At 42.4% G+C, this 61,489-nt stretch overlaps 2 protein-coding genes across 2 annotated transcripts; both read left to right on the top strand.

The window, feature by feature from the left end:
- The first annotated feature begins 1,082 nt into the window (after positions 1 to 1,082).
- Positions 1,083 to 18,833, top strand: LOC105905226 (collagen alpha-1(XXI) chain-like). Its single transcript, XM_042704267.1, has 14 exons — positions 1,083 to 1,125; positions 5,190 to 5,234; positions 5,584 to 5,637; positions 7,826 to 7,879; positions 8,499 to 8,552; positions 8,776 to 8,847; positions 9,154 to 9,189; positions 10,597 to 10,641; positions 11,200 to 11,232; positions 11,949 to 12,095; positions 12,393 to 12,447; positions 13,274 to 13,465; positions 14,656 to 14,733; positions 16,422 to 18,833. The coding sequence occupies exons 1-14, from the start codon at positions 1,093 to 1,095 to the stop codon at positions 16,610 to 16,612; spliced, it is 1,089 nt and encodes a 362-aa protein (XP_042560201.1). The 5' UTR covers positions 1,083 to 1,092; the 3' UTR covers positions 16,613 to 18,833.
- A 32-nt stretch (positions 18,834 to 18,865) lies between these two features.
- LOC105905189 (C-C chemokine receptor type 3-like) lies at positions 18,866 to 21,741 on the top strand. The gene is made up of 2 exons (XM_012833188.3): positions 18,866 to 19,487; positions 19,625 to 21,741. Exon 2 carries the CDS (start codon positions 19,665 to 19,667, stop codon positions 20,658 to 20,660), a length of 996 nt encoding a protein of 331 aa, XP_012688642.2. The 5' UTR covers positions 18,866 to 19,487; positions 19,625 to 19,664; the 3' UTR covers positions 20,661 to 21,741.
- Positions 21,742 to 61,489: the final 39,748 nt, after the last annotated feature.

Here is a 61,489-nt window from a genome sequence, read left to right as displayed (position 1 = left end):
GCTCTTTTCCTCACCACTGGCTCTTGTAATACAGACACATTTAGCCGTTAACCCACATTTGGTCCCGGCAAAGCCGTTTTCAAGCGTGAGCTAGTCCACTCTTTAAGACGACTGACTCTATGAAGACACAACTCTTCAGAAATTGAAAGGCCTCAACAATCAATCAACCCGGTGTCATCATGATGCAGGACATTTATGGCAGCATAACAACCTTAATGTCACATAATCAAGATAAAGTGGAGTTTCAAGATGCATTTAGCGTCAAGTTTGTGTTTTTGGTCTTCTGTGGCCGTTTCGCCGCACGTGTTGGAGTTTGGCACGTGCCATAAGTACCTCCACGCCTGACCCTAGCAGAGGCGATAATTACTGTTTTCATGTCTCCAGACGTGCCAGACATCTCCGGGGCCAATCTGGACCGATCCGGCTCCCATCTGGTCTGGTCCTCTGTGGTCCGTCTGAGATGCTACGGTTCTCTTCCTTGTTTTGTCTGAGATGCTACGGTTCCGTTTCTAGATTACTGTCTGAGGTGTGGATAGCTCACGTGACATCCAGTCACTCCTGCCCATCTGCAGGTCACTGTGAATCGTGGATTGGTCGTGTCATCAAAGTCGTCAAAGCAGTCAAAACAGCCATAAAGATCTTGGTTCAGATTCAAGCTGGAAAAAAACACTTTAAGAAACAGTGTTATCTTGTGGTCCGTGGGAGTATGAAATACGCTCCCTAATGTATGTTGGACTGCCTTTGCTGCATCCACAGCACCTGATTCCTACGTATGGTATTCCCTATGTACAAACACTGCAACGCCACATAACAAGCTTCTCGTAAAAGCCACAGACAACATAACTGACCATAACGTTCTGCACTAAACAAAACTCAGTGTTTCAGTGTCATGATTTAGTAGAATGCTCATGATATTTCTGAGAATGGCACCGCGGGCCATCCCCATACTACCAGGAAATCACACATGTTGAAATAACCCATTCTCCTCAAGGGGAGTGAGACACTGAAGCACCTTAGAAGCCATTGCTAGAATGTATGATCTAATCACAGCCTTGCTTTTATCTTCCACAGGGTGAAAAAGGGGACCGCGGGATGCCAGGTCCCGATGGGACACAAGGAGTGCCGGTAAGAGGCGTTAAGAGGATCTTATCCTGCAGGGACTATTTAATGTGGCGTAAACTGACAGAGATCCTGCAGCCACACTCTTCCACAGAAGTAATATACACTCTCTGGCTAGCATTTCTCCCTGTTCATTTTCCCCAGACACTTCACAGTAGTGCTTCAGCAGTAAAACTCTTCGACAGGTGCAGCCCTCTTGACTTATAAGGTAGCTCCTGTGCAATGAGCTGCCGAGGATGTTGAAGTGCATTTGCAGAAAGAGATTTGGATTGCCACACTCTGTCAAAAATATGGATACCTATATTTTTCACTGGTTTGCACCATTATTTAAACTAACCATTTTAAGGGAACATGTTCATATGAGATGATATCGCTGTTTACACAATGCATCTTCAAGTCTCAAGTAACAGTTCATCAGAAAGCATAAGTAAAGACATTCAGGTAACAGTTATGCACATAATGCAGGCGGTCCTCAAGCTGTTGTCCTCAACCTGTCTCCTGTTTGTTTTCATAACACTGTACTGTAGTATGGATAGTTGCAATACCGTGTGAACATGAAAGGATGTGAGGAAGCTTGGGCTTTAAATAGGCTCCCAGTTTGTGTTGGTCGAGCTCCAAACAGAGCACTACAAAACCGCAATGTTTACAAAGCATCCCACCAGCCACCAGCAGCCTTCACACCATTAAGCCAACAGCAGCCCTCTTACAGTATAACACACAGAAACAGGAGCCACCATATAAACACGAGAGGAGAGCATACCTTCGTTTCCCCACACTGTTCCATCTCTTACAGAAGGATGTAGAAATTAGGCTCACCGGGATTTGATCTGGTCCAAACATCCGGACTGTGTCACAAAACTCATAGACTGCCTCCAATTATTTCCCTGGTGCCAGAGTGTTTAGTGAAGACTTTAAATGGCTTTAACTTTGAGGTTTTTTTAACATGAGCTCTCCATTTTAGTGGCAGAACAGGAAAAAAAAAAGCAGTCTTTAGATTACTTAAACAGATACTGCAGGGGCTTTGGGTCTAATCCAGGCTTGTTTGCACTGGTGCTAACCACAGGTGTCTTGAAAATCACAATGATCTTGATGTGGGCCTGGCCACATCTGCAGCGAGTTAGCATTCGCCTTGTTTTCCGCACAAGCCCTTAGAAGAGGGAACTGGTAAACAGACCACTGGTTGTGATGAGTAGCTTTTATTATCATATGCACAGACCCGCGGAGAGAAGCAAAAACAATAGTCAGTGCGACAGCTTCATTTCCTGTGCTGTGTACGCTCTGCAAGGCTACTGGGATTCAGGAGTCAGCGTTACGGCTGTCAGCCATGCATAAGTATCTGTGTGTGTGTGTGTGTGTGTGTGTGTGTGTGTGTGTGTGTGTGTGTGTGTGTGTGTGTGTGTGTGTGGTGGGAGGGGGGGTGTTTATGTGTGTGTGTGTGTGTGTGTGTGTGTGTGTGTGTGTGGTGGGAGGGGGGGTGTTTTTGAGTTTGTGTGTGTGTGTGTGTGTGTGTGTGTGTGTGGGTGTGTGTGGGTGTGTCTGTGTGTGTGTGTGTGTGTGTGCGGGCTTGAAGAGAAGTTTGGTATTCTCATCAGATTCTCCCACTCATTTTATGAACTTCTCTTCAGCTTTGCCTTGTCTGCTTTAATTTTCTACACTTCCCAACACCCAAACTGTAGCAATAAACCCACCACCAACTATAAGACACCATAACCTTTTAGCTTTTTTCCAAGGGGCTCAGCACTGTCGACACATTCCCCCTCTATTCACCCACCCCCAAACGAAGGCGTCGGGATCCTATCCCAAACAAAAGGGAGTTACAGTCTTGTTAATCTAGCAGATATCTGAGCATAATAACAGCCAGTAAAGGATTATAAAGACTCAAGTGACACCGGCCACTGTGAGAAACTTTTATGACATCAAAGTCACCATGGTTACAGTATAGTGACACTTTTAACAGGGACGCCCCTGCGCTGATGGGCAGGATTGACAGCTGCTGTCTCCATCTTGGATGATCTCCTCCAGAGGTGCTGTTCGGTGTGACACACGTGTCTCCAGTAGTGCGGAGGCTTTGAACAAGAGGCAGTGCAGCCTCGCCTCTGATCAGATGAGTCATTAATGCTGGATGGCGTGCTGGGGGGAGAGAAGGGTAGGGAAGTGTTGCACTTCAAAGCCACCAACCTGTCCTCATTTTCTCTCTCTCTCTTTCTCTCTCTCTCTCTTATCCTCTCTCTCACGCACATTTTTTGTGTTTTCTCATTTCTTTTCTCTCATTCTCTCTCTCTCCCTCCTTTCCCTCTCTCTCGTTCTCTTCATTTTTCTCTCTTTCACTCCATCGCTCTCACTCCCTCTTTCTCTCCTGAGTGTAGGAGGACAGTGAAGCCCTTGATGTGCATCACAGTTTTCATTTTTGTTTTCGTCCCCGTATTTTTCAGCTCTCCTAGAGGAGGTTAATGTTTTAAATGTTTAATTGGCTGGAGACAGATCCATATAGGATAGGGGCTGAAAGGGTCTAGTGTATCCGGTGACATTTATCTTGAGAAGACTTTTCAGCGGGTGGATATTTATCGCCTGTGTGTTCGTAGCAGGAGCGGGCGATGTGCCTTTTGTCTGATGTTTTGGATCCGTGGCTGCTGGTATGGTGCTGATGGATTGGGGCGGATGAAGGGTGTTGTTTTTTTTGTGGTTAGGTGTGCACCATACCCCGACACACACTCTGATCCGGTTCTGTCCCTGATCCGGCACGGACGCGTCGGTTCTGCGCCAGATCCGTTTTGCAGTTTGAGTCATAGGTATCGCATTTACATGGAGTTTGTTTTTCTCTTTGAAAATGATTTGTGATATTTATGAGGCAGATCTCTAAGATCTCACCCGTATATTGTCACTTGGTGCTGAAGGCCTCCTCTGCACGCCACTGGGGCATAATTCAATACCTCACTTCCCCTCTAAGCACGAAAGTATGTCCGATTTAGATCGGCGAGATGGGTAGCAGACAGAAACAACAGCAATCCAGTAAGTGCTTTCATAATTTAAAGTCATACTTATTTTTAAAGTGCTGCCCTATACATGTCACTTTGTTCTCATATGTCTGTTGTTATGCCTACAATGACGAAGCAAAACCCCACTGAGGAAGTTTCACAAGCATTATTCTTGTGAAAACAACTCTGTTGAAGTAGCACTCTTCAGCTCCCTCCAGTGCTGTCCTGTGAGACAGGCGTAGGTGGCAGCTTGGCTCTCACATGTCGGTGGCTTTCCCTCTGTGAAAGATGCCTCCAGGAACAATTACAGCCAAGTGTAGGCAGAAACCGAAATTTCTCTCTGGCGTCTTCTAGCATCGATTTCAGGGTCCTCTTCTACAGCTGCCCCACATATTGTTGCTCTGTTTTTTTTTTTTTACCCTTTGGATGTTAAATAAAAAATAACTTTCAACATAATTGCAAGCCTGCTAGACAAGACAGTTTTACTCCATACGCACCCGGGTATCTGAAAAAAAAAGAAACAGAAAGCATAGTGGCAGAACGTCTCACAGGTGTTTACGCCTTTGAGTATCATGAAGAGCAAACAAAAACCCACTGCAAACTAACTGTGCCCATCCCTCAGCTGGCATTAAACGAGGTGACGTCTGCAAGTCAGATTGAAGTGGAAATGGCTAGATTGGAAGTGGGATTTGGGATGGGGTGGGGGTGGGGGTGCCTGGGTTCATTCCCGTGAAACCATTTTGGGTTAGTGAAGAGAACAATCATGTGGACACAGCTGTCCAGCTCAGATGACCAGTGAGAGCCCTCTGCTGACGGTGTCAGGTCTTTTTTCTTGGCAGACTCTCCTCCCTGAAAATGACTTCAGCAGAGCATGTGATTCATTTGTATGGTGCCACTGCAATGATGCCGGAACAGCCGTAACAAGAGAAGCTGTCTGTGATTAATTGGGGAGGGGGTAGATGGTTGGGAGGGTTGTTTTGTGTAGTAGACTGCTCCCAGGGTGGGCCGGTACCCCACTTATCCTGACTGTCAACATGCTGTGTAACACGAGGGGGGTGTTAACGGAGCACATCTGTTTTGCTACATCGTATTCAGGGCATCCGGGGACTTCCTGGAGAGGCGGGGCGTGCAGGACCTCAGGTAAGCCCTGTCAGGAGCCTCAGCACACAGACTCCAGACTCCAGACATGAACTCAGGTTATCGGGGGGGGGGGTGGGGTACACATTCAGACTCTGTCACTGTTATTCTGTGGCCAGTGTCTGGTTGAACGAGATCTGGTTGAAGTCAGACATATGCATGAATAAGAAAAAAAACATGATTGAGTGACATGCTGGACATGTCATGCAGTGTGAAATGAATAATCAGTACATCAGTTTAGACAGAAGTGAACCGAGGAATGAGAATACCGGTTTGATGTCAAAGTGCAATGCGGATGTGGTGAATTCAGTGTTCATGTTCAAGGCTCTGATGTTGACACATCTCTCCACAGGGGGAGAAAGGATCTCCAGGACAGAAGGGGGAACTTGGGCCTAAAGGATCTTCGGTAAGAGAAGTGCATATACTGCAACAGTGCTAAATCAGTATGTTGCATTGACAAACTGCACTTGGGTTATGTGGCTATATGGGAAATGATGTCTTACTATAACTAACTATAGTAGCTACTCTGGCAATGTCCACCATAGCTCACCACCAGTCTACACTGATGTGATCATATTTGCAAGGAGGAAAAATAAAATAGTCGTTTTTACAAGCCAAACACCAGAAATGGGGGAACTCATGTAGTAAGATGTCAGTGACAGCTTTGCTTATCTACCTCCGATGAAGTGAGCATTAGTATGCCCTCTACTGGTCAGTCAGAGGAACATCCAGTTTGATTTGAGTCTCAAGCTGATCTGTTACTGCCATCCCTTGGTATACATGGTGGGTGCAGGCTAAACTGCTATGGGATATACATCTATAAAAGAAAACCAACACATACACACACACACACACACACACACACACAAACACACATCTGCTTACCTGATCACTGCATGAAAGCATGAAATCCCAGATTGAGGAAGATTTCATCATTGTCATGAGAACAAATAATCCAACAATTTCTGACTAGTCAGCAGGTATATACTGACAGCATACTACATGACCCTACATATTAGTCAGCAGATATATACTGAAAGCATACTACATGACCCTACATATTAGTCAGCAGATATATACTGAAAGCATACTACATGACCCTACATATTAGTCAGCAGATATATACTAACAGCGTACCACATGGTCCTACATATTAGTCAGCAGGTATATACTAACAGCGTACCACATGGTCCTACATATTAGTCAGCAGGTATATACTAACAGCATACTACATGGCCCTACATAGAGTCACAAATAGAAACAAATCTATGCTCTGAACACTTACATTGAATCAGCTTTTGCTTCAGGCCAGCAACACACAATAGAACTTACCTCAAAGATATTATCACTTTAGAGTGTTTTGTTGTAAAATGTGCACAAGGGTGCAAAATCATCAACCATTAGTAACTCAACCATAATTAAACATTCAGCACACTGGTCATTGTTAGGCCTGGGAGTCTGGCCCCTGATGTATAATGAATAGTCCCAAATCTCAATTATTTTATTTATTTTGCAAAAATAAGAACAATTAAAAAATCACCCCTGATCTATTCCTCTGTCATTTCAATAATGCATTAAAGCCTTTGAAAATAATATGGTATCACTGATCAAAAATGGAAACATGTTTTCAGTCATCTTTGTGTCATCCAAGCAGCAGACCTACTTCACACAACTCAGGATGTACGCCTTTTGTGTGAGCATGAGAGAGAGCACCAGCTACAGAGTGTGTCATCGTTGGCATCTGGTGGTAGCTAGCTAGCCAATTCACAAAGGCAAGACTTGAAGGCTATGGATTTAAGAAGCTTTTTCAAAAAGGAAAAAAAAGGATGAAGGCAACAAGGCGTAGGCAAGGCTAGAGGAGGCGGGGGAAGAGTTATCTCCTGTTGCTTACCGTATGGCCAAGAACAAGGTAAAAGGGAATGAAATTAGGAAAACCGTTTAGACTCTCCTTTAATATCTCCCAGTTTTAAATTGATCTCCAGACAGTACTCTTTACAGGCCTACCGACACCTTGGTGTACCAAACAAAGACTGAGGTTTTCTGATATTCAACCAGTATGATGTTCACATGAAATGCAATTTCTGTCTATAACAACCTGGTAAATGTTTTCTGTGGTGATGTCCGTGTCCGATGTCAGTGTGACCTAGCATAACAGTGTGTTCATGTAGACAAGCAGTGTGGTATAATGGATGCATGTGAGTCAGACAGACGACGGGCCCTGCATGCCATGGGCTGTCTTTAGGCTTTAGCCTCTTTCCCCCTCCCCTGGGCCCCCTGGACTCCCTATTGGTCTATAGGGCTAAGCCCTGGATATTAGCCGGTTAGAAGTCTGCTGGGGTCTCAAACTTCAGAGTCTCTCTTGCAACTCATAAAATAGATTACATCAAAAATGTGCTCAGATGGTGCCTTCTCAAACACTGACGGCGGTTGATGCATTGTTACCACAGTATTGCACAGCAGCTTAGACTGGGCCGTTTCTGTGTGGAACGTACTCTTATCAGCACATTGTTAAGACTAACATCAGCATGTTGCACAGGTCTGTGTAGGTGAGTTATCATCTTTTCCACAATTTTCTTTTTCTGTCTTTCCCACAGGGGATCCAGGGCCCAGCAGGAACACCTGGAGTGGATGGCCTTGCAGGCCCAAAGGTCTGTCTGATGTTGGACCAAAAAAAAAAACAACAACAAAAAAGAAAAAGAAAAACACCCCCACCATCCGCAATTTCACTAATGCTCCAGCCAAGTCCAATGAGAGTGTGTTCTGAAATGAACACAGCTCCTTTTTTCCCTTGTCAGGCTCGTTAGGGCTTCCTAATGAACAGAACTTTAATTAGTTTAGTGTTTATGTCGCACTGCACTCTGGCCAAGACTGCAAGCACAGCCTGATATTCATTGTGTTACTGTGTGTTTTTCTTGCGTCTGTTCTGTAGTATGAGGTAATGTGCTCAGTTGAGGTGTTGAGGACAATCGGGGCAAAACTAAAGACAGATGATCTGCAGGGGGACACCTCAGGGATGTGGTGGTTGTCTTTAGCTCCATGGACGGGATTTATTCTGGGAATTTAGAGAGGAGCTACAGAATCGAATCCATCCATTCATTCACCCTTTCTTCCATTCATTCATTCATTCATGCATTTGTTCAGTCATTCATTCATTCTTTCATTCATTCATTCATTCATTCATTCATTCATTCATTCATTCATTCATGTATGTATGTGGGTACACATGTTTGTGTGTGTGTGTGTGTGTGTGTGTCTGTGCGCGTGCAGGGCAGTCCTGGTGATCCTGGTGCCGCTGGGTCTCCTGGAGAGCCAGGTCTGAAGGTGAGCAATGTCCTTTTCTTTCCACCCAGCATCGACATCCCAGCATGCCTTCATCTCCCTCCTATCTTCCTCTGTAGCTTCCCAAAGGCCCTGTTCTTTTTCGTGTTCTTCTGTTCTCATGACAATGACTGCCCTTTCAGCTGTAAACATTGTCAAGTTCCATACCGGTCACATCCAGTCACGCACAAACCGTTCACCTCCTTTTCTCTCTCCTACCCCCTAGGGTATGAACGGAGAGTCAGGGTTTCCAGGTTTACAAGGACCAATGGGACTGCCAGGGTTCAAAGGTCATAAGGTAAGGGTTGGTACATACAGTATGTGGACATACAGTACATACAAACATACACACACGCACACATACAGTACATACACACATTCACTGGCTCATTAATATATCATTTAAGCATCAGTCAGTGCATGTCATTGTGCCATATAGTCACATTCTTGCTTCTGGCATAGTACTCTGCCTATTATGTACCATAAACCAGTTCACAATTTACATAAATGCCTTGTAAAATGAGTTCTTGTTGACTGGGACCCCGTCAGTCATTGAGACCAATTAGTTTGTTGTCATCAGTGTAAATGTGCTCCCTTGTTACAGGGGGACTACGGTGAAGAGGGCCCGAGAGGAAGTCAGGTATATTCCACATTATTCATCTCAAGGTGTGAACTGTGCAAAGCGGTGCAGCTTCTTGTGCACTGCACCAATCTGTGCAGTTAGTTATTGTTAGTGTTAGAGATAGTGTTAGGGTTAGAGTTATTGTTACTGTTAATGTTAGTGTTATTGTTAGAGTTAGTATTAGAGTTAGTGTTAGAGTTAGAGTTAGTGTTACTGTTACTGTTAATGTTAGTGTTATTGTTAGAGTTAGTATTAGAGTTAGTGTTAGTGTTAGAAGCAGTGTTAGTGTTACTGTTAATGTTAGTGTTAATGTTAGTGTTATTGTTAGAGTTAGAGTTAGTATTAGAGTTAGTGTTAGTATTAGAGTTAGTGTTAGTGTTATTGTTAGTGTTAGTATTAGAGTTAGTGTTATTGTTAGAGTTAGTGTTAGAAGCAGTGTTAGTGTTACTGTTAATGTTAGTGTTAGAGTTAGTGTTAGAAGCAGTGTTAGTGTTGAAATGCAAATCATACTTTGCATTTCTCTGCAGATATGCATTCTCTAGTTTCAAGGTGCTGCATCTACAGTGATACATGAGAACTGACCATTCAAACAATGCCTCGACAAGAATCATGGCAAGTCGCTGAGAAAGGAGGCATGGTAGTCGACGCGTGCACGGCCTCTTTACCAGCAGAGCAAGCATGATATTGCTCATTGCTCATGAAATCTTTCACATTATTTCTGAGATGAACTCATTCTCCTTAATGTCATTATGTATTGCCAAAGAAGTGTGAAATGAACAAACGCCTCTACATTCTTGCTGCCTTTCTCATTTAGAGTATTTCTCAGATGAGGTAAATGGCTACTAAGGGCTTCCAGTAGCTCTCCCTTTTCGTTGTTTCCTCTCGTTGAGTGCCTCGTTATTGTTCTCCACCCTGACTGAAAGAATTCGCAAATCTACCATGCTCGTTTAGTAATGTGTGACTTTTATGGTAATTTGCGCTGTCTCCTACCTCTTATCCTGCTTTTGGAGCGAGCGCCCGGAGAGCTTCAGAGAGCCGTTAAAAAAAAGACTTGACGTCTCGGCAAGAGCGAGTCGAAAGAAACCAGCGGAGAGGCTTTTGTAGCTTTTAACTTTATTTTTCAGCCTGGAGAATTGACAGAGCAGCGGTGGCAGCAGGGTAGTCTCAGCACAGGTCCAGTTCAGAGAGCAGTGTTCTTACATACCAGGAGAGGCTGGCTAACTCAGTACCGTAGACAGGGAAAAGGTCAGGTAGAGCCTAGTGCCTCCCTCGGGCTGGCGATGTAAATTATAACCTTTTACTGCCTACGAGGTCCCTGATGCCAACTCAACATCTCTCTCTCTCTCTCTCTCCTACATCTTTCCATGAACCTACCCTACCCCCTACCAATCCCCTTACCCTCGACCGAACTCTGTCAATTTTCAGGGAGAGCGAGGCGGCGAAGGAACCCCCGGGATCCCAGGCACACCGGTGAGTGAAACGGGAGGGCAATGTTGCCGTCCCACCACCAGGAGTCAGCAGAGATCATTTGAACAGCAAAGCAGAAGGCTTGTGTCAAACCCACACTGCAGAAGATAGATCTAGACTGAAGCTAACTATTCAGATCCTAATGCTACTAATCACGAAACTGGTGTTGGTGGTTGGTGTTATTGAAGAATATGACTATATGTCAATCTTTGTATTATGTGAAAATTTGTTAGAGGAAGGCACCCTGCTTTGTGTCTGTTTCACTGTTGTATTAAAATGACAGAGGATGTATCTACATGACTGTGTAGGCCATTTATTGAAAAGAATATTCATGGTCTTCAAAGAGTTAGAGGGTGAAAACTTTTATGCCAACTCAAAACCACACTGCAGCACTGACCACTACAAAAGTCTCTTTTTCTCTCTTCCCTCCCACTCTCTTCCTCTCCTTCTCTCTCTCACTCTCCGGTGAAGACTGGAGCAGCCTTCTTAATAAGACAGACTCGCCCTTTGATATCGGAGTACAAAGTTTTAACAGGCTTTTCTCTCTCCTCCTCTTGGCAGGGGGAAACAGGGCCCAGGGGAAGCAAAGGAGAGGTCTGTGGAATTAAACTGCTGCATCGCAAACCCTCATTTCAGCCCATTGCAGGATGCTCTCCACCACACAAGATGGAAAAACAATGCATTGACCCCTTTTAAAACTTTTACTCCCCCTTGAGGGGTCCATACATTTGACAGTTTTGAAAGACTCAGGTGACTGAGACAAATGCACCGAATCACTGGTCCTGTTTACAATTTAAAGGAGGAATTAGTTCAACCAGTTTAGGAGCCAGATTGTATCGAGCTCTTCCGAATTGATTTCCCTCTAATTATCGCCGTTCCACTTTTTTTTTGTCAGTTTGGCAGACAAAATATAGTGGAAAGGCACTGTTACACAGCCGAGTACGGGAATGCTCTCGGGAGTGGCTGCTGTAGGACTAGGACTGCGGGAAGTTTTCCTATACAGACCCGGATGACATTAGAGTTGTACTTATCACCAGTCCATACACATTGACACTTCAGACATTTCTTGTGAAAATTAACCAACGCAGTTGTGAAATGATGCCGATAACAAGCTGACATAGCGTAACTAGAGCAGCGAGCTGTGTGACTGTGTTTCGCATTCATTCGTTTTGATAGTACCATGCTAGCCTGCTAGCCTCCAGAGACATAAAAGGACTTTTGAGGTCAAAATCTGCCTCGTCAGACACTGCGTGTGTGTGACAGCTAACAGCTGTCGACAGACTAACTGCTGCTCTCTTGCACCATCTCAGAGAGGAGTGTCGGGCGACCCAGGGTCCAGAGGCCTGGAGGGGAAGAAGGGAGACACGGGACACATCGGAATCGTCGGAGCGCGAGGGTCTCCAGGACAAGATGGTTTACCAGGACAACCCGGCGTCCCTGGATACCCTGGAAAGCCTGTATGTGTACATTCATATCACTGCAGTGTTTTTTTTTGTTATGAGTAGTGTAATTGAATCATTGATGAATAGTGACTCTTAAGATAAGACAAGATAATTCAAACACAACCCAGTATGTTCTAAGAGTTGTGTAATCCATAAGGGTGGTTGAATTTTGGTTGTGTCTTATATCAGTGCTGAGCCATACCCCTGCCCTCCCTTGTGACCGTGACTGGAAATGGCCAGAACCTGTTGAGTCTTGTTTGAGGCCTTCCTGTCCCGAAGTTGACATTTTCTTTCCTCCTTGTTCTGTTTCAGGGAAAGCCTCCCTCGGATGAGCACTTACTGAAACTGTGTGGAGATATGCTGAGGAGTTAGTATTTCTTCACCGCCTTTTACTGTACATTTGAGTCAGCAGTCAAACTGAGAAACTACAGTAGTAGCCAGAACACGACGGCCTTTTAAAAAATTACGTCGCAAGAGTGGAGTTTCTGATTTGTTAGCAGGGTAACCTAAAACGTGATACAGTATGCAGCGCTAAAAGTGTCACATTTCTGCCTAGTGGAACCTTTAGAGTCAAGATTGGCATTACAGTGCATCATTTAATTGACTGAGAACGGCTATTCTGAATGAGTGATAGCTGAGCATGTAATATTTAAGAGGGTACTCAGGCCTGGCAGGTGAACCTTGGTGTTTCTCACCCCAGCTTTGAAGATTTCCAGTCTGTTATTCAGTCTGAAATGTGTGTGTAGTCTCTGATCTAACGCACTTGCAGCAGGGGTGATTCTGTATCCATCCAAATCTCTGGAGGGAGCTATTTTTAAGACACCTCAGCACAGTCCTGTTTAAAGACTGTCCTTCCATGTATCGACATATTATTGATTGACATATTGATTGACAGGTTGACGGAATTCATTTTTCAATCCATTTCTCAAAATTTGTGTCCTGTCTTTCAATGAATCTTTAAATATTTTTTTACCAAACCAACCAACCATCCAATCAATCAGTCAATCGATCAATCAATCACCAAGTAAGTGATTGAGTGTGTAAGTGGGGGAGTGAGACTATAAGCAATAAGTGGTTGAATGAATGAATGAATGTATGAATGGTTTACAGATGAAAGGAATACACTTTACCCAGCCATATGTCGTGACTGCCATTATTATCCCCCTTCCACCCTGTCCCTGTCCCCGTCCCAGACCAGCTGCCCCAGCTTCTCCAGTCCATGGTCCCCAGGAGCTGTGAGCCGTGCGAGACGGTCAAAGGCCCCCCAGGTCATCCAGGAACACCAGGCCTCAAAGGTTCCATGGGCACCCCGGGCTACCCAGGCAGGCACGGCTCGCAGGGATATCCCGGACCCCCAGGCATGCAAGGACCCCATGGGGTTAAAGGTCAGACACAGGACTTTATACACCATATGAATATTCACCAGCTATGCTATTAGTTCCTGGGATGAGAGAAAAACGGATCTAAAACAACAACAACAACATTAATAAGTAATAAAAATGAGGGTTCAAAGGGAGTACATGAAGTTATAGCAAGAATCAGCCCTACTGCTGTGTATGTTAGCTTTGGATTTAAGTTTCATATTGCAGGTGTTCCTACAGACTCTCTTATATTTTGTTTTCATTGTATTCTTGTCAAAGACTTATCTCTCATGGTCTGCGCTACACCATTCACAGGCCTGTTTTAACTGACTGAATCTATATCATACATACATTTTATACATATATACATATATATATATATTATATCATATGTACATGCACTATATGCACTGTAGCTATTTCTGATTGTATTTTGGCCACATTTCTTATGCAGATGGGATTTCTGACCATCGCTGAGACTGCCTGGTTAATTATGACAGTAAAACATCATGCAACAGACTGAGATAGTTTTAAAGTTAAAGTTAAAGTTAAAGTTAAAGTAAAACGTGTTGTTATTTAAGAACTGCTGTGTAATGTTCAAAATCCGGTTTAACCCCCCCCCCCCTCCCCCACCACCACCACTATGCAGCCTAGTCAAGTTTAGAACAGCAGCAACCAGTGCTACCCGAGGGGCAGCAAGAGGAGACTGTGAAATTCCTTTTAAAAAAAGTGTATTTGGACAGTCGGTTTTCTCAGTTAGGTCAGCCCGGGAATGGAACCATCTCCCACAGAACATTAGAGGAATCAACCTCATTCAACTGCTTTAAAAGAAATCTCAAAACATGGTTGATAAATAACCAAAAATGTGATCATTAGTGGGTAAGCAGTAGAATTATTTTTGTTTACCCCTTTGATCTTTCCCTTCTACACATGGTTAAGGACTAAGTGGAGCTTGTATATTGGGATTTTATTTTATTTTTATTTTATTTTTGATATATTGTCAATGTTATGTTTGATATATACGTTAATGCCTTTTTTTAGGTTGTATAGCCTTTTTTCACTCTGGCAGGGGGACTGCCAATGGAAACTAGCCTTTTGGCTATAATTGGGTGCATTTACATTTTAATCTTCATGAATGTACACTGTCCCTCTTGATCAAATAAATACATTGATTGATGATTGATTGATTGATGATTGATTGATTGATTTACCAGGTGATACAGGAGCAAAGGGACTTAAAGGAAACAAGGGAGAAGGGAGACCAGGCCACTCAGGACTCCCTGGACCAATGGGTAAGCGCTCTGACAGTTCATCCCATCAAGGCAGTCCCAAGGCAGTACGATGAGCATCTGGAGAGCATAAGCCCATCAAGTTGTCAGATTCTAATCAAATAATCTCACGCAAATAGAAGGAGGGAAAATTGTCGATGTCTCTGAGAAGTTGGAGTGAAAAGGCATGTCGAGCAAAAAATTGCGGCGAAAATAACTCCATAATTCAAAGGAGCTTTTGTGAAAAGGGACACTCTGAAAAGCCACATCTGACAGCAATCTGACAAACAAATTCCAGCATACTTGCAAGGACAAACACACTCAGTAGCCAGTGACATGGTGATTGAAAACGACCACCTAAAATGCTTTGAGGGTGTGTCATTGATAACTGAAAAGACATTAGAAGCTCGGTGCACCACACACACTAGAATTACAACCACAAGTATTAAAAGCTGTCACATCAGCAGAAGTTTTCAGGAAGTGAAAATACTAGCATTCTCTACTTCCTCCAGTGTGCCAAACTAGCCACTTCTCATTAACCGGCCACCTGGTTCATTCACTACACTTCTTAGCTAATGCTGTTAACTGACAAAAAGTACTGATGGTGAAACGAATTATCAACTGGAATTTTCAACATCTGCCTGTCAGCCACAGAGACAAAAGGCTGTATATTTTTCTCTTTTTTTTTATGCATCACACATAGATCATCCACTGAGCTGTAAACAGAATGCCACCGCACATAGCCATGCTCATGAACTTCATTGCTTATGTGTTCTTTAGGAGGGGGTGTATCTTATCCTTTTATCTTATCTTATCTTATTATCTTATCAGGATTCAGGCTTTGCTTCACATATTGACACAAACAGGGTAATATCTTAGCTTTCATCCGTTGCATCTCCCTTGGTGTTGGTTCAGCAATCATTTGTATTCAGCACCCCAGTACCGGTATGTGCAGTGGTAGAGTTCAAGGGTAGAGTCTACCCTAAAACAACAGGGTAAGGGTAGAGTCTAAGGGTCTGTTCATGATTAGGCAATAACTAACATGCATTATTATTATCATTATTATACGGCTCTTCAGAATGTTCCAAAAAGTTCCGTTGATTTGAATGGGCCATCCCAACGTTCGCCGGTGAATATTTCCTGATATTCACCGCTGCGAAAAGATATTGACCGCTGTCATTGGCAACGGGTTTTGTGCTTCTAATTCACATCTTTCATATCATTCCGCAAGTAGTCCGGTCATGTAACGTAACAGACTCATTGTAATTTGAAGTCAGCAAGTAATGGGTTGCTACGCAACACCTGAAACTTAAAAGTTCTATTTTGCTTGAAGAACTATTTATTTCTTAGCGGAAATCACGAAACAGCAACTAAATCATTAAAAATAGGTATTTTGGAGGAATGTCTTCTATCGTTTTTGGCAAGTAACCGTATAATAAATCCCTTCAGTACGAAACAACACCCCTCCGCTGCGCGTCGGGGTGCTGTTCGCCCCGTCGGGATTTATTTTTGGATAATGACCTCCGGACAATACATTATCCCTTACTTAATCAACAAAGGATGGTAGATTTAGAGGGGGAATGTTTTCTTTTCCCAAACCCCCCTCCATGTCTGGGCGAATAAGGGCCTCTGCTGGGCTGGCTCTGTTTGGCTTGTCCGTGCCACACTGCTGGAGACTTGACTCTCTGCATTTGTCCTGCTTGGGGTGACAGGTGCCCAGGGACCGCGCGGAGGTGACGGGATCGGCCTTCCGGGCTCACAAGGCATGCCGGGCAAATCCGGGTTCCCCGGGCTCCCTGGGAAGCGAGGGCCCCCGGGGCTGGCTGGCGTGTGTGACATGTCCATCTGCTACCAGGCCTTCAGCCACCGGGAGGACCGCTTCAGCAAAGGGCCCAACTTCTAACCGCCGCCCCCCTCCACACCCCCACACACACACACACACACACACACACACACACACACACACCTCTGCCTCCGAGGCAGGGCTTTGACGTGATCACGGTGACCCAGGGGGACAGAAGAGGAGACGTGTCATCTCATTGGACGTCAGGCTGCTCCGAGTCACACAGTCTCACAGCCACGGCCAGACTGACCGAGCAGAAAGGCCGGCGCTGGCCTCAATGGTTGTTTGTGACTGTAAAAAGATGCCCGCATCAGCCTCCACATGCCTTTCCTCCAGACTGAGGACACCCTGTCATCACATCATGATAATTCTGCAGCCCCCTCAGCATTTGAAGATAGTGATCAATAAGGATGTCTATAATTATAGTATAACCTTTGAACAAGTTCAGTGTACAAAAGGATAGCTCTGAATAGCAATAGCCATTGCATTTGGACAGAAACTTTGGGATCTTGTACATAATTTGCACTGCCTTAGTTAAGCTACCTCCATGCTGGGCACGAGGCATACGTGTAGGATTCAGCAGTTTCACTAGTAGTGTTTTAGTTAGATCACATTCATATCCCTTTCACAAAACTTTGTCTGATTTTGCAGTCGTGTCTGTTCATTGTAAATAGGTCACAGCAGTCCTAGATATTTTGACAGCGTGTTATCAATCCCTTTTTTAAAGTATAAGCCATTGACCATACCTAAAATAGCCTATGTTTTTACCTGCTGAGGATAATATTAAAAGGCATATGGTGTGTAGCAATATAAACAACCTGAAAGCAAGTGATGTAAATAAGACCTGTATGTAAACGGTATGGATGTCAGAACATATGGAGGTATGCAAGGAAGAAAATGAGGTGGATGCATAGGCCACTATGGAGCTATAAGACTCAGGAACTTCTTTTTCTGCTGTTTGACACGGTCATACCCAAGCTACCTACAACAAGTTTTGGGATCTTCATCCTTGTTCAGCTATACCCTGCAGAGTTGATTATTTTGTTATTTAATCATTAGTAATATTATTTTTATATTCTTTTGGCTGGTATTATTAGAAACTGTATATTGCCGTACTGTGAGCTCCCTGGTATGATATTACAGTATACTAAAACGGCGATATGGCCTCCGTTTTGGCATTTGCATTCTCACACTTTTCACTTTTGCGACTCAGTTGATGATGGTGTTTACTGATAGTTGAGGGGGTGATTTTGAATGGAGATGTATTGAGAAATTAGCATCAAACCAAATCATGGCTCTGGCTCTCCTGTTGCATTTAGTGTGGCCTATATAAAAAAGTGTCAAATGTTTAATGACAGTTCTAAAAGCACTACAGCATAGATGTAATGAACAGACTAATCAGGACCTCCATAACACTGTGATGGCTGGAGTGCTGTGCTCCTGTGTTATTGCATTACAGTATGTATTGTAACAGCGGTGAGAGTACGGAGCAGTGGAATGAAAGCAACCAATGCTTTGTAAGTTTGTATTTGTGTGTGTGTGTTCGTTGGAGTGTCTGTCTCTTCCTGTTTACCTGTGTATGAGTGTGTCTGCACGTGCGCAGATGGACGTATGTGGTGTGTATGTCTGTGTATGTGTGTGAGCATGTTTTTTTTGGTCATCTTTATGTTCTATATATTCCCTGCGGTCTTCCAGATCTGTATCAAATTAACAAGCATCTCTTACAGTCAGGCCAGGACTCAGTTTGAAGAAAGAAGCCCTCCGTCTCTTCAAAATGTTAATACTTTAAGACATGTAAGTTGCATTGGTTTAGAACGACCTTTTCTAAAGAATATGAAAATATAAATAGTTTTGTACTTTTGTAATGAATGTTCTCATGCTTGCAAGGAGTGGGTTTTCAAATATGTCTTCTTTGTATATGTAAGAACAGATATGAAGTAGAAAGTGTTTATATTTCCCCTAAAATTGTACCAAAACAACACTAAATATGTTTGTATGTATTGTTGATGAGATATGTATTGTTTCATTTTGTTTCATTATGTTGTTTTTAATTTCAGCAGGGGACAAAGAATTCCCTATTTTACTTGAAGTAACTTGTCAAGAGATCCTTAAAGTAAGAAATAAAGTATGATATACACATTGTTTTCATTATAACTTTCTTTTTTATAACATTGAAACAAATCGGTTTAAATGAGGTTCATCTATAAAATGGTGCTTTATTGTCGACGTAACGTTTTTTGTTGTTGTTTACAGTTGAATTAAAAGTATTTGAACCATTCAATTTGAGTGTGGCAAATGTCTATTATGTGCTTTCTTTAGGTACCGTTAATTATGGAAGACTTGTACAACCCGGTGCAAAATCCAGCAAATATTAAAATTGGGTTGTTCCTCTTTTCACTACAATGTGGGATGTATTTCAAAAGTTCCTTGTTTCTGTTCCTGATTTTTTTTTTTGTCCCTCAGAGCTCTCTGAAGTATGCGGCGTTGTAGCCAGTACAGTACACTTGCAGAGAGAGAGAGAAAATAAAGATCAAACATCAATTAATGTTATAAGATATAACATCATTAGTGTTCTAAAAATTGTCATCTAATTGGACAAATGAATGACTTCACTGTTCACTTTGTAAAAAAAAAAAAAAAAACAAGAAGAAAAAAAACCTAATTGTTTCTCATCTTAGAGATAACTGTAGACAAAGACCCTGAACTGATAAATACAAACTGAAGTTCTTCTCACTCTGAAGTTGTTTGAACTCAGACGACACCAAAGAACTCCCACCATGAGGGATGGGTGGATGAGTAACTGTAAGATTTCCTACCTCCCTCCCTCTCTGCCTCCCACTCATCTTCCCTTACTTCAGCTTCTCACATCAAACTACACAGCAGTAAGGGCGATCATCAAGACTGGCTGATACTCTCTCATGATTGCTGCACTGCTGTAAGTAATGTTTTAAAAAAATACGTCTGTTGGCTCACTTCAATAGTCTTGATAGACTGGGCAACTTGATCAATTCATCTAAACTAATGCTGTGATATGTTTATGGACTTCTTTTGAGCTTCTGTTGTGTCCCACAGGCTTTGTAAGGCACAATAGGCATCAATACAAAAAAGCAAGATGGAAGACGAGGACTTCACAGTCGATTATGACTACAGTAATATGACGCCTGTGTCGCCCTGCGATAAGAATGAAGTTCACGAATTTGCGGCCTCGTTCTTGCCCCGATTCTACTATGTGATCTTCTCCCTCAGCCTACTGGGCAATGGCCTGGTCCTGTTCGTCGTCATCAAGTTTGAGCGCCTCAGGACGGTCACCAATATCTTCCTCCTCAACTTGGTAGGCTCCAACCTCATCTTCACCTTCGGTCTGCCCTTCTGGGCCAAGTACCACCAGGACGAGTGGACCTTCGGCCTGACGCTGTGCAAGCTGGTCGGCACCGCCACCTACGTCAGCATCTACAGCTCCGTGCTCTTCCTGACGCTGCTAACCATCGACCGCTACCTGGCCGTGGTGCACGCCTTGGCCGTCAGCCAGCACCGGAAGAGCTGCTATGCCGTGGTGGCGTCTGGGTGTGTCTGGCTGATCTGTGGCCTGGCCGGGGTGGGTCCTCTGCTCCGCTACAACGTGAAGTGGCACTGGGAAGCTAAGACACTTTGCACTGAGGAGCGGGACCCTTCGTGGAATGCCTTGGACACCTACCTTCACTTTGCCGCCTTCTTCCTCCTGCCACTGGTGGTGGTGGTGTACTGCTACGTGCGGATCATCGTCACCGTCTTGTCCACGCAGATCAACAACAAGCACCGGACCCTGCGCATCGTCTTCGTCATCCTACTGCTCTTCTTCACCTGCTGGACGCCGTACAACATCGTGCAGCTGGTGGACCTGCAGATGAGTCTGGACTGCAACGACAGCATCGACTACGCCAAGTACGTCACACACAACATCGCCGTCCTCTACTTCTGCATCAACCCTGTGTTCTACACATTCCTGGGACGCAAGTTCCAGAACTATGCCCGTACACTCATTGTGGGCTACGCTCCGTGTTTGAAGAACCACCTCTCAGTGGCGGCAAACAGTCGGTCACTGTCTAACCGCAGTCCACCAAGTTTATAGGACCAATAAAAGTGTCAACATACCTCTCTCCATCTTCATAGAGGGAAAGGTGAAAATAAGCTGAGTATGAATTTCAAATTGTGAAACTGCTCACTGTTTTACAGTCTGTAAATGCCAGAGCACAGAATAATGTTCTATGCAGAGATCTGTCCTGTGCATGTTACTTTACCACAGAATTTACTGTTCATTGCCAGTCTGTAGGATACAAAAAAGAAAACAAATCTGCATCCGCAACTTAAAAGGAAGGATGTTTTCAGGTTGATATTTCGTTCGAGACAAACGACAGATAGGTTACTGCTTCATGGTTGGCATGTTATCTATTGAAATGTTGCTCAATGCACCTGGGGTGTCCAAATCACAAATGAAAACATTTTCTAATCATGTTTCCGTCAGTGTTTATTTGATTCTCAAGTTTTGTTTTTCTTTTATAGCTTAAAACTGCTGTTTTTTTTGTTGCATTTTCTGAGTAGCCAACCACTACATTGCAACAGCCTTATGCTGGGCATGGGTTTACCATGCCCTCCTAACACTCTTCAGACAACCACTTCAAGCAGTCATTTTCTTCATTTCATCATTACATTAAGCAGAAAACAGCCTAGTTAGTGTTGGCACACTTGGCGTCTTACAACAAACTGCTTTTGCTTCCTTACACCGCCTTCAGAGAACAGTTACTGAAGCCAAGCATTCAGAAGGGTATGAGAAAATCAGTGATATGATTTCACAGCCACTTGCACTGACGGAGTATTTTAGCGCAGCTTCAATGGCACACATAGTCAAAGACTTCAGGAAATATTTCTTCTGGATTACAGGTTTGTGATCTAAATTGATGGGTGTTTTTTTTTAACCAAAATTGGACGTGTTTGGATGCTTTTGCTACGCGTGGAAAGTTGAGGGAATCATGTTTCATGTCATGGGGGTGGGTTCCCCTTATACAATAATAACCTATGGACGTTTTGGACCATCCAAGCAAACACACATTCTCTCTCTCTAAAGGGTTATGTTTTGTAATTGCTGTGGTTGAAGTTCTTTCTAATGGTTTGTTAATTGAATGCCATTTGGCCGTTGTGCACTTTTGCTGTTCTCAATGTCACTGAGTATCTAAACAAATAAAATGATCCTTATTCAATCGCATTTGTTAGTGTGTCTCACAGCTGACTGAAAGGAGCCCAAATTCATGGAACCTCAGGATTGCATCAGGTACTCTGAACACAACTCTAAAGTTTTTAAAACCCTTTCTTAACATTAACAAAACATGTCATTGTTAACGTTTTGCTTTTTCATTTAACATTTTAACCTATTACCTATATGCAAAACATCTAAATACACTTATGAAGACATGACGTTATTGTGCCTTTTAGAGAATTCAGTAATAAGATGTCCAGAGATTGGTGCACTGAGATTGGTAATTCGTTTTGCCAAAGTCATATGTGGATAGGAAGCAATCACCTCCATAAAAAACACTGGCAGGAGGGCAGGCCAATAGGTTTCTGAGTGTCACTCCGCTACTCGCTGCAGTTAGCATTCGCAGCCCGGGGGCGGCAACTTGTTACTGTTGCACAGCATGCCGGTCCACGGACCCCCGCGGGCCTTGGATTAGGGTTGTGCATCCTCCTCAGCGGGAGCTACACCAGGGTGGAGCTACACTTAGTCACCCAGCGAGGGCCGCTGATGCACCATCTTATGGGATGTGCGTAAGGCGAAGAAATTCTGGGAGCATTATGCTTCATTATGCTTCATGAAATACGCCCCTGGTGTCGCAATGTTGTTCGGATAGAGAGGGTACCAGACACAGCTGGGTGAACGAGCCTGCTTTTGTGAAGAGAAGTGTCAAAAGAATCGCTGCAACCCTATCTACACCCACAAGCAGATGTACGGACGTTAGAGAGCGCATCGTAAATAGTGACTAGGCCTCTCTGCAGAAAACAGGGCCTGTGCCTTTACTTTTTGTGTTAAAAGTACTTAACCTGCTGCTAATTGCATAATCAACAGGCCACCGCCCTCTAATTTGCTGCGCCCGATATCATTCAGTCACGGGTGCAATTGAATGAAATCTTTCAACCGCCAACCGACATTTAAAAGCAATCAATAGTTTAGCGACCAGGACATTGATATACATGCTAACAAGGTGTCATCAAACAAAGTGATAATTTTACACCACTCAAATGTATGAAAATATATACATTTGGACTACTCACCCATCTAACGCGCAGTCTGGATTACACCTGTATTTTAAAGAACAGACATGCGCTGTCCCCTGCAGTCTTCATACATACAACATAATACAGAATCAGCCACTCCTTGCGCTTCTCCTCCCAGAGTTTTGCCCAAACTTTTCCCACAACCCTCCCACGAAATACAAATGCAAAAGTTAAAACTCTCATTCTGCGCTCCTGCAGCAGGCCAAATGCAGTGTAAGTCATGTGCGGTCTGTTTGTACATACCATGCCATGTTTTTAGATGCACGTTGTGACTAAATAAAAACGGGCGCTAACATGTCAATCAATCTGCCCCTCGCTCTTGCAGGCTACAGTGATCTGAGAGATTGGGTTGGTGGTGCAGGAGCTGGGCTTACAACACTTGATTCCAGATGTGCTCAGTGGGATAGTACCTTCTGAAACGATTTTGGGAGCCAGTTTATTAACATAATTTGAGGCTCATCTCCTTTTTTTCTCAAAAATGTCTGCTAACCCATCAGTCAACTCAATTTATCATTTTACTGTTAGGACACCATCATTCTGAGCCTTTTAACTGGAAAAAGACAGATAATAGACATCATCCCATAAGGGCCAGATGAAGGTCAGTGTAAGATTTCAGTTGGCAGCAAAAGGACTTTCACTACCTAACTTAGCTCGCTAATGTTCATTTTCACTAAACAGTCTATATGAAACGCATATAATAAGACATACTATGTCTGAGATCTCCTCATGTTTGAAGCGGGTTAGTGCTCGCTTTGAATCAGAGACATTGATTTGTGTTCCTGACCTGTGGTAAGCAACTTAGCAAGAGGAAAATGGTACCTTATAGAAGACCACTGATGCACTTCAGAGGTGCAAAGAGGAGCCCTGAGATAAAGATATTTGAACTAAGCTTTTTCTCATTCAGAACAAATAGTTGATGTACACACACCAATCAAACAGTTGTTCTCCTTTTGATTAAAGATGGTGCAGTTGCATCCACTAAAGCAAAGATTGCTATCCTGAGGCAACTGCACCCTTTCCTAAAAGAGTCTATTCTGTGGGAGGTTATGAAACTCTTCTTTCTGAAGTCTGGATAGAAAATCTTCATTCACCTTCATGTAGTCTATTTTTACTTTTTAATAGAATTGTCGAGCCATTCTTTTACCCTTCAAACTCACAGGGAATTTAATTTAATTACAGTATTAAAGCTACATGCACCTTGATGTCTACCACTACCCTGTGGCCCAAAGACAGTTCTGCGCACCCCATTTGGCATACGTTTTTGATGCGTGCCCACCCTCTAAGCCATTTTCAAGTTGCAGGTTTCTGTTTTTTCCCCCTTTCTTTCTCTATCCCTCTCTCTCTCTCTCTCTCTCTCTCTCTCTCTCTCTCTCTCTCACTCTATCTCTCCCTCTCTGCTTTTAAGCGAAGGCTGCAGAATAACCATGTCACTGTGGGTATAAAAGCAATTTCCAGGTGGATGCTTCTGACAGAGGCATCCACACTGAAATTCATACATAAGTCTGTATATTTGGATGGTCAGCTGACAGGCTTTTGTTGACGCGCAGCTATTCACTGTCTCCTGGCAGACCGCCAGGCTCACGCGAAGAGCTTTGTCACTTTGTCACTCATGGCAGAAGAAAGACATTCGTCTGTGACTGGAGCTTATCATTCTTGGTGGACATATTGCAGGAGTCCGGGGATTGTGCCTGCCACAGTCTACCAGGGAGGAAAATGGTTCTTATTTTTATCCAACAATGTGGCACATTGTCCTCCAATGCACGTCCCCCCCCCCCCCACCCACCCACCCACCGACCCACCAACCCCCCCCCACCCCCCACCCAGGGATGTGTACTTCCTCTATGATGTATGAGTAATAAACACACGCTTTCTTTATCACCCACAGAGATGTGATGAAGGCTGTTGTGGAGGAAGTTTGAGAGATTGTCAGGGTGAGAATGGGTCAGGGTGTCTTCACAACTTAATTAGTATATTTCTGCAGATAAACTCTTAAACTTGTGTATGAGTTTCAGACAGAGGCAGTTTCAGTCTGACTCAGGCACACAGGCAGTTTGGTGCAAATACATTTTGACAGCAGCAGTACAGCTACCACTATACACTATATAGGATATATTTTTGTCTTCAGGAAAAGCAATCTAACTTTCTGGTTCATACTAACAGGTTGGCGACTGAGCTAGCAGGACAACTGAGTCGCCAAACATTACATGTTATTTGGAAAATACAAACACATAAAATACAGCAACAAAAACAAGGAACATGGCGATGACCTTTGAGTTCATCTGAGTCACAGGGAGTCTGCTTCAGATGATAGGCTTCCTTATCTGTGGTCAAAATCAGTGTTGTTGCGCATCAGCTCCCGGCGTGACGCAGCAGCAGAGGCAAGGTGAAGGGTTCACACAGAGAGAACCCACTTAACTGGTAATACACGGACCCTTCCCTGAATTCAGAGTTGCTTTTGGGCAACGGGGTCTGCTGTGTAAACATAAATTCAGTTGCACCAGCTGAAACTGGATCATCTTTTCATGCTGCTCCAGGGGCTGAGGGCGTCAAACAACTATTAATGCCAGAAAGTGATTCAGTATTCTTCCAGTCAGAAGTTTTCAAAGGTGGCACGCTGTCATCATACACTGCAGAGCCAGACATAACTGCCCTGAGTTACATAGAAGTGAACGGTAAAAAGGTGTTGTGTAAACAATCGGTTGATGTAATTAAAATGATACATTTGTTCAGGTTTGTTGCTAGAGTCACACAACATTAGTCTTAGGACATTTCTTTAGGCCTGTGTGGCAATGCTCAGTGTGAGAAAGACAACAACACTCTGGTGAATACATATGCATAATCCTCATTATGGGGAAGTGAGGCACAAACAGGCAAAAATGTCTTCCTCTAGCTGGTTGGCTATATGGAAAGCATTTCCACATTACACACACACACACACACACACACACACTCACACACACACACACACACACACACACACACACAAAACACACACACACACACACACAAAACACACACACACACACACACACACACACACACACACACACACACACACACACACACACACACACACACACAGAGAGAGAGAGAGAGAGAGAGAGACAATCTCACCCCCTCCCCTTCACCCCTGAGGATTTTGTCAGCCGTCTCCATGCCCTGTAGACATGCAAGTCTGTTTTCCCTCACGGGCTTTCCAACTTTTTCAGCTCCACACACCTGTGGGAGAAGGAAACATAGTCCTCAGGCAAAGCAATTATTGGCCGATTTCATTGTTGTACATGCTGCTGCGGGGAGCCACGGAGACCAGGGGGGGAAAAGCTCTTTTCAGCGCTCCATCAGAGGAGGAAAGTTTCTCTCCAAGACTCGACTGGGAAAGCCGCCTCAGCCCGGATCGCTCATGACAAGCAAAACAAAAGGCCCAATGCTGACAGGCCTTTCTTTCATCCAAGGGGGAAGAAAAGCTCAGTAGATTGACCCTGATGAACAAGCGTATAAAATGCAGTGTATTCAGACCTGTTTAGTCAAATTCCCCTTGAAGGTCCCACATCATTGCTTCTTTTATATGTGTGGAAACGTATGGTAAATGCTGAAAGATAAGTTCAGCGCATGCTGACTTATATTTCAAGGTTTGTTGGTGTGCTTTCTTTTTCCACTGAGTTACCGCAAATAACGATGTCAGCATTCGACTGTGGTTTGTACCTGTGACCAGATTTTAACCATGATGTCCACGAAGCCTTATTTGCCAGTTTACCCCAGTGACTGAGCTTGAGAGTTAACAAATCAATACATAGTGAGAGGTAGCCATTTGCCATTATCATCAAACAGGAACATCAGAGCATCTCTGCCAGAATTATGTTCTTCTTGCTCATTCACTATGGCTGGACAGACCCAGTCGTAGCAAACAGTTTTGTGAAAATGAACTCTCAGTGACACATCATGTCTTGGCTGCATGTACTTGTAAGATGTAGTAAGTGCTTTATACAATATAGCACTTTTACACAGTACATACAATACTTGTGTTCAAAGGATCAGAGAGAGTCCATATCCATTTCCCCTCTTCCCCTATTTACAATTCTGAGCAGTGGTGGAGAGTAACATTTACTCAAGTAGTGCACTTAGAACAGAAATAGAAAAGCCTTTATTGTCATTGTATTCGCATACAATGAAATTTGGAGTGCTGCTCCTGCTGGTGCGACGAGGGACAACATATAACACGACAACAACATATAACACAACAATATTACAACTATCTAAAACAGTACGAATAGCTTAAAAATATATATATTAAGAGTTCAACAAAGTACTTGCACCTAAGTAAGTGTACTCAAGTATTTAGATTTTGTCCTGCTTCATATTTCCACTCCAAACCATGGAAATATTGTACTTTCTACTCCACTACATTTGTTTAACAGATTTAGTTACTATGAAGAGTTTACACAATGAACAATAACTAGGGGTGTGCATATTAACAATTTTTTATATTCGAACATATCTGACAGTGTCCATGAATGGTTATTCGGTTATTCTAGGCTGGCTACAGCTAAAGGAAAATTTATGGGGAAGGTAATAGGCCTACAACCTTGTCTTGTGACTGTGTATAGACCAATACCTCTGTGTCATCACACAGGGGGCTGGTGGCAGAAAGTATATGGCTCCCTTAGACTTACATGAAGAATTCATGACTTTCTCAATGTTCTTAAATAACCTGACCATGTTTCTATAATGTCGGTATACACTGGAGTGTATAATGTTGTTTACACTGTAGCACATCTGTCACATATTACAAAATATATTTCCATCAACATGATCACATGAGTCACCTTAGAGATTTATTTTAACACAGCCCCCAGCTGAATATTTGTATCAGCAAGCACCTCTCAGGCAGATGTTGGTTTGTAGTTGTTGGTATGACAGTTAGCATAACAAGCTATAACCTAGCTCTTCAACCCAATGCAGCCCCACGATTGCTGTTTTTCAGTTGGAATGGTAATTATCTGGTTTGTTTTATTTAACGAAAATTAAGACTACAGCTAAGACTAGCAGTAGAATAAATAGTTTTGTTAACTGAAATAAAAATAAAAATTACAGTTTACAAAACTGTACAAAAGGCCAATGCTGACATAGAGTGACCCTTTTGGGACTTCTCTGTGTCATGAAATGGGCAGCCCATCTCCCCCAGCCTCCTTCCCGTGAGTGTGAGTCTCATGTTCATGTGCTGACCGAGACTCATCATTCTCAGGACCTAACAACACCCCCACTCCCCCTCAGCCCCGTGCCCACTTGTTTCCCAATTAGGCAGTGGATGGAGTTAGGCTCAGAGCCTGGAGAGTCTATTTACACTTTAATAAGCTAATGATTATATGTAATAATATATCAGTCAGAGGTACCAAACCAGTTATTTTACTTTTACATTGCTGTTTTGTTACTTTTATTTAAGTAAAAGATCCAAATACTTTTTCCACCACTTATTCTGAGTGTATCTTTGTGTTGAACTCTGGTACTTCTTTTCACACCATGTACTACGTAATCCATCGATGGTCAGATGTACTATTGGGACAGAGGGCCAGGAACACATGCTGCGTTTCCCAATGGTTTTCATTCTTGACAGCCACAAGTGTCAACAGGTTTCCTCTGTTGGCTCCCTAAGGCCAAGCAACAGTTATAGTGCCCTCTGGGGTCCTGGAAGGGTACTACATCCTATCATGGGTAGTTTGAGTCAGTGAATGATAAACAAATTATTGCTTGTAATTTAGACGCATCAACCGGAAGTTCATGGCCTTAGAGAGTGGGATTATCTATCCAGATGATCTGTGCTGTGAGCCAGCATCTCTCACCCCTCAGCTAATGACCTATCCCTAAGTATAGGTTGGGTATTTAGCAGCTGCTTTTAACCAAGGCGACATACAGACAACCTGCAGCGATAGGGAAAAGAACCCGGGTCTACTGAAAATGTTGTTTTCATCATCTGAAATGAAGAAAATAAATAATCCTTATTATCATTTTTTTGGTTGAACGGTATTTGTTCATATTACGTCCATCCATAGCCTCATAAGGGATGCTTCGCATGTTTGGGGATAACTTGGAAACGGAGACTTCTGGGGTCACTGTATATCCCATATACACAGAGACAGCACATGCTGTATCTCTTCAGTATGAGTCACCCATTCAACTCTGACCTACAGAATAAATACATCATTAATCCACGACCTCTTCCAGAGATGGCCAAGCGGAAAGCTGCCTATAGGCAACCCAGCGTGCCCAGTCCATGAAAAGCTACACTAATTGCTGTCTGATGAGACACCCTGCATGTTTATCAAGCAGCAAGGCATGATAACCATTCAGCTGTAATTCAAACTGGCATCCTTTGAAAAGTATCAAATATTTAGATTTACCCTTAATCATTGAGCATGCACTTCAAATGAGGCCACACGCGGCGGTGAAATGCAGCTGGATTGGTTGACTCTCTCCCTAGGCAGTGCAGAATATGTGGAGTTTTCTTTAAATGTTACATCTGAATAACCCAAAATCAAACCCTGAGAAAATATTAGGGAGGGATTCACTGGGGAGAATGGATGGTGTCATTAGTTTGTCTCTGCCTTATGTGAACCAGGAATAAGGCATGACTTCTCTTTGAAGGTGACCATAAGGTCAGCCGGTAATGAGAAGATTTTGCCTCTGATGTGTTTTGACATTGATACACTATTGATACTTGCTAGAGAAATATACCTTTGTTGAAAATAACAATGCAACTGTGTTCTTAAAGTGTGACAAGCACCATCATGCTATTTATTCAGTCCACCTTTGGGACCTACAAATCAAATTCTTAGAATATTTAACCACAGCTTGAAATCAGAACCACACAGTCAACAACAGTGAATCCAGAAATGATTTTAATATGCAGAACAAGCCAATACCTACTTACAATACATCATCATCTTTGTTGCTGTCATTAGTTTCTGCCTGATTGTTTTCTGGTGATTGTCTTACCCTTGACCGGAAGTACCAGTATATATTCTCTTGGACATTTTATCACTACTTACACTTTCATTTAGATGGATCGCCTGTGTTAAGGACTTTTATTTATTTATTTATTTTAAAAATTACAAATTTTAACTACAATAAATGCAAGATGTGAAAAGTCCTATTGGCACAGTTAAAAAAATAGACCTCCAGTGCTCATCAAAGTCTAGATTTAGTCGCCAATCGAAAAGACAGTGTTTTTGCCAACAACATTATCAGAATTCAATGACAGTTGGATGACAATTATTTTAGATTAGTGAGTTTTTTTTTTTTTAAATATTCCCAATCTAGTGTACACTCTCATTGACATTGAACAGAACAGTCCTGGAACATCCTCCTAAGTAGATATCAGAAGGTTATTAATGCCAATTAACCTCACCAGACATTCTGGAAAAAAAAGCTCAGGGCTATTTCATTAATGTGTCTGGCTTTGAGCTTTTCCAATCTCACCCAAACTGTGCCTGCATTTTGAAAAGGGCAGCAAAGGATCCTCCTTCTTTGCTTGTCCATCATAAAACAATAGTGGATTTATTTGTATACGCACACACACACACACACACACACACACACACACACACACACACACACACACACACACACACACACACACACACAGGCACGCACACACACACAATGTTTGTTATATTTAATTATTATTTATTGGTGAACATTAACTCATATTTGCCGGTCACTGATGATAGTGCTCCATAGACTTAATGTTATTCTGTAAACCTACATGCATCAGAGTCATATTTCTTGCCTGCACTATATGGACGTAGCCATATATTTGAAAAACTGCTCATTTGTTAATTGAACTCTGACGTGAAGCAACATTTCACCAGGGAACACACCAGGGGCCAAAGTTCAACCAACAAGGCACTTTTCAAATGAGTACTTAAATTTGACGTCTGGTAATATACAACTGGTCCGCAGTGCACATAAGTGAGTAGCTCCAGAAACACTTCTCAAAGCATTTTTGAGGGAAAAAACAATATCCAGAATCCAATAGAGGGTATGGTCACCTTTATGTGTGTTTTTTTCTCTTTTACTGTTTGTGTAATTAGCAATACCTACTATTACTCCATACGATTAAAGTTGTGTTACCAAGTTACCAAGAGCTTCAACTGTATTTAAGAATGTCATGCACTGCGTCACTTGGCATGAAACAATATGTAATTCACAACTTGGCATTGTTGTGCCAAGTTTTGACACATAGGCTTTTGGAGAAGAGATGAGCACAACACTCATGGTTTGGAGCGAGATGGAGCGCCAATCGAACCAAGCGCAAGTTCCCATCACTTAAGAGTGATGACGCTCAGCAATGACATGACATAAATCTCAGGTGTTTTGAAGTAGTAACTTCTCAAGGTCAGCTAAGAGCACTCTGTGCTGGAACTGCAGGGCATCCATTTTTCCCTCGCTTTCAACGGACAGGAGACTGTGATGGATAGATCAGACGAACTGCCTGTTCCCCGGCAGTGTGAGCACAGAACAATGCTCAGGGAGAAACACACACACACACACACACACACACACACACAAACTCAGCCTCTCTCACACACACATACACACACAAACACACACACAAACAAACTCAGCCTCTCTCTTTCACACACACATACACACACAAACACACACACGCACACACAAACAAACTCAGCCTCTCTCTTTCACACACACATACACACACACTCACACACAAACCACGGCCCCACCCACACACAAATGCATACTGACACACACTTACACACACACAAATACCCAGAGCGGCTGGGAACTCTTCAAACTCAATATGTTAGTCTCGTCACAGTCTGCTGGCGCTGCTACTTTTGGGGTTGGAATGTAATGCAGCCTTTACATTCTCCGCTTTTAGAAAAGACTCCTTACACACTTTAACCAAATGTACTCTATACATTACACATTGCCAGATGAATTGAAAGGAAGGGATTTTTTTTGTCCACAGAATGAAAGCTGTGCATTACTTGCACTGAGCTATTATGAGGGCCTGTTTCTTTAGGGTAAAAAAAAGACTGAAATAGACTTGCAGAACACATCATATTATTGCATTTTGTAACATACAATGTACCTTCTGTTAAAGGCTCAGATGCCGCCATTATCTTCACGGTAAGTCCATCGAAGTAATTACTTCAATTTTTTTTCTGCCTGAGGGACAAAATCATTTTCTGATAAGTGCAGTAGATTGGCTAGACCTAATTTAACCCAAACAATGACATTTATCTTTTCTCTTCTTTCACTATCTGTGTGTGTGTGTGTGTGTGTGTGTGTGTGTGAGAGAGAGAGAGCGAGAGAGAGAGAGAGAGAGAGAGAGTTTGTGTGTACACTGGCAATAGACTGAGTCGAGCCTATTTAACCCAAACAATGATATTTATCTTTGGTAACCGCTGGCTGCTTCTAAGACGTCACTGCACTTTCCGTTATCATTTTGGAATCCGTCAGTCATGAATTTGTCATGAAAATCCTGTATATGTGTGGCCTAAGATCTTGTTAGTGAGCGTAGTTGTCTGAGGCACATCACGTCATGCCATGAAGGTGTTCCAGCTAGTGAACCCAGAACAAAAAAAAACCATGATGAGTCATTGTACTTAATGTGACCAACAGTAAACCTGCATCAAAATATATTATAGAAATAAAAATACCCAACAACAATTACTGTTTAAAGAATGACTTATAGTCAGCCATGTTAGGAGTATTTGTCCACGTGCTTCAAGCAGTGACATTATTATGATTGTCTAAATGAGAGCCGAGGTCATTTATGAGCTGTTTGATGCTGTAGCCACATTGTAAAGGCAGAAGCATGAGCTGAAAGACGTTGTCAAGGTCATGATGAGCAGGAAACTTTTTCTCTTCATCTCACCCATCCAGGTATTGTTCTTCCTCCGTCCTTTACGACGGGGCCTGCATGTGATCGAAACCCATTCGGCCGTAAACAGGTCCCTTGTGCTCCCTTTCCCTGGCAGTAAAGGCGATGCAGTGGTAGATTTTTTCCCCCCTCATCGCAACTGAATTACGTTAAACTCGTTGCGCCTTTGCTTTACGAGCCCTCACATTTCACACTCCTGATCAGCCCAATGAAAATGAAGGATAATTGAACAAATAAATCAAGCGTGTGCACATTAAAGCAGTTTGCATCAGCAGTGCACAGTTCTGACACGCACACACACACACACACACACACACGCACACACACACACTTACATAAACCGCCCCGACCACATACACACACCGACCACTCCTACACAGACAAATAGAAATTCACAAGGTAGATGAGTGTGTGTGTGAGTGTGTATATGTGTGTGTGTGTGTGTGTGTGAGTGTGAGTGGGTGAGTGACTGTGGCAAAGCAAACATCAGGTGATTTATTAATATGTTGCTTGATGTAACCAAATGTATTGACAACGCGACACCCATAAATCAGAATTATTTCACAGTTTTTCCTCTTTGAAAAAAAACCCAGCATCTGCACCAGTTGCTCCCAGTCGACTCTGTCAGGCCAGAAACTCTCCTTCCTTTTGGCAGCGGCGCTTATGGTCCGATTCAGGGCTATTTCACAAGAATCTCCAGAGCGCTGAGCAGGAAATCAAACTGTTCCGCCGTGAGGCGTGATCTCTATCCAAAACATACATCTAGATGATGAACAAAGTAAATGTCGCATGGGCAGAGTGTGTGTGTGTGTGTGTGTGTGTGTGTGTGCGAGAGCATTTGCCGTTAAAGGTTACAGCTGAATATCAATAGCACAGGGAAGCCTACCTCCCGAGTTAAGAGTACATCCATTATTATTATACTCTGCTCCCTAACACAAAAAAACCCTTGTGCCTCATCAGTACTGCTAGCCGATAAATCAAGGGCGTCATTAACATAGCACGGACATGAAAAGAGTTCGACTACAGAGTTTTTTCAATTATCTAATCAATCATCTTCTTTCCTGTCTTCTTCTCCTTCTTTGTGCCCTGCTTGCTTTGGAGATCAGCACTCGGGGCTGTGCGTCCATGCACAGTGACACCATGATGAAGAGCGCGGCTTTGAATGGGAGCGGAGATTGATCTCCTTCAGGTACAGTCTCGTAGCGCAGGTAATGCATCATCTGTGCCACACTTCTCTCGCGCACAGCTAACTGGGGCAGGCTTTCAGGTCTCCAGATGCATCGCAAGATGCTAATCTGAGCCGGCAGACTCGCCACTCGCTGCTTTATTTACTGTTTATGGGGGGGGGGGGGGTATTTCATATTGTCGCTGGCAGAGCCCTTCACAACTCATAATACTCACTTAGAGTATGGTCGTGAATTTAAGTTGAGAATGAGACGGGTAGGAACTGGACAGAATTCGAATGTGTGTGTGTGTGTGTGTGTGTGTGTGTGTTTGTATGGAGGGACTTTTGTGTGTATCGGGGTGTGTGCAGTGTGTGAGTGTATGATGGAATGGATGTGCGTGCAGGTACCTGTATGTCAGTATGTATGTAGCAGAGTGCATACACACACACATACACACACACACACACACACACACACACACGCGCACACATACATATATATAAGTACGTGTTTGTGTGCGGGCGAGCATGTTGGCGGATGAGCTTGTCATGGATTTCAAATGAACCCCTGGCCGTGCTGTGCTGTGCTGTGCTGTGCTGTGCTGTGCTGTGCTGTGCTGTGCTGTGCTGTGCTGTGCCTGGCCTGTGTAAGGTATTGAGACCTTCTCTTTTGCCTGGAGGTGAAAGCAAACAGCCGACGCCAAAAGCCCATCTCATTTCCTCCCTCCCTGTCAAACCTCAGGGCTGCTCCAACTCAACGGCCTCCTGATACATGATGAGGGGGAGCAGCAGCACGGTAACAGTAACAGGCAGGATAACAGTGTGTGCGTTTGTGTGTGTGTGTGTGTGTGCGTGTGTGTTTGTGTGTGTGTGTGCGTGTGTGTGTGTGTGTGTGTGTGTGTGAGTGTGTATGCATTTGTGTGTCTGTGTGTGTGTGTGTGTTTGTGTGCGTGTGTGTTTGTGTGTGTGTGTGTTTGTGTGTGTGCATTTGTGTGTCTGTGTGTGTTTGTGTGTTTGTGTGCGTGTGTGTGTGTGTTTGTGTGTGTGTGTGTGTGTGTCTCAGTGTGTGTGTGTGCGTGTGCGTGTATGTGTATGTATATGTTCGTGTCTGCTTGAAAGAGAAATAAAAGATAGAAAGAAAGGAAGAAAAAAAACACAGAGAAAGTGAGAGGAGGTGGTGGTGGTGCAGGTGACTGACCTGGACTGTATTCTTTAGCTTCTGTGCCTGGGGTAGCTACAAGCCAGCACACCATCACACAGCATTTTGGTAACAGTAAATGGCACAAGAACCACACGACAAGCCCCCTGGGCTGCAGTGCTAAGCACAACTACACGCTTGTTCCAGGAACTCGAGCCTGGATCTGCTCATAGTCTGACCTTTGTCAATGCAAAAAATAGTCATCACAGTGGCAATCAAAACTTAGTTGTGTACAAAAAAAAAACCAAACATATTTTGATGACTTGCAGGTTAGTTTGGATGGTTTTAAGTTCTTTGCTAAAACAGAGAAGGTGGTCACACACCAGAGGGGCAAGGCTAACTCTTTTAATCAAGTCTGACAGAAGCTACCCCGGAATATGATCAAAAATCAGCAATTAAGCCTGAAGTAGCGCTGCCAATCAGTAACATTATAATACATTGGTTGCCAATTTTTGTTTTTGTTTTTGTTGACACACTGAATGGAGGAAAAGGAAAATCATGTCAAGAGAAGGAGGTGTTCAGTGTGAGCGCTGTGTTAGGAAAATCATGTGCATTCAGTGTGAGCGCTGTGTTAGGAAAATCAAGCCACAACCATTTAAAGCTTGGAATGCACTTAACAGAACAAATCCTTGAGGTGAAGACGCAAAGGCAATCAACAGTGTAAGCAATGTTTCCGAAGCATTAAAAAGTGGTAAGTGCATCTCCAAGTCTCTGTAGACTCAAAGAATGTTTGTTCTCCCCTCCCTCCCTCTCGATGTAATAACATTAGTTCTACTTTTAACTTTTCCCCAGCCTTCCAACTCCCAAAATGTCTCCAGCCTGATGTAAATGGCAATGATGAGAAAAGTTGCTCCATTTAGGGGAAGTTCAGAGATATCACCAAAGGTATTTTGCACTAACGCTGAAAGTATTCCACTACAGAGTGAAGTTTTGCAGACACACGAACTCTGGCGTGAAGCTCATGAGAGTGTATTTTCCTTCCAATGTAGCCCTTTAAACACCCTCTTGTGCAACTCCTTCCTGCTTTCATCCTACAGCCATTTATAAATAGAGCCCTACCAGCGTCTGAGCATCCGACTAGCACAACAAATCTCCTGGCATTTGTTACTCTTCGTCCACACTGAAAGAATTAGCATGTATCATCAACATCATGTATGAACCCAGAACAGATTAAGCGTCTATCAGTAACCACCTCTTAGTTTTCTTCATTTGCCAGTGAGGCTCTCATAGTGAAATAGAAACTGGGCGTCGGACAACATGGCACCGCGTCGCGCTCATGACTCCCAAGTTGCCCAAGGCCAGTTAGGATATTCCAACTGAGAGCAATGTAGGTAAGTCATTGTACGTTTGTTAAATTATTTGTAACCCCAGTAATGTAGAGGAGTAATACTATGTATTAATACTGTATTGACACTCAAGGGCCCACAATACATAGACATGCTGTTTAAACAGTGGAATAAATATAGATTTTTAATGATATAAATAGTCCCAAACAATGAAAGAAAATAGAACGTCTAAAATCTACTACGTGTAAGACCCTGTGACCCAGAAATGTCTATGCTTTGTAAATGTAGATGAGGTTACCTGATGAAATATTTAAGTTCTCAGCATCTTCATAATGCCTTAATAATGTGGATGTGCCAATGCTTTTGACACGCTTTCATCTTTCTGTCTAATTTATATCAAAGAGTGGTTAATGACACTCCTGGTGGTGTTCCAGGGGACTGCAGTTAAACCCCTGAGGTGGTGAATATTGCAGCTTTGCCAGACATTCATTGTCTTCAAGGACTCACAGGTACCATATCATAGGAATGCGGTGAAGTATACATTTAAGCATACCATTTGACTACCACAAATATTTGCATAATGCACTAATTAAAATAACATTTTCTGGCACGCCATCGTGTATGTTTAGCATATTCAAGTGGCAAAACATTCCACTGATGTACTTAAGCACATATAAGATATGGTGACACACAGTTCAGCTTACCTACATAAGGATTTTATAAGAAATTCATAAGCGATGAACAAATACAAGAAAATAATACATATGTGAAAGTATTGTTATGATGAACGTGTGTACTCAACACTTTTTAGTTATTTAGTGCATATGAGTGTATTAACAATCCCTATGTAGGTACCCTGCAAATAAAGTGTTATCTAATTACATCATAGTATATTATTATAGGATAGTATACTATACATTATATAGTATATTATAAAATTCCCCAAATTCTGATATATATTTTAAAACGCAGAATCTTATAAAGGAATGTACAAACAAGCTGAGACTGAACTGCTGTGTTGGATAACATCCCATATTTGAAAGTGAAAGTGCAACATTGAGGGTTTAAGTGAATTTGAGGCGGGTGGGCCACTCCACAGCAGGAGGCTCCATTAACTGCCCTGATGGAGGAGGTGAGGTGAGAAGGAAAATAACCCCCCCACACACACACTCAAGCCCACGGGAAACAATGAAAAATGAAAGGTGCTTCTTAAGGGCTCGAGATCTTGAACCAGCAGACAGCCTCGGTTATGTCACTGCCGAAACAAAATGTCTGGCTCTTTACTGGGGAGTTATACTTTGTGAAGAGAAGGAAGGAAATGAGAGAAAATTAGCTACATTTTATTAAAATAATGTAGAGTTCTGTAAACAAGAGCATAGGATGGTGGACCCTACAAATGTTTTGAAATGCTACTATTGGAGATATGTTTCCTTTTCTTGATCTAATATCAGAACAGGCATTTGCCATCATCATTAATAAAGCCATTCACTTCTACAATACTTAAATCTATTTTAAATCTTCATCTTGTGCAGAAGATGCAAATATTCAGCGAACTAGCATTCAGTAATGAAGATGACCAAGAGGCTGAATTTGCATTGAGTACAGAACTGAATACATAAATCTCTTCCTCCCCTTGGTGTGTCCCTTATCATACCAGGAAGCCGTTGATGGACTGTAGTTATTTATTTTGCTGATGAGAAACCTTGAAAAGATTCACCCAGTTTGAATCTTTTGCGAAAGGGGGATACTCACACATTACCATGGCCTCCCCAAATCCCTTAGTAATTTGTCGCAATCACAGAAATGCTCGCCTCAGGTTCCCGCTCAATCACCAGTAAACATTCTCTTTATGTGTGTGAAAAAATGTGCCGTGCTCCACCTCACATGTTATGATCTCTTCCAACGAGTTTGACCCCCTGGAGGAAGGATGTGTTGATAACCTAAACTCTTCTCCGGCCTTCATGCATCTCATTCTCATTTGTTATTGGGGGATGACAGTGGTACAGGAGGTAGAGAAGTCGGTTAGTAATCAGAAGGTTGCTAGTTCGATTCCCTGTCGAAGCGTCCTTGAGCAAGACACTGAACCCCTAATTGCTCCTGATGTGCAGTGTGCCATCAGTGTAAATGTAAAATGTGTATACATTGTAAGTCGCACATATGTAAGTCGCTTTGGATAAAAGCGTCTGCTAAATGACTAAATGTAAATGTAAATGTAAATGTTATTGGCTGCAGACTGAGAGCATGATGAAAGGCCTGTTCAACTACTGGTATGCCCTCACCTGTGTTCTAGGAGCAAGGCTCAATCTATTTCAGCTTATGTTTTACTGGTAGCAGATCTTTTAAGGGATTGTGTGTCAGAAATAGAATACAAAAAAAGTCGAAAAAGAGGAAGAAAAAGAAAAAAGAAGAAGAAGAAGAAGAAAGAACACAAGAAGGAGGAGGTGAAGAAAGAAGAGACAGCTGCTTGACAGCTGATGTATCAGGAAAGAAAGCACTGACAAGCAGACAAATGCCATTTTAATTCTCTTTGCTTTTCATGTGTTGACTCAGATAAGCCTGGCACTGAGTAGATATGTCGAAGCTACACTCTCGAGTAAATAAGGCGCCCAGGGCCATACCAAACATTACCCACCTAGTGGCCGTCCCATGCTATTTCCATTGCCAATTTACTGAGAGTCTGTTGACAGGGGTACATTTACATTTACATTTAGTCATTTAGCAGACGCTTTTATCCAAAGCGACTTACATATGTGCGACTTACAATGTATATACATTTTTACACTGATGGCACACTGCACATCAGGAGCAATTAGGGGTTCAGTGTCTTGCTCAGGACGCTTCGACAGGGAATCGAACTAGCAACCTTCTGATTACTAAACGACTTCTCTACCACTGTACCACTGTCGCCCCACTAGGTAGGACAGACAGGCTTTGTTTCAGGGCAAGAACTTGGACAAGTGCGAAATAACGCGAAACGTGGGGTTGCCGGTAGTGTCGCGTTACTTTTGAAACTGAGGAGGGCCCAACTACATTTGTGAAGTTTATTTCACATGTGTTATTGTTATAGAGATAATAGATATAGATATAGATATCATCTGAGGAAGCCTGGCTTCCGCTAGGAGCTCCCACTAGGGGTCATGAGGGTGAAGGGATTAGGACAAGTTCTCTATGAAGTTTGGGGAGAGTTGGCATGTAGTTAGGGCCAGTTTGCAGGTATTTCATAGCTATTAGATGACTGATAGATTATTAATAGAGATTAATTGACAGGATGTGGTATGCAGATAATGAAGAAGTGTTTTGAATGCTAAGCCAGTGTGTTCGAAATGACATGCATACGCTGAAGTGTCTATGAGGTCCTGTTACATGGAAGCTGCTGTTGCTGATTTATGCAGCATTGGTTTTAATGAGAAAGGCTTCTTGACATATGACCAGATGGTGGGTGGTGGATGGTGGATGTTTGTTCCGCCAGAAACATCATAAATACTATGTGCACTGATCCTGTATTAATGTGCATGTCTCTATAATTCTTTTCTCACCTGGTTTAACAAAAGTGATGTCAAAACTTCTTTTTTTTTCCCCCAGAGGTGACACAGACTGATGATATGTCTACCATGCTTGTACATCTGTTGGACAACAACGTTTTACTAACAACTTAACTTTCACTCAATATAACAGATTGAGGCAGCAGTATCCAGGAAGGAAATCAGCTAGATCAGTTCATCAACAACGTTCAATCGACATTCAGTTTCAACCTTACAACCTCACAACATTCATACTCCCAAAAAGTGCTTGATTGGCGTCATCTGATATCTCATGGAAGGGTAGTAGAGGCCACAGCTACACCATTGTTTCACTGCCCCTGGTTCAAGGAGCACATGGAACAGGGGCATCGCTTTCACCCCAGATTAAATACCCATCACTGACCAGTATGCCGGTAATTCAGCCCGTGTTGTTCCAGTTGCAGTTTATTGCTGCATTAAGGCTAGGGTGGCAAAACATTTTCCGTGTGGGACTATTTCAAAGCCTAGTAAGCCATTCCTCTCTTTCCATACCCTGTGACAACCATATTCAGGCACAAGGGGACCCACACGTCTCCACTTAGTGCCATTGCTGCGTTTTGAGGTGTAATTGCTTTGGTAGATGCCCTTATCACACCCCCGACAACCACCAGCACCACCCATCCCCACCATCCATGCACACACACACCACACAAAACACACACACCACACACACACAACACACACACACACACACAACAGATACAAACATATACACCCCCCCCCCACACACACACACACACACATACTGGCACAAACAGATACCCACACACACACACACACTATCAACCCTGCCAAAGGCACACATACACATGGGGACACACATACACACACCCATAAATGCCCTCAACTTATAAGTGTGCCAGCTGTGTCATCAGTATTCGTGTCCACCTGTCGTGCCAGCAAAGACAAGGTCCTATGAGGTAATCTCCTCTTAGCGTTAGCATAGCGTATTTATCCTCAGGCTCTTTCTTTCCCAGCTCCATTAATTTATGACTCTCTCAAGCATCTCTCACACAGGGCCTCAATATGTTACAGGCTAGATTTGCCCCGAAAGAATAAAACTGTAGGAATACTGCTCAAACCAGCTTGCCACATGTTAATCATGTCTCTTTATGTATGTGCTTTCAGATGCATGAAGCAGAGACGGAGGGCGGGGGAAAGCCATGAATAAATGCGTTAAATTACAGGGGGCGATTAGAGAGTGCATGGTGTGGTTATTTGTCATCGCTAGTATTCCAACAATGATTTAGAGGGGCCCACGCCTCACAGAGACCTTAGAGCTCTTTGGGTCCAAGTTTTCTTTGTGAGAGTGAGATGAGCTGAATTAACTATGTATGTTTCATTATGTAATCCACTTCTCTCTCGCTCGCTCTTCCCCCCTCATATTTTCATTTGGTGCTCATCAAATCTGGCTCTAAGTTTGCAACTTTTTTCCTGCAACTTTCTCGAACGAGGGTGTCTATTTATGGGATGAAATTAGTCAGGGAGACTGAAAACTCTTTGTTGTAAATGTAGAACTGAGGACTGTGTCAGTCTCTGGATCCACAACTGATCATGTTGCTGAGAATAGAATTGCAAATACATTAGAAAATAAAAAAAAACTTCAGCATGTTCAGCCTTAACAGATACATGAGGTTATGTAAATGTATAATGATTAAAAGCGAGAACTCTGGGAACGCATTTGGAGTGGAAAAAGCACAAGGTGGTCTCTGAATAGAATGAGAAGGAGGTATTATAAATGATGGGGAAGCGGGAGACGCTCTGTTGTCCATTGACTTTGGCTGCGGTTTTGGCCTCGCAATATGTCGACTCAACCTGCCAAGACTCAAGCAGCAACCTCTGAGCCAGCTCAGCGCTTTTCCGGCATGAAAAAGTGCCAACTCGGAAACTTTGGATTCTTAAAACTCACTTATCCACCCTGGCACGGAGAGTGATACTATAATTGCTTGGACACTGAAAAACAGGCATCTCCCTTTTTTCTCCATTTGTAGTTTAGGTATACACACTGACAAGATAGAATATAGATGGGACTAAATGCAAATATACAAGCAGAGATGTTCACTGTTTCATGTGTGATTTAACGCTCAATGCAAGTGCAGAACCACATGGTCTAACTACTGAAATATGTAGTGAAATTGGGGCATGAACCCAGTTTCATAAAAAAAAAAAATAGAATGGATGACTCTCCTTGGTTTGTACCCAGTTGTGTACCCAACCTGCAGGAGGTGGCAGAAATGTCTTTGAAAAGGCAGTTTTCCATGGAGCTTCCTTATCATGAAGGCTATGCAAAATCAGAGTAAGTAGAAATATCTCTGGTTGCCTGTTAAGCATCTAAAATTAAGGCAAACAACTATAGGCTTTTTTGTCCAAGAGAAATCATACTGCTTCCACCTAAATACATAAATATACATATTGAATACATGGTTTTTCTACTCATAGCTCTGGTCATCGTTTATATTCAGCACCTTTTTCCTGTCTATTTCTTGTTTGGGACTCTTATCTTTGTAGTAGTCTGAGTGTGTTTACTTCCTTGCTCTTTTGTTACCTTGTCATGTACCTTGTTTTCCTGTCTCTGTCTCCGTCTCTGTTCCTTGTGTTACTTCCTTGGTTCCTTTTTCTGTTTGTTTCCGGTGTATACCTGTGAGTAAAGTCTCATCTTGTGTTTAAACCTGAACTTGTGTGTTGTGTGTTTGGGTCCAGCAGCACGACATTATCCTTATGATATTAACCTTATGAGCACACTGCGTGACCCACTAAGCTCTTCTACAAAACCAATATCGTCTTGAAGGGACTTATTTTTCGATAATGACTGGAGGACTATAAACTCTCCATTGCTTTCCTGACTGATGTACGTATTAATTAATTGCTTGCTTCTGATTCTCTCTTCTTCTCTTCTCTTCTCGATCTCCTTCTCTACTTTCCCACGAAGTTTGATGCAACAATGTTGGATTTAGAACAGTTATCTTAATACATTTAATTTAGTCCATATATTATACACTAAAGGTGCACCTACATAACAACACACTTGGGTTAGTTATCTACTAAATAGATGCGCTTTACTTCCCCAGCCTATATTGAGTGGTATCTCCAGTTTGCCGGTGTTGGTCATGAAATGCAGCACAACTATATTCTCGTCTTTTGAAATGAGAGTGCGTACACACAGACAGAAACACACACACACAGACCAAAACTGCATTTTCTGCTGGCAGCAGTGCATGCGAATAAAGAATCTGAATGCCTTTCCACCAGTAGGCTGTTGGAGGGGCGAGCCTGTGGTCTCTTTCATGTGTGATCAAATGAATTCATTTTATTTGGTGCAGAAAGTCGGCACAGTCATTGAACTATCATACTGATGAGCTGAGATGAGCTTTATTCAGAGTCGGGTGGCTGGGAGTTGTGGCCATGATTATATTGTAGATTCTGTACTAAGGGGAATGGGTATGGAGGACATATATTCACCACCACCTCCTTCCTCCTCATATCTGGTACTTGAATTTATGTCAGTAGAAAGTAGCCTCTTCAGGGGGTTTCATAACAAACAGACTATGTGCAGAACCAGTAGAATATCTATCTATTTGGCTGAATTGAGAAGCCGATAGGGTTCCTGTTTGCTAAACAAAGAGCAGAACTGCAGTTACAAAGCAGTAAGAGACCCCACATCTTAGAAATGACTGCAGTAGATAACATGTTCAAGTAGCTCTTTCTCTGCTACACAAAACAACTAACAGCAAATGTAAATGTAACAGGAAAGTGTATTGTTTATAGTATCCCTCCAAGTGCCAAGTAAGACCACTGAAGGTTCATCGCACTCTCCAGATCTTAAGAGTATTTGGTGCAAATGCAGTGAGCTGGTCCCTTAATAGCCCTTAATGTGCCTTTAATTAGCTGCCGTTCCTGATGCATTCCAGTCCCTCTCCGCCCAAGTCCTGGCCTAACAAACAAAAGCTACTCCTCTGGGCCGTGTTTCATTATGACAGCATATGGTTAATGTCTTGGCCTCCACCGACTGGAGAGTTTTTTAAAAGGTTGGGCCAAAGGCAATACTTACAACAACCTGACATCTGGATGGTTCTCCAACCTTGTCAAGTGCTCCCTTACTGTGCAGAGCACATTCGGAGGAGGAGGGGGTGGTGCGGTTAAGAAAGGTTACCTCCCAAAACACTGCAGCAGCACACGGTCCCTGCTCAGGAAATGAAAAAAAGGAATAGGTTATCATCGTAAGCCCCACATTTTTATTTCCCCATCCTTCTTGAGTTCAGGTGAACCCAAAGTTATTTTAAAACTAGAAAGTGAAAAGGTGTGCTCTTCAGTGGTGCAGGGGGCTTCACAAGCGGACACCACAGCTTCATGACTTAATAAGCCTCCTCCATGTAAGGCAATCTCTGACCTTATCCAAATTAGTTTTAATACAACAGGAAGCTGAATCAATTAGACGACAACGCAAGCGTAAGAGCTCCGGAATGAAAAGGCTCATCGCGCATCACTCATCCACTCTCCACAGAGCCAAAAGGACATTTTCAATGCTTAGGCTCACTGCCCCTCTCTTTAATAAGCGGCAGGTACTTAAGATTACACGCTTTACATTCAGGCGAAAGGAACATAAAACAACCTTAAGTCCCTTCGTTTTGTGTGTTAAATTAGCATGATATAACCATTGCAACGCATGATATTACCATGGCAACGCATGCTCCTGGGCCCAGAAGGGCGTTTTTCTAAATGATGAGGAAGAAAGCCAGCAAAGCTGGAGTGTCTGTGGTTCAAGTGGCAGAGCAAAGTGTGAGCCACACCAAGGTCATTCATTACTCATTTACCGTCTCGTTATATATATAACCTCACCTCCATTTTGTTCTACATGTGTTCTGCCTATGTTCCTTTTTCCTGTTTTATGTCTCCCCTTTACCAGCACCTTCACCGGGGCCTGTTGGTCGAGGTGGTAGGGGTGAGGAACCTCACCAATCATTTATCCAATCAGTAACCTCTCTTGGAAAACATTTGCAATAGTTTTATTCACAGCAAAAGCAGTGAGCAGGTTTTATTCGCGTATTAGCATTTATCTGCTATAAGTAGATTCCTACTGGATATTTTTGATTATAATGAAATGCAAAGTCGAAGCTACAACACAAGAACACAGAAGTCAACATAAGAGACCTTGGCGCCCTGACTCTCATACTTGAAAAGACTCTTTGTGTTAGACTTTCTTCTCTATGCATGAGCTGAACTTTTATTTCTTCTTCTTTTGTTCAACTTATGAGCTTTCCAGAAACCTTTGACACTTGCCAAGCCATCTTTTGCATAAGAGGTAGAGGTGCCGCTCTCAGACCATTCCTGAAGTGCAGACGTGATGTGATATGAAAATATATGCATGTGTGTTTGTTTGCTATGACGGCCAACGACAGGCATTAATCAATACCACATTATCTACAGAGCATCAGCAAGCCTAAGCATGGGTTATCAATCATTATGACAACCAATGTTTTTCAAGTGCCATACGCCTTGATTTCATCATTTTTGGCCAAGTGCGACATCAGTATCTTTAAAGTGACGGTGCCCTGAAACACAAATTAAAAGCAGAAGACCATGGCTGGAAAATAAAATGTTACAACTCAATAGGAGTATGTCTGACAAACCACAACTGCCACAGAGAAGGGGGGAAAAAGAAAGTCCCCCCACACCAAAGAGCAGCAACTTTTGTGTCTGACTCATATTTTTTCAGAGATAAAACGTGGCAGTAGGCTTTCATCGTGTCCTCTGGGTGTGTGTTTGGAGGTGGAAAAGCTGCCTATTAAAACTTGGGAGGGTTGCTTCAGGCCTTGCAGAGATGATATGATTGTGTCACACTCTGCACACGTTTGCACACACACAAACACACACACACACACACACACACATATATATATATATATATATATATATATATACACACACACACACACATATAAACACACACGCACACAGACAGACACACACACACAATCCCCTGGGCGTTACAGAGGGGTCATTGTGAAAAGATCAATCAGACAAGCCTGTAATGATGGGTCAGGTCTTTCGCTGTGTGGGCCAGGGGAGTCTTCTGCCTACACAGGAGAGAACAGAGGACTGCATGCCTGGAACACACGCGCGCACGCACCTACGCACGCACGCAGACAGAGCTTTAATCTGGCAAATGTTCATCAAAGCAATTTTACCTCTCTCCAATGAAATGAACAGTCCCATGATAAAGACTTAGATAAAGACTATTCTTTCTATACTCTCTTACATGGAGAATAGTGCTGAAATGTTTTCTGTAAAGTGTTTTTTCATCGTACAGGAAACCATTAATGGGTGAGGCTGTGGGGTGGTGACCCCAGACCTGTGAGGGAACTTCTATCTGTGTCGCTAGAGTCTCCATGTTACACTTCAATTAGGATAAAGTATCTAAAGCAATTAAGCAAAACCATTGGCTAAATGTTCAGTGATATCGTTCTGTCATGGAGCTGGCAAACGTCTCATAGTCTTTTATGGCCAGCATAACCTTTACTTGGTATACTCGGACATCATACATATCCATCTGTGGAGTCCGAGTAAGGAAACACTGAAGGAGAATATCAGACAATGGCAAACACCTGAAAAGAGGGACACATTAATAATGTAACATTAGATGTCATTGATTCAAAGTCAGATCTTTTCTGTTCTTTCACAGTTTCGACAGCCTCCTAGATTAGGTCCTGAACAATCTAAGCTGTCCTTTCCTTGCCAGACTTAAAATATCATTGAGTTCTTCATCGGTGTTGGTCAAATCCAAGGTTTAAGCTATGTGTGAGTGCTCAACATGACTAGAAATCAACTTCAGCTCTCTTAATCAAACTTTCATTAACATTGTTTTTTACTCACCGTGTATTACTAATCTCATTATTTTTTACATTACAGGACTTTGTCATTTGTCAACTGATCTGTAATTTTATTTGTGTCAGTGACTGACACAGTTAATACTCTTTTAAATTGATGACATGTTGATGATGGTGACAATAGCAAGTGTACTGAGGCTATGAAGGTGCGTTTAAGATCACTCCTCCATGTTGAAATGAGAATAAAAACTACAAAGTATCAAGTGCAGGTTTTTACAGAGTGCAGTTAAGTAACAACCACATCATTAAAGTCCTGAGTTTTTTTTTTTTCAAGATTAATGTGTCCATACTGAGGAGTCTGATGGCCTGGGGGGTGAAGCTCCTCCTGAGCCTCTCGGTTTCGGCCATCAGACTGCGGAAGCGCAGTCAGTCAGTCTCACCTGCGGAGGGTACTCTTAAAGAATGGGTAAGATGTGATCCAACGGCAGACTTTGGGATGCCCTTGACCGAAAAAAAAACGAAATTGATGTCAGGGTCGTTTTCATTGAAATAACGAACATAATAAATATTAACACCATAAAATGTATGTTTTGAAGACCCTGAAAATATAGGGTTTCTTTCATCTTTACTCCTTTCATTAAGTGTGTGTCGAGCTGCATTTCATATTTTATTCACGTTAATAAATACATTATGAAATTATATTCTAACTTGCAGGGATGACTTAAAAAGGAAGTAGGACCCAACCAACAAAATGGACTGCACCATAGGCCTATTCCTCTACTGTATGTCCCTCTTCAGGCCACAGAGTATATGCCCCCATGCGTAGACAGTGAGGTTAGACATCTAACCTCAAAATTACTTCTCCTACCAAGGAACTGATTCACGAAAATGCCCATCTGCCTCAACCACTGACTTTTCCACTATGTGTATGTCTCTGGTACATGCCCGCTCAGTCAACAATAAATATTTTATTTGAAGTGATTTTTTCACATCACAGGAAATGGATTTTCTGTTTGTGACAGGGACTTGGCTAAATGAGGGTGATTCATGTTCGCTGTCTGACCTTTTTCACCAGTTCGCCTTTTTTAATTTAGTTCACCCAGATCAATTGGCCTTGGCGGAGGTCTTGCGACGGTTTTCAAAAAGCTTGTAAGATGCCATCAATTAACTGCCATGTCCTAAACTAGCTTTGCACTCCAACTTCTGAAAGTTGATCTGTTGGACTCTAAACCATGTCTCTGTGCTTCAATGAATACACTGAATTTTGGATACTGTCTTACAGACTGAATCGTTGTAGATTTTAACATTTATGTTTGTTGCTCCAGCTCACTTCTTTCCAGAGACTTTCTTAGTGTAATTGACTGTTTCAATCTAGGGTTGAAAACTGTCCAATTGATCTCTGCTCCCACACACAAACATGGGCATACCCTACCGTATTTTTCAGACTATTAACCGCACCATATATAAACTGTATTAGAGTATTGTATGTCATTTTATAAAACAAACCAGAGTATTGACCGCACCCGTCTATTAACTGCAATTTATTCAATGTTACATCATGCCACGTAGCTTACTAGACATTTAAAAGTTATGAAGTAGGGATGGGCATTTCTACGAATTAAATTACTACACATACACACAAACATAATTCCCAGTCACAGGGAGAACAATTTATTGAGCGTTTATCTAGTGTTGTGGTGTCATGTGAGAGTGCATGCTAAACGTTTAAGTCGAATCGTTAAGCGATCCCCTGTCAACCTAGTGGGAGTACTTGTACTAGTGAGAATCGCAACAAGTCAGGCATTAGCATTAGCACGGCACCACAGTCCAAGTTACAAGTAGTCCAAAATGTGGCAGTTTGACCTTTAACTAAACTATAAGAGTTTGAGCATATTACTCGTTTTGGCTGCACTACACTGGCCCTGTGAGGTTCAGAGTGGGTTTTAAGATTTTACTCTTTGTTAAGACCCAAATCGCTCATACCTGACTCTGACCTACCTGATCTTTTTTTTTTGGTCATGACAATGTGAACAGCACAAATCACATGTAATCTGATCTTTTCAATTCTGATTTGAGCAACTTCCATATGTGGTTTTAAATCGGACAGGGATCATATTTTTTTCAATGCGACCGGAATTCATACGACTTACACGGAAATCTCTATCGACATTCGTCACAATTCAATGCTGGTGGAAGTCACCCCAAAGATTTTACCAAAGTGAAAATGGAAGACGGCAGCAATGGTACTCAATGAAGGGACAGTGAGTTGTTAGACCTCATCAGTTTTTTTGGGGTGACCGTTCTATTCAAGCAAAACTTGCATAATGCAATATTAGTCTAAGTGTAAGTCTTTGAGGATAAATTGAAACAAATGGCTGAATGGGGCTCCCAAAGACCTTGGCTGCAGTGTCAACACAAGGTGAAGAGGCTTAAAGCCAAATTCAAAGAGGCTAAAGACTCTAACCAAAGCTGCATATCACTTTATAAATGTAGGCGTAGGCCTCCATGTCTACTTCAGTTTACTGTATTTTAGAAAACAAACGTGACGCGTGTAACGTCTTAGTTGTTCTTTTGTGCGTGCAGGTCAGTTCAGGACCATTACCAGTTCACACTGGAAGCTGATATTGGCCACATTTAAAAGATAATATGAACAGCCAAACAAAAAAAAAACGTATCTAAGCAGTAAATCGGAATGGAACACTAAGGTTTGCAGCCTAGGTTATGCATTTTTTTAGCTACATGTAGTCCAGGATAGAGCTTTTATTTGTGCTCTTAGCCAGTCTGCGGTAACTTTCTGGTCAAGTTTCACATTGTAAGTTGTTGTTCTTTAACTGTGTTTTATTGTTGTGGTGGTTGTATTTTGTTCTATTACCCATATTTGTGGTTTGATGTATCTGCTTATTTTACTGCTTTATTTTGTCTTTATTATTATTTTTAGCTTGTATGCCTCTTTTTTCTTCTTTTAAAAGTTGTGTTATTTGGTCTTGTATTCTTTAAATCTTATTGTTTTTACATGTCCTATATATTTTACATGTTTTCAGTCTTTTAAGGGTTTCTTTACAGATTTTCCCAATTATTTTCATGCTTGTTTCAATACCATGTACATTTTTTCAAAACACATTCACCATATCAGTAGACTATGTGAACTGTAGTGCATTTTGTGTTCGCTGTCTGACCTTTTTCACCAGTTCGCCTTTTTTAATTTAGTTCACCCAGATCAATTGGCCTTGGCGGAGGTCTTGCGACGGTTTTCAAAAAGCTTGTAAGATGCCATCAATTAACTGCCATGTCCTAAACTAGCTTTGCACTCCAACTTCTGAAAGTTGATCTGTTGGACTCTAAACCATGTCTCTGTGCTTCAATGAATACACTGAATTTTGGATACTGTCTTACAGACTGAATCGTTGTAGATTTTAACATTTATGTTTGTTGCTCCAGCTCACTTCTTTCCAGAGACTTTCTTAGTGTAATTGACTGTTTCAATCTAGGGTTGAAAACTGTTCAATTGATCTCTGCTCCCACACACAAACATGGGCATACCCTACCGTATTTTTCAGACTATTAACCGCACCATATATAAAGTGCATTAGAGTATTGTATGTCATTTTATAAAACAAACCAGAGTATTGACCGCACCCGTCTATTAACTGCAACTTATTCAATGTTACGTCATGCCACGTAGTTGGGGTGCAAGCTTACTAGACATTTAAAAGTTATGAAGTGGGGATGGGCATTTCTACGAATTAAATTACTACACATACACACAAACATAATTCCCAGTCACAGGGAGAACAATTTATTGAGCGTTTATCTAGTGTTGTGGTGTCATGTGAGAGTGCATGCTAAATGTTTAAGTCGAATCGTTAAGCGATCCCCTGTCAACCTAGTGGGAGTACTTGTACTAGTGAGAATCGCAACAAGTCAGGCATTAGCATTAGCATTAGCACGGCACCACAGTCCAAGTTACAAGTAGTCCAAAATGTGGCAGTTTGACCTTTAACTAAACTAAAAGAGTTTGAGCATATTACTCGTTTTGGCTGCACTACACTGGCCCTGTAAGGTTCAGTGTGGGTTTTAAGATTTTACTCTTTGTTAAGACCCAAATCGCTCATACCTGACTCAGATCTTTTTTTTTTGGTCATGACAATGTGAACAGCACAAATCACATGTAATCTGATCTTTTCAATTCTGATTTGAGCAACTTCCATATGTGGTTTTTAAATCGGACAGGGATCAGATTTTTTTCAATGCGACCGGAATTCATACGACTTACACGGAAATCTCTATCGACATTCGTCACAATTCAGTGCTGGTGGAAGTCACCCCAAAGATTTTACCAAAGTGAAAATGGAAGACGGCAGCAATGGTACGCAATGAAGGGACAGTGAGTTGTTAGACCTCATCAGTATTTTGGGGTGACCGTTCTATTCAAGCAAAACTTGCATAATGCAATATTAGTCTAAGTGTAAGTCTTTGAGGATAATGTGAAACAAATGGCTGAATGGGGCTCCCAAAGACCTTGGCTGCAGTGTCAACACAAGGTGAAGAGGCTTAAAGCCAAATTCAAAGAGGCTAAAGACTCTAACCAAAGCTGCATATCACTTTATAAATGTAGGCGTAGGCGTCCATGTCTACTTCAGTTTACTGTATTTTAGAAAACAAACGTGACGCGTGTAACGTCTTAGTTGTTCTTTTGTGCGTGCAGGTCAGTTCAGGACCATTACCAGTTCACACTGGAAGCTGATATTGGCCACATTTAAAAGATAATATAAACAGCCAAAAAAAAAAAAAAACGTATCTAAGCGGTAAATCGGAATGGAACACTAAGGTTTGCAGCCTAGGTTATGCATTATTTTTAGCTACATTGTAGTCCAGGATAGAGCTTTATTTGTGCTCTTAGCCAGTCTGCGGTAACTTTCTGGTCAAGTTTCACATTGTAAGTTGTTGTTCTTTAACTGTGTTTTATTGTTGTGGTGGTTGTATTCTGTTCTATTACCCATATTTGTGGTTTGATGTATCTGCTTATTTTACTGCTTTATTTTGTCTTTATTATTATTTTTAGCTTGTATGCCTCTTTTTTTCTTTTTTTAAAAGTTGTGTTATTTGGTCTTGTATTCTTTAACTTTTATTGTTTTTACATGTCCTATATATTTTACATGTTTTCAGTCTTTTAAGGGTTTCTTTACAGATTTTCCCAATTATTTTCATGCTTGTTTCAATACCATGTACACTTTTTCAAAACACATTCACCATATCAGTAGACTATGTGAACTGTAGTGCATTTTGCACCAAATGTTAGCTGGTGTGCTGAGGTGTGTGTCTATAAAGCCCACTGTGTGAAGAGTTTTGAAAAAGTTGACATGGTATTGAAACAAGATTGGGAAAAACTGTAGTATCTAAATGCCTGCAAAAAAATGAGTTTTGCTGGTGGTGATCATTGACTGAGACAGGTATCCATGAATTTGGGAAAAAGTGGTCACTGCATGCATTTTATATATCAAAGCAATGCAAAGGTTTCCACAGTTTAGTTCACAAAGTCTACTGATATGGTGAATGTGTGAAGTGTTTTGAAAAACGCAGGCATGGTATTGAGACAAGTGTGAAAATGATTATACAAAACTAAATGCCTTTCATGCAGTCTGGATTCACTCCATCTGGATGTTAATGGCTGCTGGATGGAGACGCTGATGAAAAGCCTGCAGTTGCTGCAGCATGTGCTGTGTAACGGACGGCCAAACCAAAGCGTGGAGCGAAGCTACCACACACGAAAAACATCCCCGCATTCTGCTTGGCAGTGGAGCGCCCGCATTGCTGAAGATAAACAACCGAGTGATTCTTTGTGTGATTTCTGTGGGGGATTGTCCCTGACAAAGCCTCCTTTTTTATGTATTTGCAACGGCTGATAAAATATTTAACATGTTTCATTTAGCTCTCCAGTTGTCGAGTATTTACTGGGGGGATGCATGCAGGGCTCATTGTTAGTTACACCAAAAAGACAGTTGTTTTGAAGTGGAGACACCAACATCAAACTTACATGAAAGGAAGTAACTTACATGGATAGAAATACAGAGCTGGATTAGGCTCATCCATTATTTATGTTGCGCATAAAGACAGACGCTTTTAGGTTAAGTGTTTGGAGGGCGTTTGCCATTGTAACAGTCGCAGTAGCCGCGCGACTGTTAGGATTGTTTCTTTGAATAGCTGAATTGCCTTAAACACTTTGGGGTGTATGCACACGCCTGGAGCATTTCTGCACTTTATGCAGCAACCCTTTACAGTTGGAAAAGCTTACAGCGTCTTGTGCTCAGTGTCAGTTGGGTAAGTGGTGTTAAGTTTGATGATAGAACCAAACTAAGTCAAATACATTTTACTTGTTATGAACTTGTTATGGAGGCTATGCTCCATAGTTGTAGCAGGTGTTTTTTCTAATCCAGGCCTGTGGTTAGGACAGTGGAGCGCCCAGCAAGGGGTACAGAAGGCAGATAAATTGAAATTTTGGAATGAAAGTTCACACACACAACACACACACACACACACACACACACACTTCCTCGTGTTGAGGATTTTTCTGGATGTCAAAGTTTGCTACCCTGGAGGGAAGCACTGGCAAGGAGTCCATTAGTAATCAGAGATAAGGGCCTGATGCATGGCTATGAGGCCAGCCAAAAATCAACACCAGAGAAGTGAATAACACCACTGGCTTCTTCCAAAAGGGCAAAAAAAAAAAAGGAGATCTGACGGGAGGCCAGAAAACACAAAAATCAAGAAACCAAATGTAGCCTGTGTGCCTCGGAACACACGCTGATTGCACATGTGCCGAATCAACATAAATGATTATACTAGCCTGACAGAACAATCACCGTGGCAACACTGATAAACCACCAGTCAAACAGTGGTGGTAATCAGGGCAATAATCACAATGTGCTTTTAACTAAATTCATCATTTTATGGTGTTGAAAATAACCAGTTCCAGTAGCCAGGGACTCTGGAACTCATGCATTTGACAAAACACAGACAGAATCACAAGCTCAGGAAACTCGAGATGTTTGTGCCCTTGCCACTCCTGTTCAAAGCAACAACTTGTTTTTTGTTTGTTGCCTTGATATAGATCACATAGAGGAGTTTTGTTGTCAGAAACTCATTTCTAGTTCTCTTTCATCCTGCCCTCAATATGAAACACGAAAGTCACATGAAAGCACCAAATACAGATTGAAGCTTTTTTTTTTTCTTTCAAAAAACGTAATGAAGTTATATGCTTTCAGTGTGTGACAAGGGTAAAACACACTCAGAGTAAATTAAAAAAGATTCTGTAGTCTGTTCTATTAGTATTAGAAACAAGTATTCTGGCAAAATAACTTCCTACCGTATTATTAAGATGTTGGTTCAGCTAACATACTATCCTGTTATAAAGAAGTATAATGAAGTTGTAATGCAGTACTTTATTAATTTAACATTTGATAATGTGGGTTAGAGTGTAGCAGAATTTTCATTTTCAGTATTTACATTACTGATCCCAACACTAAGCTAGTTTTGTATCATGTGACAATGTGACAATGTGCAGTGGCTCTTTAGTGACCTGTCCATTACTCTTTACTTACACTGTAATAAAGGCTTTGTAACATGTAAGGGGAAAATACCGGGAACAAATGTGGCACAAATGGCCTGATCATCCTCAACATGCATCATCTCTAGATACTGTGGGGGATGAGGAATATAAATCCGTTTAGATTAGTGGAGTATCTCTGGGATTCTTGTCTTCAGATGTTCTAAATTCCGTTAGAAACATTCATACAGATTCACCGATGCAACCAGCTGTGGAGCCAGCACTGTTACGCAAACACGTGGGCCCCCACCGCACCGCACGCCCCCACCGCACGCCCCCACCGCACGCCCCCACCGCACCCCCCAGCCACCCTCAGTGGGCCCTTTCCCATGGGTGTCATTTTGGTTTGAAAAGTGCTGGGGACAGAGATAGGATTTCACATGATCCTACCTGTCACTGGCCTCCTGCGTTGTCTGCCTCTGCGATCACAATAAGCGTAACCTGAATATACAGCACATATCATACCTTACTGGGATCGTGTAGGGCTTTAACAACTAAAATGTTCGAACAAATGTAATGCTATCCAGTGACGTATACCTAATCCAGGGGTTGTAGTGTAATTCTTAGCATCTTCACCTCCAGTGTCCGAGGGTAAGGATTCAAGTCCAGTACGGGACTGTGCACATTTATATAACATAGGAAAGCAAGCAACACATTAAAAACTCATCACTTGAGCACTTTGACAATTTTATGTCCACAGATGACGCCCAAACATCAAGTCTTGCGCACATCACAGCAGACCCTTATTTCACAGTTTTATTGTAAAATAATAACCCAACTAATGCACACTTCAACTGTATGGCCATGTATGGACCTCTCAGACTTTCCCAAGAGTTGCATGAAAGGCTAGCAGTTTCAAAGTGGCAGATTTTTTTGCTAATCATAAGTCAAATAGTTATTCCTCTCGAGAAGAAGGACTCATGTCACAAAGCATGAATATGTCTGGGGAGAGAAAGAGACAGAGAGAAAGAGAAAGAGAGAGAGAGAGAGGGATAGTGCTAGTAAAGGAGAAGACAGATAAACAGAAAGTAGAGAGCAAAAGAGAGCAAGAGATGGAGGGAGAGAAAGAGAGTGTCAGAGAGAGGGAAAGAGAACAAATGTGAAAGAGCAAGAGGAAGAGAGAAACTGAGGCAGATAGAGAGAAAGAGAGAGAGAGAGAGTGAGTGAGTGAGTGAGTGAGGAGATAGAGAGAGAGGGAAGCACAGAGAACATGCAACCCAATCCTCCCGGGAGGGAACCGGAAGGGAGCTGAAACGAGACATTTGTTCCTCAGATCTTCAAAGTGATAGCAGAGCCACTTTGAAATGAGACTCATGTAAGGGCAACTCGCCGATCTCAACACAGAGAGGCACACTGAGAATCTGCCTCACGGGGAGGGAGCGAGCGAGAGAGTGAGAGGGCAGAGACAACACAGGAGATGAATACAGAATACAAACACATCATCCGAGCCACACACCTACATGGAATACAATACATACAATTAAGTGTAGCTGAATAGGTACCAAAAGTCCAAAAAATAATCCAAAACCAACAGGTGTCTAATAAAATGGATGGGCAGAAAATAAAACCAAGTTTCCACATGGTAATCCATTTTTTTCTGTGACATTTGTTATAATTTTGGAGTGTTGCAAAGATGTATTATAATGAATTTGACTTGGCTTTATTCAAGTCAGGGCTTTTCTTTTGTTTTGCATTGTGACATTTTGAAACTAATTTTTCCATTTGTGCATGCAAATGTAACTGTGCGACTGGTGCTCTCTGCCAAGCCTTTTGACTAGCTGCTTCTGAGTAGCTTGCACCGTCGCAGTGCAATCAGTACAAATGAACAGTTCATGCAATTTTCATTGGAATATTTCAACAAAATAGCCAGTTTGCTCTGGGTGGCTTAATCACAATACCTGTTTTCCTACTTTGATGCCGAGGCCTTGCATACCCTTGATTTTAATCTAAAAATAGACATCAAAAGCGGTCCAGCTTTAGAGGAAAAATGTTGCGTGCATATTTGTGCTCACGGACAGAAACAAATCCTTTGATGATAGGCTAACAGACTCTACATTTGTACTTTTTTTTCTTTATTCGTGGGGATATAATACTCTCCCTCACATCAGGCCTCGTTCAGCTCATCTCTCCGAGGGACTGCACGGGAGAGAGCGCGGCATCCAGGTGAGGCTGATGAGGTGAATGCTAACGTGGCCGTCATCGTATGGGACTTGTTGTTGTCAGAGTCTGCTGCCAATATGTTACACCTGTGAGTACCCTCCAGGGGGACACGCTCTAATGAGAACCTGGAGTCCTCGAGCTGCTCGCCAGACAGCACAGCCAGCCGCGCTCGGTCTGCCGGAGAGGGGGAGTGGGGGGGAGGTGAGGAATGAAGCTGTTTTCAATTCCCATCACAGGGAGGACCTACCTGGATGGAACCCGTGTCTGATCAAGGGAGGGGCGGATGTGCTGATGCAGAGGGACCAAAGCAGGGGGGAGACAGGAACACAGGTAGAGAGAGAAAGAGAGAGGGAGGGGGACTATTACGGAGCCCACAAGATAATAACTCGTATGCATAAGACAGGTATCTTGTGCGCACAACATAATAACTTGATCCCATATGATGTGTGCACACGAGATAGAAAATATCACCTTATGGGACTTTTGGGGCTCCATAGACCATATAGGGGAGAACAGAATTATTGCGAGTGAGTGTGAATCTGTGTATGTTTTCATGTGTGTGTGTGTGTGTGTGTATTTTCGTGTGTGGGTATGTGTGTTTGAGAGAGAGAGAGAGGAAGATAGTCATGCTAGGGTCTAGCAGAATCGTAGAGAGTGAGGGCGTGTATTCAGGTGTGTGTATGTATGCATGACCATTACCAGCTATCCGGAACTCAGTAATATTTTCAGATTCAAAAATAAAATTTGAAGCTAAATACCAATGAATGGAAAATCCAGCAATCTAGCCCACTTTCAAGCCAACAAGAAAATTCTTAACCATTTCCTCCAACCATCCCTCCTCCCAGACCTCACTTTCAAACCCTGGTTACGGTCCTGTATGTATGTGTTTGTGTGTCCGTGGGTGGTTGTGTGTGTTTGAGAGAGAGAGAGAGAGAGAGAGAGAGAGAGAGAGAGAGAGAGAAAGAGATAAAGAGAGAGAGAGAGAAGCTGCAGGGAAGAGCAGAATTATTGTGAGTTTGTGTGTGTGTGCGTGTGTGTGTGTGTGTGTGTGTGTGTGTGTGTGTGTGTGTGTGTGTGTGTGTGTGTGTGAGAGAGAGAGAGAGTGTAAATAACAGGGAGATGGATAGAGAGAGAGAAAGAGTGCAAGAGAGAGGGAGAGAGAGTACTGGCCTTCAGGGCTCTACAGCTCAAGTTCCCGGAATTACTGCATGCATTCTAGAGCAGGGCCCCCCAGGTGAGTCGGTTAACCTACATTACCGCCAGGGATAAATAAAGCCAGCCATGGCCACTGACTCAGATGAGATGGCTGCACTAAGCCAGGGAAATAATCACACTCCATTCTGGCCAGACGGCTGCTGGGCAGGGGAGGGACGGGCAGTGATGAACCGACCGGTCCAGGATTAAGTTTTGATTATGTCCGCCGACAAAGGGAGGGAGTTGAGTTGGGTAGTGTGGGGAGGGTGGCGAGGGGAGGGGAGGGGAGGGGAGGGGAAGGGAGAAGAGAGTTTACATTAGGCATGCAGTCTTTGCTTTGTGCTATAAAAATGATAAACTAATGAGCTGACCAACATCCGTGCCGAAGCCGTGTTGCGCACATCCCTCCGGCTGCAGAGATTCATTACAGCCGAGATGATTACAAGTTGTATGGTGCGAAGGTTTCGTGCCGGCTCTCTTACCGCGCTTCTTAACGGGGGACAAAAAAGAGGAAAGCATTCCACACGATAGTATATACTCTACTCAGACAAAACAGATAGAAGAGTCCTTCTTTGAGCCTGAACCTGAGTCATTTCAGACCGAAACACAGAGCACTCCTGCATAGTATTGCACTCTCACCGTGGACAGAATGGTTGGAAGCGTAACGAGGGATAGTATCATGAACGCAGACCGTAGTGGTGAAAACATATTTGATCGAGTGAGACAGCCTGTCTCTGCTGGTAATAGTCAAGGTGCTGTTGCGGAGAGTGAGAGGGCTGCTAATGTATTCCAAACGTGGCCAAACAAATATACAGGGGGCATCCAGCGCGGCCATCTGGGAGAGGATGAGACAGCGCTTTGGAATAAAACAGCCATTAGACACGGCGAGCAGTCTGGCTGTTTCCCCTCCACACATAGTCGGATGGTACTGCGGTGTGCGTCTGAGGCCACAAACACCTGCTAACTCCGAATGCTTTGACTGCAAGGTCAGACTGGTTTGCATGGTTCTGATTTAGTGTGGTGTGTGTGTGTGTGTGTGTGTGTGTGTGTGTGTGTGTGTGTGTGTGTGTGTGTATGGGGTGGTGGAGGTATTTTCGTATCTCTGCGAGTGAGTTGTTAACACATGGTGACCTTGCGAAGATATTGCCAGGAGCTCCAAACAGGCCTGCTTATGTCCATGCAAATATAATGAAACCTGGAGTCTTTGCTGGACCTGTTTACGATGATGTGCGCCTGCATCCTATGTGAGAATCCCCACCCCCCTACCCATCTTGCATCTATCAATGAATAAATTCTGCCTCAGAAAGTCAGCTTATTTTTGATATGCAAGGATCAAGAAAGAGTAAGACAGCTTGCCCTGATATGCTTCTGATGTGGAAATATGCTTATCAACTTCACTATGAAGGCTGAGAAATGGGTAACAGTGAGCACCTGAAGCTACAAAATAAGATTTGTGGCAAATGTTCTTGGTTTTAATAAAGTAATTCAATAAAAATCAGCAAGAAATATACTGCTGCATGAGTGGTGGTGCAGAAATGAAAATACTATACTGTAATATTAACATTAAGTGCCTTCATTTTATAGATGCGCACCACAGGTTCTTACGCGCAATAAAGAAGGACATCACGTCAAGCTATTTTGATTACTAGGGCAAATTCTTTTGGTAATTTCGGAACATACACACAGATCTAAGTGCCTTTGAGGGCTGACCGATGCCTTATTTGGGTGTGTCTGATCAAAAAGGTAGACGTTGCATGTAAAATGCTTTGAGGATGGCAATCTGCCACTTCCTTCTTTGAAATGTAACTATGGTTTTCAATATCTGTCAGGCGCATCTAATCTTAGCTCTACACAGTTAACAGCATAGTTAATAAACTGGCTGATCATTCAACTCTTTCAACTCAAATCATTCAACAAAATACGATACGTATGTAACACTTACTACTAGTTGCAGTTAAGTGGGTAAACAGGACCAGAGTCTAGGTTCGTAGGAGCAGTAATATAGTTAAACAATGGCAATATTAATATAGTGAACACACCACAGACCATAGAATGAATTGAAATGCCGGCTTCATTTATATAAGAATAGAAAATAAGTATGTTGTTTTAGATATAGAATAGGTACCATATGACACATGTAACGACCTGTATGTGTAATGTGTTCATGTTCATATTCATTGTGTTGTCTGTGTGCCTGTGTCCTTGCTCTCTGTCAGTCGCAGCAGCTCATGTGCGGGTTGCTATGCGCTGCGGGGGCCTGGCAGAGTAGCCAGGGGGCGGGGGCATCTGTTTAAGAGAACGTGTAACTTGTTGTTGAGCCTCTTGATGCTCACGGTTTTGTGATAAGGAGTCACTGTGATTTACGTGTGCTCCATGTTAAGCAATAAAGTCATCATTACGGAAAACCCTCTATGAATAGTGACTGAGATTGCTACAATACAATTAACATATAACACACATGTTACATACAAATCTTTAAATTAATTGAATTCAAGTTCAATCTTTTTCTTTTAGGAAAAAAAAAAGATTTACTATTTCCTATTTTTGGTTTTATCAATTCTATTTTGACTTCTGTTTAAATTGTTTTTTAAACTGTAAACTTAAAATTATTGTTAAGTTTATATTTGAGTTATGATCTGTTATATCAGTAAAACAAAGTTCTCTTAAGTTCTCAATTTATCTTGAATTAGGCCTATTTAAACATATAATTTCACTTTCCTATGTTACACCTCAGCTAAACCAGTGAGTGCTTAATAGTATTAGCACAGCACAACCATATGCTTCACCAACATACGTACATAGGGAAAATAATATGCATACAATGCAATACAATCAAAATCAAGTTTCAAGTATAACATTCAAATGTCAAAAGAACACATTCTAAACATACTGTGAATGTAGTGGTGTAAATTCAGTTCAGTGTGTGGTAACTGGCTTGTTAACAAGTTCAGGGATACTTTTTTATGACCACATTGTGCAGTTCGTAAATTCCACCTAAGGTAGAAACAGTCTGTAGAGCTATATCCACTCTTACCATGAAATCCTATGTCCACGCGAATTTAGTCGAAATAATGAAGGTTCCTGTCAGTCCTACCATTCGTTGGACGAAAGGATTGATGCTCGTCACAGAAAAGCAGCTGCTTTCGTCCGATGGAACAGGATTCCGTTCAGTGTGGTTACTCCCTGGGAAGGCTCGCCATCTTTCCTCTGTAGCATTGAGCTAGGATGCTAACAGCGGCTCCACACGATTTCACAGTAACTCTAAGTATCTTAAACTAATGTTAAAATAACCACAGTCTACCGACGTAGACAGAACACAACTGAAAACACTTTCAGAAAATAAAATAAAAGTTTACAACAATGCAAATCCAGTCTTTTCAAGTACTTTAGCTCACTGGTCTCAAACTAACGTCTTGCTTCCATCTCGCTGCCTTCAATCTTTACCTAAAACAGGAAGAACTACCATATTTCTGATTAGCTCTTGCAACTGTGCTCTAAAGCAACGGTGCACTTTTCGTAACTGGCAAAACTAATAATATGCATCACTATTGTATTACTTTTGATATTCATTTGAATCTTTTTTAAACATTTGAATCAGATTAAATCATGGATTTTATAACTAATATGAACTTTACTCAGGTAAGTTTTAATACTATTTGTTCAACTATTTATGCACTTATTTATGAACTAAATCATGTTTTTTTTACCTGGGTTACATGTAGGCTACGCAACTACGC

Source organism: Clupea harengus, unplaced genomic scaffold (genome assembly GCF_900700415.2).
Source record: "Clupea harengus unplaced genomic scaffold, Ch_v2.0.2, whole genome shotgun sequence".
Taxonomy (NCBI): Eukaryota; Metazoa; Chordata; class Actinopteri; order Clupeiformes; family Clupeidae; genus Clupea; species Clupea harengus.
Note: the sequence above shows the minus strand (reverse complement) of the source record. Positions and strands in the feature narration are given on the sequence as shown.

Bases quoted from the DNA above. Each gene is read 5' to 3' on its own strand.
- LOC105905189 (XM_012833188.3), top strand. From the start codon at position 19,665: ATGGAAGACGAGGACTTCACAGTCGATTATGACTACAGTAATATGACG.
- LOC105905226 (XM_042704267.1), top strand. From the start codon at position 1,093: ATGCCAGGTCCCGATGGGACACAAGGAGTGCCG. The intron at 9,190-10,596 runs GTATATTCCACA...GTCAATTTTCAG, and splicing joins AGGGCCCGAGAGGAAGTCAG to GGAGAGCGAGGCGGCGAAGG. The intron at 10,642-11,199 runs GTGAGTGAAACG...TCCTCTTGGCAG, and splicing joins CCGGGATCCCAGGCACACCG to GGGGAAACAGGGCCCAGGGG.